This window comes from Eretmochelys imbricata, chromosome 17, assembly GCF_965152235.1.
Source record: "Eretmochelys imbricata isolate rEreImb1 chromosome 17, rEreImb1.hap1, whole genome shotgun sequence".
Taxonomy (NCBI): Eukaryota; Metazoa; Chordata; order Testudines; family Cheloniidae; genus Eretmochelys; species Eretmochelys imbricata.
In genome coordinates, this window is record NC_135588.1 from 8,237,699 (window position 1) to 8,309,787 (window position 72,089).

The 72,089-nt window shown below is 43.5% G+C and overlaps 1 protein-coding gene across 1 annotated transcript; it reads right to left on the bottom strand.

Annotated features, from left to right (window-relative positions):
• Positions 1 to 28,195: 28,195 nt before the first annotated feature.
• On the bottom strand, positions 28,196 to 52,430 carry HEATR6 (HEAT repeat containing 6). The gene is made up of 20 exons (XM_077836933.1): positions 52,176 to 52,430; positions 49,521 to 49,628; positions 48,926 to 49,066; positions 47,009 to 47,124; positions 44,476 to 44,590; positions 44,030 to 44,131; positions 43,318 to 43,455; positions 41,831 to 42,126; positions 41,231 to 41,408; positions 39,620 to 39,826; positions 38,930 to 39,029; positions 38,368 to 38,720; positions 37,506 to 37,628; positions 36,786 to 36,872; positions 35,471 to 35,605; positions 33,979 to 34,101; positions 32,394 to 32,518; positions 30,854 to 30,950; positions 30,055 to 30,259; positions 28,196 to 29,292 (listed from the first exon to the last, which is right to left on the bottom strand). Exons 1-20 carry the CDS (start codon positions 52,428 to 52,430, stop codon positions 28,742 to 28,744), a joined length of 3,555 nt encoding a protein of 1,184 aa, XP_077693059.1. The 3' UTR covers positions 28,196 to 28,741.
• Positions 52,431 to 72,089: the final 19,659 nt, after the last annotated feature.

Below are 72,089 nucleotides of genomic sequence, written 5' to 3' on the forward strand. Positions count from 1 at the left end.
CTCAGAATGCTGTTGAAAGCAAGAATGACAGGAGGTTGTGGGGGCTTGGGGCGGAACAGACAGGAGGAATCACTGGATTAGTGAGTCCACAGGAGGGACAATTCTACAGACTCACTGACTGATTCTCCTTAAAAATCTAGTTGTGTACCAACCTCAGCCCTTTCCGCCCAATCTAGCCATTGAAAATCACCTGACTTCACAGGATTGTTATTATTTGTCTCCTAGGAGTCCCAGTCATGGACCTGGACCCCATTGCGCTATGCACTGGGCAAACACAGACACAGACAGTCTCTGCCTCCAAGAGTTTACAATCTAAGTATAAGACAAGATATCCTCTGGTACACAGGCTCTACGCCACATATTAGGCCATTGTAAAATAGCAACTGTGGCCCAAATGTCATTCTCTTTTACCCTAGTGGAACACCTGTGAAGGCTGAAGGATTGCACTGGTGAACCTGGGCCAAATTCCAGCCCCACCATATACAATGGGAATGTTGCCACTTCTTTCAGGGAGACCAAAAACTGACCACTGAGTCCAGAGTTTGGCATAGTGTTTATATAGCTCTGTACCAGGATTTTCACCTTGTATATCGTATGCACCAGTGCTAAGTACATAATTATTTATTAGTACTTGCGGTGCCATAGCACCCACAAGCCCCAGTTAAGGCGCTGAACTAATTCATAGGCAGACATGGTAATCTCTCCACTTCAGGGACAATCTAATTTAAGACCAGGCTCAATAAAAGGCATAGAACAAACAATAGAAGGGAATGTGTGTATGTGAGACTGTAAGAAGCTGCAGCTACATTGGTAGCTATTGCACGGATGGATGGTTTGAAATCATCACCTGAAAGTTTTGAGTGTTGTAACTAAGCATAATCCGTAAACCCAACTAATCGGGCCCTTTGTTCAAATGAACCATCACTGGCTGGCTGGTTTCTTGCAGATGTCCAAGCAGGAGTGGATCTATGCTGGAGGGATGTGAAGGAGAAGACAGTAGCATGGCCTTTGCTACCCCTAGCAGAGTGTAAGTGGTGACATAAGGTGGAAGGCAGCAGGGGCTTGATATTGGAGCCCTGGAGCTGAGCAGGTCAAAACATGTTTTCATGAGATGTTTTGAGATTTTCCACGTACTTCTCATTTGGCAGATTCCAGACCAGAACCATTTTCCATGAAAGCTTCCATTGAAAGTTTATTTTTGAGAGTCTCATTTCTCCTCTCAGTGGAGCCAATGGCGGTGATAGTGTTGAAGGAAGAATATGGCCCTCAGCCTTCATTCCAGACAGCTGTGCTTTCCGGGCCAAGTCCTGAGGATCAGGATGACTTCTGAGCCCTTATAACAAGGGCTAACTCTAATGCAGGGGATGGGAGCTATTGATCTGAATGCACCTATTATCATAGTGATTTTAGAGATGTGAGGCACAGAAAGGTTAAGTGACTTGCCCAAGTCACCCAACAGACTAACTGCAGGCCCAGGAACAAAACCTGGGTCTCCTGAGCTCTAATCTAGTACACTGAGCAACATTGCGCTCCTGAAACAAGTTCTACAGTAATCTGAAGTAATAGGTCCAAGCCCTGCTGTTTACACTAGTGATACTACAGTACTTCAGGCTTTTACTGTACAATACGGCCATACGCTTTCTAATAATGGAGAATAAGCTGTCTCATTACCGTGCATCTCACCATGATATTACTGTAACACAGCCCCACTGGTAGCTGTTTAAAGGCCCTCATCTCTCCTCCTTACTGGCATTGGCAAGAAAAACAGCTTAATGAGTCATCTCAGGTGGAATCCAAGTTGCAGTGAGTTAGCTGCTCAATAGCATATTAACCACGATGACTCTCTCTCATTGCATACAGGATGAAAACTCTCTCATAGGGACCAGGCCTAATCAGTCTACTGCAGAAGGAAGTATCACAAGTGACTGCTGCCGTGTAAAATGTATCCTTTAGAGATTATTCTTTGCTTCTTTTACTCATCTATGTCAGCCAAACAGTTGAAGGAAACTAAAGGTGAAGAACTGTCTTTTTTGTGTGTGTGGACATGGTTGTGTGGTAGTACTTTATCTGTTACCAGCCATTGGAGCACTTGATACTGATTTGCTTTCATTTTCCTTGCTTATGGCCTAGTTTAAATTCCATTGAAGTCAGTGGAGAGACTACAGTGGGCTTTGGATTTGATCCATATTACTTGTTCCTGTATTTTTCTAGTATTTCTGGAGTTTTAACAGAAGCTACTAAAGTTAGACGTTTTTAAATCAGTGGGTCCAGATAACTTGTATCCAAGAATTTTAAAAGAGCTGGCTGAAGTTCTCGCTGGCCTGTTAATGTTGATTTTCAATAAAAGGCTTGGAAGACTGTTCCAGAAGAATGGAAGAAAGCTAATGTTGTGCCAATTTAAAAATTGTAACTGGGATGATCCAGGTAATTATATGCCTGTCAATCCTGGTCAAGATAATGGAGCAGCTGATATGGGACTTGATTAATACACTTAAAAAGAGATCTTGTCAAATTAATCATCTCTTTTATTGATGAGATTACAAGTTTGGTTAATAAAGGTAAAAGTGTTGACATAATAGCTGTCAAGGTTCCTTCCCCACTCTGAACTATAGGGTACAGATGTGGGGACCTGCATGGAAACCCCCCTAAGCTTATTTTTACCAGCTTAGGTTAAAACTTCCCCAAGGTACAAACTATTTTACCTTTTGTCCCTGGACCTTATTGCTGCCACCACCAAGCGTCTAACAAATATAACAGGGAAAGAGCCCACTTGGAAATGTCTTTTCCCCCCAAATCCCCCCAAGTTCTACACCCCCTTTCCTGGGGAAGGCTTGATAAAAATCCTCACCAATTTGCATAGGTGAACACAGACCCAAACCCTTGGATCTTAAGAACAATGAAAAAGCAATCAGGTTCTTAAAAGAAGAATTTTAATTAAAGAAAAAGAATCACCTCTGTAAAATCAGGATGTTAAATACCTTACAGGGTAATCAGATTCAAAACATAGAGAATCCCTCTAGGCAAAACCTTAAGTTACAAAAAGACACAAAAACAGGAATATACATTCCATTCAGCACAACTTATTTTATCAGCCATTTAAACAAAACAGAATCTAACGCATATCTAACTAGATTGCTTATTAACCCTTTACAGGAGTTCTGACCTGCATTCCTGCTCTGGTCCCGGCAAAAGACAACACAGACAGAGAGAATAGTTTGTTCCCTCGCCCCCCTCCAGCTTTGAAAGTATCTTGTCTCCTCATTGGTCATTTTGGTCAGATGCCAGCGAGGTTGTCTTAGCTTCTTAACCCTTTACAGGTGAAAGGGTTTTTCCTCTGGCCAGGAGGGATTTAAACGTGTTTACCCTTCCCTTTATATTTATGACAATAGCCTTCTGTGAGACGTTTGACTTGATACTGCACAACATTTTGATTAAAAATTAGACTGACATTAAAATTAACATGGTACACATTAAATGGATTAAAAACTGGCTACATGATAGGTCTCAGCATGTAATTATAAATGGGGAATCGTCATTGAGCAGGTGTGTTTCTAGTGGGATGCCACAGGGATTGGTTCTTAACCCTACCTCTTTAACATTTTTATCAGTGACCTGGAGGAAAACATAAAATCATAACTGATAAAGTTTGCAGATGACACAAAAACTGGTGGAGTGGTAAATAATGAAGAGGACAGATCACTGATATAGAATAATCTGGCTCAGTTTGTAAAATGGGAAAAAGAAAATGATATGTGTTTTAAGAGGACTAAATATAAATATATACACCTAGGAACAAAGAATGTAGGCCATATGTACAGGATGGGGAACTCTATCCTGAAAAAGATTTGGGGGTCATAGTAGATAATCAGCTGAACATGAGCTCTCATTGTGATGCTGTGACCAAAAGAGCTATTGAGATCCTGGGATACAGAAACAGGGGAATCCTGAGTAACAGTAGAGAGGTTATTTTACCTCTCTATTTAGCACTGATGTGACCACCGCTGGACTACTGTATCCAGTTCTAGTGCCCACAATTCAAGAAGAATGTTAATAAATTGGAGAGGGTTCAGAGAAGAGCCACAAGAATGATTACAGGATTAGACAACATGCCTTAGAGTGATAGACTCCAGGAGCTCAAGCTATTTAGCTTACAAAAGAGAAGGTTAAGGGGTGACTTGATTACAAGCTATAAATATCTATATGGGGAACAAATATTTAATAATGGGCTCTTCAATCTAGCAGAGAAAGGTCTAACACCATCCAGTGGTTGGAAGTTGAAGCTAGACAAAGTCAGACTGGAAATAAGGTGTACATTTTTAAATGGTGAGAGTAATTAACCATGGGAACAATTAATCAAGGGATGGATTCAATATCACTGGCTAATTTTAAATCAAGATTGGATATTTTTTCTAGAAGATCTGCTCTACGAATTATTCTGGGGAAGTTCTGTGGTCTGTGTCATACAGGAGGTCAGGCTAGATGATCACAGTGGTCCCTTGAGCTATGGGTATACTTGACACTTGGCTGTTTCCCTGAGAGAGGCTCAGTTGATCTTTAACTCTGGCATCACTCAACAGACTTTCAGGAACCACAAATGGACACAAACTTTGTGATGGCGATTGGCTAGGCTGGCAGAATGCAAGGTGCCCGAGGGCTGAACACAATTTGCATAGACATCCACATCAGTCTGAGACCCGAGATCAATACACAAATCATCGTCAGCTTGGTTTGGATCTTCACTTTCTCTGGCAGCTGTATAGAAATGGCTCGTGCTTGAGTTTCCCCATCAACTGCACTTGATCAAGTTAGTTCTCCGCTTAGAGTTAGAGGATCATGTTTTAGGACATCTGCGCCTCTGACTATTATTACTATTACATTAACACTTAGAGATCCAGCCATGCACAGGCCCCAGTATACTGGCCAGAGACACTTGATAAGAGACAGTCCTTGCCCCCAAAGAGCTTACAATTTCAACAGACAAGACTGAGAAAGGAAGTGTTACGACTAACCGGTATTTCCCTCTGCCTCTGCTAATTCGACACTACAAAATTCTACTCACCCACAGCAATTCATTTGTTTTGATAGGTAAATGTAATACCGGTAATTCCACCTGCCTCCATCATCCACTGTGTGATTAATTTTCATGGCCATTTTACAAGACTGTATTTACAGGGCTGCTGGTATGTCAAGACCACAGCTTACCATGCTGGCCAACGTTGGCTCATTGTTTACGGGCACTCCCACATCTGTCTGTATCTAACTGTTGTCTCTGGTCTTATTCTTAGATTGTGAGCGCCCTGCCGGGACCATCTTTTTTGTTCTGTGTTTGTACAATGCCTAGCACACTGGGGTCCTGGTCCATGACTGGAGCTCCTGTACTAAGACAGAAACAAGGGGATTTCCACCCCCAACCCTATTTCTTTATTATTAAGAACTTCTTGTGAGAAATTCAAAATCAAGTTTCATGCTAATTCAGAAGCTGAGATCTCACTAACCATATGCTGGTGTCCAGACTAAAGCCACTGTCGCTTGTACATTACCTCTTTAAGGTGCAAAGAGTAGGTAAGAATTGAGTTTGCACCTTTTTTGCTTCTTTATGAGGTACCATGAAGAATTTTTCCCCCTCCCTGTTTGACTTAAGAGGGTATCAGGGAGATCAAGGTTTGTATTCCGTTTGCTCTCTGAAGGATGAGAGAATTGCTCAGACATGGGGACAAAGCTGTTTGAATCTCTTGTGGAAATAAAAAAAGCTTCTCTCCCAGGTGCTTCTTCACTGTTTGAGTTAAGTAGGTGTTTGGAGAGGAGAAAGGGAAATTAAAGAGATTTAAACAGCCTGCCTAAAAATTCTTCCTTCTCTCAATGGCTCATGCGTTGTCTTCTTGTGATGTCAGAAGGCTACCAATTCCTTCAAGGAGTCCTCCAGCAAAATAGGGAAAACTAACAGGAAAAATAAGCAAAGGGGTGAAATGGGAGAATCCCTTTAAAAAAAATCATTGGTGGTCCTCTTGGTACATTACAAATCAGGAGAACGGGGCTATTTTTTCATGTTTTGCTGGTCACCTTTTAATTAAACATCTATCCCATGTTTTTGGGAAGGGTTTGCATATTTTTATTTAATGCTGAAAGACTAATCCTCAGAATATCAATAAGCAGAGTTGACCGTGAAACACCAGGACAAATAATTTATGGGAAAAATCTCAGACTTATTCCCTTTGGTTCTCTCTTTTAAACCTACACCCCAATTTTTTTAAAAATCTCAATCAAGTGTCCACTACTACGAAAATGATTTCTCTCGTCGAGGTGTAATCTACCCATTGTTAGAAAAGGATGGCCTCATGGTTAGAGTGCTCTTAGACATAGAAGTCCCAGATTTAATTCCCTTCTTTACCATTAACATCCTGTATGACCTTGGGCAATACATGCCTTTAAAAAAATTGCCCTTCATCTCTCTGTGCCTCAATTCCCCATGTATAAAAGGGTGCCAATAGCATTGCCCTACTTCACAGGAGAGTCGTAACTATAATTACATATCAAACATTGAGGTGCTCAGATACTGGGCTCCTACTTGCCTACATAGTTACCAGTGCTGTTAAATCTGCGTTTCTCAAATGCTACCACTGTGACCACATGTGGCCACCAGGGGCTTTTCTTGCGGCCACAGCCTCCTGGGCTGTGATGGGGGCGGGGAGCAGTGGCCTCTCTCCCAGGGCTACCAGCAGGAGTTGGGCCCTGCCCCGCTCCAGGGAGACAAACGCTGGAGGTGCAGGCAGTTAGTAAATTCCCCACTTTCCCGAGGGTGGCGGGGGGGGGCGGGGGGAGGGGCAGGCTTCAGCTGTGGGGCTTGGGGCTCCATCCACATGGTAAAAGGCTCTGGTCCCAGACTCACCATCCACGCCATCGTCCCTGGGTCCCATGGCCTCCCTGCCCATCCCCACCCCCCATGCAGGACTTAATTTCTCCCAGGGCTTGCCGGGGCTGTGTAGGTCTGCTGTAATAAGTGATATTAAGAAACATACAAATATTACTTTTCACAGCAGCAGACTTACTATCTAGCAAGTTTTGTTAAAAAGCAACCGAAAAAGCAAAAGAAACAACAACAAAGACAAGAACATGCAAAGCACCTTATTTGTGTTTCTATTCTGATTAGGTCCAGTAAAGAATAGAAACCACTGTACATTATTTTTATTACTGAGTCTGAAAAAACCCTACATAAATTACAATGATTTGGACATGTCTATGTGCATATTTATTTGTTTTTTCTAAAGTTAATTAAGTATTTTAGGGAAAAATGTCAGCGCGGTCACCAGCAAGAGTTGATGGCTGCACTCTGAGGCCACCAAAACAATTGTTGCGAGAACCCCCTGTGTTAAATTGAATTCAGTGCCACAGTGTATTCTTTTTCCTTTGATTTCTTTCTAATCAAACTTCGTAAAAGAAACTCAACACTGTCACTAGACCAAAGAGGTGGGGGAGCAGACAGGGAAAGCATCAGCAAATCTATTGCAGCTCTCAGCACTGGTCTCTCTCAGGTCTTTACAATACAATGCAATCTTGATCCTTCTCTAGGCCCCAGATAGACCAGTCATTATTGTTTGCTTCATGTCATTCTGTTGCGGTGTAGGGGTTAGAATTCGGCTGTCTGTTCATGGGTGGGGTCTCGTTCCTATTCATTCCCACCTTCCCTGAAGAGAAGCCGGGGTTCCTTGTCAATCGAGCCTGGCACAATTCCACGCTGGTGGGATGAGGGCAAAGAGCGAGGAGGGGAGATATGAAGGTGCTTTTCCCTCTTGGTCATGCTCGTTAGATGTCAAGTTCAAGAGATTTGGCTCTCCCAATATGCGCTAGCTAGCACCAGGAGTATGTCACATTCCAGACACTGTGCCTACGCAGGGGGATGCTGAACCTGCTGCTCCTTTTACTGATCTCCCTGGACACAGCCCACGTTCCATTATCATCGTGTCAGGTGCTTTCTTTACAGACAGTGCAAAGAGAAGGGCCCTACGCCAGAGAGTTTGCGCTGAACAAAGCTAACAGCTGTTGGCTCAGGCAGTATTCAGTCAAGATAGTTCTCACAGAGTGTGCGGGACTGAAAGCCCTGGAGGCCTCTTTAGCAGCAGAGCAGGAACAGGAAGGGAGGAAGCTGTGCCAAGGTACCCCTGTGCACACACTGCCCTGCCAGTGGGCCTCACTTGCAGGGATCCCCTCTAGCATGAAAGGGGAGTTCATTCTTCGCAGCCCATTAATCCTCTGCCTTTCCAGATAGATGGCCAAGGGGGCGATTTGTGTTTGATTTGTTTTGTGCTACAAATACGTGTCCGCTGGGAGCTGGACGGAGGCCGCCAACTCCTTTCACCTGGGGCCGCCTGACAGCCATCAGATGGTAACTGCCTCCATTTCCATATCCGCTCCCTCATGGTATCTGACGGCATTACCCTGGTACCTAAGAGCATGATCCAAAGCTGATTAAGTCTTTCTATTGACTTCAGTGGCTTTGAATTAGGTTCCATGGGCAGTTACTACCAGGGTGGGCAGGAGTCAGACTCATGGCCAAGAGAAGAAAGGGTGTATCTGCACTTCCTAGGGACAACTCACTGTCAGGAGTTTTGTGCAGGACCATGAAAAAAAAAAGCAGGGGAAGCTTCCCCCAAACAATAATGGTTTGAAACGAAGGATCTGATTCTCAGAAGGCAGAGATCCACTGAAGTCAATGAATCTGCGTTGATTCACCGCAGCTGAGAATCTGGCCTGGAGTTTCTACCATTTTGATCATAGCAGGTTCTCAAGACCCATGGGAGGCTGATTAGATGATATAATCCGTGACTATGACTTCCCACCAGTACGACGGGAAAAGAGAAGTTGAGTTTATTATATTGACCAAAATGCCTGTCATGTTCATGCCTTGGCATACAGATCCTTATTTAAACAACTGTACTATTGCACAAGAAAAGCTTCCTGAACGCTACAGCAGCCTTAAAGCTGGTTTGGACCATGACTGTTGGAGACTGTTTTAATTTATGGCATTCTAACCTGCAAGCACCATTCAGAGCCCATGGTGTTTGTAGGTAATAATATCAAGTTCTTGACAACATACACCCTGGGTGGGCAGGTTACATTTTTACCCTAGTTCCAGGCCTATTTTGCTACAAGATTGGACAAGACACAGTGATTTAGACTCGTCTTGTCTGCCACTCTTACATTTGCTGCTAAATATTCCATTTCCACTAGTGGAACAATCATGTGGAATAAAGAAACCCACATTTTGAGGCAGATGATTTGGCAGTTGTGCCACCTAGTGGCTAAGTGAGAACTCAATTGAGCTGTAGCTCACGAAAGCTTATGCTCAATAAATTGGTTAGTCTCTAAGGTGCCACAAGTCCTCCTTTTCTTTTTGTGGATACAGACTGACGCGGCTGCTACTCTGAAATCTCCTTTGTTATTCTGGTGCAAAGGTTTATGAATTACAGAACGTAATAACATGCCATTGTGAGGGCTGCATGGTGTGGTTCTGTTCAGCTGCAGAGTTTTCTGATGTCCCAGATTCTGGGTGTCAGCTATGAACCTGGATGTTGCCAGTGGATTTACCAGATGCTATAAAGATATATTGTTTGAAGGTTAGTTTGTATGTATTCATGCACTGAACTGAATCTAGCTGATACTTGTACTGTAGATCTATGTGGAGGGGGCAGAGGGGAGAACTGAATTCAGTACATTTTTCAATGGCTTGTTCACTTTTCCACTTTTGTTTCGCAAGATTATCTGTAAAGACCATGGGCAAAAAAAAAAAAGGCTCCTCTCTGACCTGCACTGTGGATGCTCCGTTCAGAGCTTGTTGCACAGTCTGCAGGGGTTACTTGATCAGAATAGCAAGTGAAGTCAGTATCAGCAAGGTGCAGTGAGCTACCTGTAACAGTCAAAACAATGGAAGAGACTGTTCTGTAAAGAAATGGATCCAGAAATGCAACTGGGGTAACCATTGTCTTCCATCTGGCCACTTCCTGCTGCACCTACACAAATTCCCCTCCCTCCCTTGACTGAGTTACTCGGGGTGATGATATTTGGACTGTTACAGAAAGTTCTTTGAAGTAATTAACTGTGCCCATCTCCCTTTTTACCCAGGGCAATTTTTTATCAACTGTGTCATTAGGTATGTTTATTAATTATTATTTGTTACAGTTAGGCTTAAAAATGTCTGGGAACGTTGAGTTACCTGAGATTTGTGTGTGCATGTCTTCACTTTGTGGATGAATTTAGCATTCATGCAAATGGGAGAAAACCAACACAGGCAAAACCAACTCCACCTGGGACATTATATTCTGAGCTAAAGGCACAGCTTCTACTATTTGAGTTATGGGAGAAACTCCATTAGCTAGCAGGTATAGTAGACTTTTATCCTCCTATGTGGATTGGCCACTAGAGGGGGCACAAAGACTCACACTCTCCTAGACAGCTGTTGTGAATGCAATAAAGCAGCAGCAAGGCTAGTGAAGTGCAAAGGGGAGCCACAAACTTCTCCGACTCATCTTCACAAATGCATTTCAGGCCTGAAGTGCAGAACTCCCTGCTGTTCCAAACCCTGGTCCCTTCACAGAGCTCTACTCGTGCACCTCCATCCTGACCCTGCCACACACCCCAGGTAGTCTGCAGCTAGACTCCTACACTACTCTGCTAACGTACCTCAGTCTTAATCCGCTGCACCAGCTATTCTTCCAGGCTTAGGGCTCTCCCAAAGGATCGGGTTTATTCAATTATGTCAGACTATGCGCTGGTTTCGTTGGGGATTAGGATGAAAATTCCACCAGTTTATTTATTATTTGTGCTGCAATGGCACTGGGGAGCCCCTGGCTCAGAGAGCTCACAGTCTAAATCAGAGATTACAAGGAGGCATTCCAGTTTGGTCATGGCATTTTCTTTCTTCCAGACGGGCAAAAGTTTAAGTCCTTGTCTTGACTAGGGAAAATGCTGAGTTTAGGTTGGGCTTAGTGAATAGGCACTAGCTAAACCTGACCTAAACTCAGCTATTGTTCCTAGTCAAGACAACCCCCCAAGACAAGTCTTTGTGCACATGCCACATTCCACAGCTCCTCAACTCCCCGCTCACGAAGTCTTCCACCGCCAGCCATATAATTTGATTTAGAAGTTGGACAGTTCTCTGCTGTGTCCATTGAGGACTGTGGTTTATGAGCATCTTTTTGTTTTTCTGTAATAGCAAGGTGCTGCTGTAAATCACGGGAAGACGGAAGCGGTGGTGGCTGTAGCTTTGCAGGGAGCTTGGCTTTCAATGATATTTAATTGGTTGCATACTTTACTTATCAAACCAAATGTGCTTTTCTTCTCTGGGATCACATTTAGGCCAGCTACGTTAGTTTAAAGGTTTTATGTTGGGGCCATTGAAATTCTTTAGGGTAATTTACCGAGGCTGTATGGGATTATATGTACTTATGATCATAGGTCTTTGGGGTTTCCATCCCGCTCCTTCCCTGGTGGGATTAGATGGCTTTCTGGTTTTGAATGGTGGGAGGGAACGACCTGTCCCAATAGGGAACACAAGAATGTTTGAGGGGCCAGAGAGAGAGAGGGCCTGATGCTCCTCTTGAGCTGGTGAGAATCAGGAATCAATCCAGTGAAGTTAATGAGTTACACTAGGGTAAAACTGGGTTAAGCAATTGGAGACTCAGGCCCAGAATATTCACCTACTAAATTCCCCTTGCAGAGCCAACCAGCAATGGGGGGGCCTGTAAAGCTGAATGTTTGCGTCTATAAGAATACAGCGATAGTTCACAATAAGAAAGCTCTCTCCCCAGGTGGCTCCCGTATGCTGCAGCAAACAGGATAAAGCATTTAGGGATGATCAAGACAAATTTTCAGAGGCACAGTTTTACCTACTGGGTCTCATGCACACACGGGAGGTGGAGCTTGGGCTCACGCCCTGGGCCATGGTAGCACTTACTCTGAGAGAGAAGGAGACTTTCTGAAAGGTGAAATCCTGGCCCCATTGAAGTCAGTGGCAAAACACATTTTACTACACCCTAGGTTTTAGTGCCTATTAGATTGTATGGGCCAGCATAAAGGGGCTGGACTGGAGCTCAGGAGACTTGCATTCTCTTCCTAGCTCCACCACTGAGCTGCTGGGCAACATTCCCCCTGTGTGCCTCAGTTTCTCCCTCTGTAAAATGGGGATAATCATACTTGCTGCCTTTGTAAAGTGCTTTGAGGTCTGCTGGAACTATGCAACAGTTGGGTGAAATGGCCATTTATGGCACAGAGACTAAGAATGGATGGCTAAAGACACTTTAGGGAGTTAGAAGGGATCTTGTAAGATTACCTTTCTCATAGATGGGCCTTAGTCTTCCCTTATGGGATACAAGTAACTACTAACTTCCTATGGCAGGAGACCAGAACAGAGTGAGTACATTTCACAACCCCTAACCCAGAAAAGGAGTCTGACAATTACAAAGACCAGGTTGGCCAGTGGAATGAGTCTTTCCCTGTATATGCTGGAGTTGTGCTGATGTCCCTTATTCTGGCTATGCAGTTTATTTACGTTTTGCACTTCAGTCAGCTGGGACAATGAAACTAAATTGGTCAGTTTTGCTTTCTGTCTCTAGTCAGTGTCACTTTATTTACAGGTTCTTCCGAACTATCTCAGCACTGGCATGTCTGGAAATGAGCTCTGTCCATTTCTCCCTTCCCCACCCCCTCGGGGGAAAAAAAGTTTTAATTCAAATGTTGTAAATGTTTGAGAAAACTTTGTTAACAAATTCTGTAAATCTTAAAACAAACAAACAAACAAACAAACAAACAAACAAAGCCCTAAGGGTTCAAGTGACTTGACTGTGTCTTTTAAAGAGGTACCAAAGGAATAGGCTGACATCTTTCATTCCATCTCAATCCCAACACTTTGGAGCCTGGATTCTCCTATGCTAAGCATTATGAAACCACGTCATTCCCATTAATGCTCTCAGGGTGATGTCACCGGTTGGCAGTGGGGTCTATAGAACCCCAAATGGTATCTGCTCCCGCTGAGATCCAGGTGACACCTTGAAAGTTCAGAACCTTCTCTCCCCGCCCCCCACGCACACACTGTTTGACCCCAGTGCTACTTTGGGTCAGCAGCTTTTGCAGCCTGAATAAGTTAATCACTAACTGTCAGATGATTACCATACTACTAGCCAACAGACAAGAGAGCTTAGTGGTGGCGCATAGCATCATAATTCTGTTCTTTCAGCACAAAAAAGTGCTGAGCGGTGAATCAAATTCTTACCCTGTCCTAGCAAATGTAGAATATGGAAAGTAAAGATGGGCTTAAAAGTCTCATAAATCGGTGCAGTGCCCTAGGTGACAAAGTCCAGTTTTCAGACTTGGGCACTTAACCAAGAGCACTGAGGTGTGCATGTGGGCACTCCTATAGGGATTTTACTGCCCAGCGGTCTACTTCAAGTACCTAAATGCCAGTCTGAGCCCCAAAACGCAGTCTTAAATTCAGTTCAAACACTGGGCCCGCATGCTAAAGCCCATCCCTATTCAACAACGCCCTCAAGAATTTTGCTTAATTGCGGCCGTAAAAGGGATGGTCCCCGGTGTGCTCAAGTTAGGGCAGCACCTGCGAAGAAGGACTATTCCCATCCAATGCTGTTAGTTCAGCTCCATCTTCTACCCTTCCATACCTAGCGATCCCTTCTGAATGTCAAGTTATGGGAGAAAACCCATCAAAAGACAGAATGACTTGGATGGGCGGGGGGAGAAATGTATCTACTTCACTTGAGGAGCCTATCACAGCACAGTGATTGGTTAGACAGGCGGGATGGATCTTTATCTTGTCTAAATTGGAATGCTGGATCAGATCATATTTTTCAGATCCCTCCTTAATGAGCGAAGGGAGCTTGCACGTGGTACCGTAAGCCACAGCTAACCCAGGCTGCTAGCTACCCGATAAGCTGTGGAGAAGCGGGCACAACTTCAGAAGCTGAAACCGTCGCACCTACTGACTCACTGGGGTCCAGTTGAATCTCCATCTGCTCTCAAGACGGGATTGCATTGGGTGAGGCGTTGCAATCGCAGGGCCTCTTATCTTGGACCAAATCCTTATGGAGACCCCACTCAGATAGAATGCCATTGGCTTCAGCAGGAGCAAATGCTGCAGAAACTGGCTCCAGAAAAATAATCAGCCCCATCGGCTTGACTCATTTACTGACAAACTGAGGGTCTGAACCTGTGAGGTGCTAAGCCCTTCTGAGAGGTAGGAGTTGAGGATGCTGGGAATTTCCCAGGATGCCTTCTTCCCCCAGCAGCACCAGGTCTGGTTCTCTGCTCACTTAAGCTCAGGAGGGATTCCATTGATGTGGCTGGGTTGACACTGGAGGAAGACATGTATCAGGCAATATCTCGGGAACAATTCCAGCGCACTTGTCATTGGCTAAGGTGGCAACTGCCCAGGAGTCGCTGCACAAAAGTGATCTGGGCCCAGGTTGTGCTCTCACTCACATGCCTTGCAATCTCGTGGAATTAAGGTGGGTTGTACAGGTTAGAAGCAAAGGCAACCTTTGGCTGTGTAGGTTTTTCGAGTTAGCCTTGGGAGGGCCACACCTTGTTACAGCTGCCCTCCAAGTGTGTGTCTGACCAGCCCTGATGCTGACAGTCCGAACCCCAGACCTGGAGCACCACTCTCTACTCTGAGAAAACAGACACGGAAAGAGATGCAAAGTTTGACATCCTTGAAACCTGGAGTGCCATGCTCCAGTGCTTTTAAGAGTTATTGTGACCCTAAGCCCATCTAGGTGCTGAGAGTAAGATGTGGCTCCAGAGAACAGACCTTTCATTGGGGACTCCAGCCTCCATTGCTGGCATTCAGATCAGGCTGAAAGAAGATTAAATCTCTGTGTAGCAGCGGCTGTCATGACTAATCAAAATGGGGGACTCGCAGAGGCATTTCCAGTGTCATTTCAGCTGCTACAGGTGCAATAAAAGTTTGACCCAGAGGAATGCTGTGACGAGCCTGCACTTTATTTCCTGGCCCCTGTCACAGGTCAGGGTTACAAAAGGTTAAGACCTCTGTCACATGGCCGAGTTTCAATAACCACTGATTCCAATAGCTGCTGTTACAACTAGATTGTGTGTGTGTGCGTGCAATTTTAGCACTCACGAGCAGCACCAGAGCGAGTGGCCTACAGGAATCAATTTCATTGCATGAGAAAGGCTGGAAGAATGAAATAAAAGATCAAAGCAAAGAGCCAGACGGAGAGACGGGAGGTTCTCTCCTACCTGTTTTGATGCTTTGCCATGCCTTGTTGGCACAGTACATCCGCCTCGCCTGCCTCCAAGCAGTTCCACTGACCAACACTTCAGAAGTTTTCCCACTCTTTTCTCTTTACTTGGGGAACACTGGACATTACAGCAATTAGAATGCCAGTTTAAGGCTTTGGTCTTGATTTTCCAAAGCAGTTAATGGATCAAGCCCCAGGTACATTAAAGACTGAATTTCCATCTATGAATCCCCACGAGTAGCTGGGCAGCTCTGGGACCATGCAGGTCACAAAGCCCAGGATGAAAGGTGTGAGAGCTAGGGACAAAGCACTCTCAGTCCAGGGGATCCAGCCATGGGACAAAGTCCTGGAGGAGATCAGGTTTACCCAGAGCCTGAGCCTCTTAAGGAAATGTTGCAAAACCTTCCTCTTCCAAAAGCCTTTCCATTGTAAGCATGAAACTCACAACACTAACACCTCCATAACTCCTCTCCAACCAACCCTCCCTATTATGGGTTTGCTCGACTCACTGCTATGGCATCTCCTTGTGGGTCATCTGGGGATTAGTTCAGCACCGGTTTGACGCCTCCTCTTGCAATTTCTCCGATCCCTGGTCCCAGCCTCTCATTCCGCAGCCCTGCTCACACTCCACAAGCTGCAGCGCTTCCTCTTGGTGGCTGTATGCCCACACCTTCCCCAGGTGCAGCCTATCCTGTCAAGCAGCCCCTTCTGAGCCCAGGTGGACACCCCATCACACTCCCCAAAACGTGGAAGTCAATAAAACCTGAAAACCCAGAAGCAAAAACCCCCATGTCCAAGCAGACTTTTTACCCTGAAGGGCCAGAGACTCCACAAAGTCCACTAGGGATTTCACCGTTGCTACTGATTTTTGCTCAGATACTACGGTGATGGGCAGCAATATAAAGGCCTTATATTGCTGGTGTGTCTACAGAGCAGCGGGACGTGTGACTCGCAGAGTAGGCAGATGTACACGCTCTAGCTCTGATTGGGCTAACCTGTGACAAACAGCAATGGGACTGCAATGGCACGGGGAGCGGCTTGGGCTAGCTGCCCATGTACAGTCCTGCTGCCCGTGCTGTACAGCTCAAACAGAGCTAGCGGACGTACATCTATCCATGCTGTGACCTACCTGCTGTGTGGATGTTCCCTTCGATAGCCGGAAATCCTGAATTATAGCCCTACACAAATCTTCTCCACTCTAAAAGGGCTGTTTGGTTTAGAAATCTGCTGGCAGAATACCAGCTACATGAGTTTTGGAGCCGGTGACATGAAAGATCTCAAGAGCGTACAACCATCATTACTAGGGAAACAAACTACCTTTCATAAAATAAGTCATCATCTTCATTCCCTGCTCACTTAGAGCGGAAATTAAAATCTCCAAACCTGGGAAATCAAGTTACAGACAGGTTGGTCTTTTTGACATTTCTGTGGTTATTAAGTTATGCCTAAAAGTGGATATGGAGAAATGCACAAAGGAAGCCATTTGTAGTGCACAACAAGTTTTGTCGGTTCAACACAACCCAAGAGGTGGGCTACATATTCGTGGATACCATGTACTGGTGCCTTTTCTATCAACTAATTTTATACTTACGCAGCAAGACAGAGCACTCTTGTAACAATTGAATTATACATTGGGGCTGGCATTCTCAAAAGAGCCAAAGGAAGTTTGGTGCCCACACCCCACTGAAATTCAATGGGAGCTGGCATCTAACTGCCTTGGCTCGTCTACACATGAAAGTTATTCTGAAGTAAGGTAGAGCGTATTTACAACAGAAGAGCTATTCCGCAAGAACTCTATGTATAGCCAAGTGCGTCCAAAGTCCCAGCTGATAATATTAGGCAAGAAAGCCAAGGTAAATCAGGATATAATGGGACAATCGTATGCTGAATTGAGCTGTGTACAAATCCAGTTAGTTTGCTGGATTTGTATTTGTACAAGGCATAGGACTTGCCACCCCATACCTTCCCTAGTCTGAGATCCGATCCTGAAAGGGGCCGGTACTAGCTGCCCAAATCCACTCTAAATATGGATTATTTGTAATGGTCACTGTCACAATGGAGGCATTATTTACAATACATACCCGCTCCCTCGCATCGCCCTGACCTGGTCCTGAAGCGCTTGCTTAACTTGACTTTCCACTGAAGTCAATGGGACTTCTTGAGCACATGCTTTAGACCTTTTCTCAATCAGGGCCCACATACTGAGCTCCGAGGATCCATTTAATTGTTCAACTCTCTCCACCTCCAATTTAGCTCCTTCCTTCCATTAGATTCATGGCTCTATGACCCCCAGTTTCGTCCCCTGTCCCATCTCTGTCATTTCACCCCGTCTCCATTTCTAGAGGCTGCTTTCCAGGCTATTGCAATCTCGCAATTGCAATCTTGCAATTCCAGTGCAGGATGCTAATAGCAGCTCCTATATCTATAGAGACTGCAGAAGTCACTTGTGCATTTGTTCAGTTACATTTAATTTACCACCCTCTGCAATAGTGCTGACAGTCTATTAGTTGTTATTGATTTGCTTTCGGATATTAGACCTGCTATACTAACTAACTAAGAAAGGGTATGATGGGTAAACGCGTGGTCTTTCTAACCCAATAGCCACAAACGATTTCTGGCCCCTTGAGCCTTCTTGGAAACGAAGAGTCACTCCAGGAAGCTGCCCACAGTGAGCATGGTTTAAGTATAGTCAAGGATGAAAGCACAGAGAGGTTTGCATGTGTTCAGCTCAGCAGATTTTGCTATGACCCCTACAGAGCTTGGACTCTGCACTGGTACTAAAATTCCCTATGCTCAGTGATCATTTCACACAATGAATTCATCTGTGTAATTGGGTTTGGTTGTCCTAAGATTAACCCTGTGTTTGTTTGGCAATTAGAGCTCTAGCTATGCAAAGCTGAAGCTTCTTTCATTTGGCACTTATCTGGGAAAGGAGCCCCCATGGAATTTCTTGGATTTTTCATTTTTTTCTCTTTGGCCAGGATTAGGAAGCAGGGGGAGAAGGGAGTAGAACAAAGAATTCCCCTCTCATTTTATTGTTATTTTTGCCATGCAGTGATTTCACAGTCTCAGAGCCAGTCAGGTTTTTCGTAGTTGCAATAGTTATGATTGTGAGTCAAGTCCCAACATCCTAATCCAATTCTACTTTGAGTGGCTGCACTGTACCTACCTAAATTGCCCCTGCAATTTCAAATGCATGCAGGTTTTCCCCCTCACTCTCCAGTGTTACTTTGTCGTGTTAAACAACTGTCATCTTACATCCCAGAGGCAGCTGCATTTCACTGGTAGGCAAAATGATCTCTATACTATGGTATGGGAACCTTTGTGATGACAGACACTGCATAAATGCAAGACCTTTCTCTCTCTCTGTCTCTCCTTGTTCCCTTTCCTCTCATCCTCATTATTCATTCTCTAGAGTGCTTAGTGCAGAAATAAAGTTTGTTACTGTCTTGCAAAGAGGATTTCTGTGCAAAGTGAACTGAAGTTTATCACAGTCATTTTATGTGTTATTAACATGGCTTGGGGCCATTTCCAAATTGTTTCACTAGCTACTTTTGCCATTGCTTGGCTTATGGATGCGTGCAGTGTGTTCTGGCCCAATCTCCTAGGAAAGCGCATAGATGCCTTGAGAGCACTCCTGCGGCCTTTCAGACAGGAAACCGCATATTTACTTATCTAGGTAATGCAATAAAGGCGGCTTTATAACTTGAGCTGCAACCTGATCTTTGAACTCACTCCACTGCTTGACTTGGAACAAAAAAAAGGAAAAAAAGTGCCTCCCTCCCAAGGAAAAATGCTTCGAATCCAGGGCTGCAGATTGTAGCAAGTCAGGATTGGAACCTCTTGGGATTCCTTCTCAGCCAGGTGAGTGCATGTCCTATAAAGGAGAGATTTACTGAGTCACAACTACATGTGAATGCAGGCGACACAAGGTCAGCTGGGTAACTAATCCACTGGATTAGGAGACATCTTCAAAAGGCCCAGTCAGTCCTTTGGTGTCCCATTCACTGCAAAGCCCGGCCCTGGAGTTTGGGAATGTTCAGATCTGGGATTTTGGCTCAAGTTCATCTTAGTACAATCAAGACATGTGGCCTTTCCAGCTCTCAGATGGGGGCGATATTTACCCATTGATTTACTTCAGAGAGGCTGTCGCAGACCTTTTCTTTGGTGTCAATCCCTGCAGATCTACACTTTCTGGGTCTGAGTCCCTCTCATGCCTGTGTGCATTGGGAGCAACTCCAGTGAAATCGATGGTGCTCTACTAGGGCCTGATCTAAAACTCACTGAAGCTAATGGAAAGACTCCCATTGATTTTAATAAACAATTGTCTATGGACTAGGCCCCAAGAAGAGAGTCAGCCTGCATGAATTTGGGTTCAAACACTCTCTAAAACTTAAAGCTAAACCCAGGTGGCAGAACCTAGTTTCAGCGGGCTTTCTGTTCACCCCTTTCCAAATTTTGCATGGTTTCCATTGCAAAACCATAGCTGGATCTCCCCAGATTGGCTCAAAACTGGACCCAGGTTCTCCTGGAGGGATCATTAACGTTCAACAAATCTAGGCTGAGTTTCAAGACTGGAACAAAACTTGAAACCAGGTGAGTTTTTATGAGGACACATTTCACCCAATGAGTTTCGCACAGCTCTAAAAATAACCCTCAGATTCATGCTGTACATGCCCCACCTCTGCATACTAGTGCCACTAGGAACACACAAGTAACAATGCAGGCAGAGCCATTTTGAAGGCCAGGAAGGAAAAGAGAGTAACTCCTGATCTAAGAGCTCAGGATCATCATCCACTGAAGGTGGTTTCTGCATCTTGCTCTTACTTGGTCAGTTCTTGGTTCCAGCACCGGGAGTGGAGTTGTATGGGGCAGTTTTATTGCTTTATGAACCTCAGTGCCTATGTCACAAATCATTGGCACATCATGATTTTTTAAATATAATAAAATTGCCAAGGGATTCAGCAGACACAATGGCACCATTAAGTAGAAGGAGATTAATTTACAGTGGAAATGTATCTGTACAGAACTGGGAGAAAATTGGCTATGCTGGCATCTCCAGTACAGCCACAGTGAATCCCTCATTCAGTACAACACAGGTAAGTGCATATAAAGACGTCCACCGCCAATTAACAAGGGGTGAGTATGTCTCAAGAGCTTGCTCTTAAAGAACACTTGCAAGTTCTGCCCACTCATGACAATGAGGGTTGCATGGATATACATGAGGGCAGCATTTGGTCCTTAAGTGATACACAAGGACTTGTGCATGGCCCGTCGCACTGGAGTGACTTTTGCCCATGGGCAGTATCCATCTAGATATCGTATTTTGGGGTGAACTACCCTCAAATGATTCTTCAAGTAGAAAAATCCAATTATCTAGCCACATGCTCCATTTCATTATCAGTTACAAGGTTTGGATATTAAAGTCAATACGGGCTTGTCTACAAAAGGGAAACTGACCACAATAGTTCCTGGGCAATAAGCTATGAGAGCGTCCACACATGGTGCTATTTTGCAATAAATATTCAGGTCAATTTCCCAGTATAGACATGCCCTAATTTCCACCTTGTATCTGGTCCAATTACCGACAGGTACAGTAGGTTTGATAGAAGAGTCCCTGCCCTGTAACTAATCACAGAGCTGGATGGAAGAAGGTATTGACACGGAGGGCCTTTTATATTCCATCTACTTAGTGAACTTAGAAGAAAACAAGCTCTGTGCTAAAACATGTAGATTGCCTTTCAAAGAGCCGATGTGTAGCTTGAATGTCCCTTGCCACTTCTTTGGCTATAAATCATGCTGCATGTGATAAGGTAATTACCCTCTCCTTGAAACAATTCATAGAAAAAGCTATAAAAAGCCTGGCTTGTAAACAGAACAATAAAGAGGCAGCACAATAAAACCTCATTCAGGGTAGGGAGGGTACTACATTTCTGCTGGCCATTAAATGCCTCTTGTTTTTCCAGACCATGGGGCAAGGGATATGTGCGCGCGCCCTGGAACCTGGAGATGCTTTACAGAGGCCTTTGCCATCAACTCCCTGGGAGCTCCTACATTCCTTGCACAGGGACAATGTACCCGCTATAAAACAAAGAGACGGCGGAGGATAACACCACGACATCTTCTCTAGCATCAACAATGGAGTGTCTGCAGCCAGGACAGCCCAGCCAGCCGCCCAGCATGGGGCTTGCTCTCAGGCCAGGGAGGGCCGATGGGCATGGTCAGCCCATCAAAATTCACCAGTCTTGTCAATAAAGCTTACATTTGCCACCCAGTTACACCACTGTAGTCTGCCTGCCCTTTGCAGGCCAATGCCTCCGGGCTCAGAGGAGCTTCTTGGTTTTCCTTGTTCCCCTTCCCTGACCTTCTGGCTGATGGAAATCAGCTGTAGCTCTTTCCAGAGCCAGTCAGTGCTGGTAGCCATGGTTAGATCATCCAGAGGGGAGTTGCTAGAGTGTTTTATGAAGCAACACCATGGGTTCCTCCCAGAGCCGGCCCACAATATTTTGGCACCCTTTGAAACTGTGTACTAGTGGTCCCCCCCACAGTCTGGCACCTGAGACGGCTGCCTCAGTTCACCTCATGGTAAGGCCAGCCCTGGTTCCTCCCCAGCCCTTGCCAACATAGCACTCACTTTCTTTTCCAGATAGATACATTGTGGGGCATATCATTTACAGGGGTGGTGGATTTCTTCACAGCCAATCTTAAAAACAGAGCACCCATATGGCCATTAAAGATGCTATAGCTCTTTTTACAAGAGGAGAGGTTTGCCCTAGACCCCGCTGATAAGAGATACAAGACAAATTGCTAATGATGAGGATAACAGATTAGCCTCTCCTTTACCTGGTAGCCTGGGGACAGGTGGTTGATGTTACAGGTTCTCTCTTTGCAGAAGGGAAGTGCATGATTGTGGAGGCTCTGGGAGGGTTATTCTGCCCTCTAGATTGCCTTACAGACACAGTCACTGATGGAAATTATTAACCCCAACTAGGGGGCGGTTACAGGTCTGGCTCCTCCTCTGAGCTGCCTTTAGATTGGCCCCCAGATTAAAAGCTGGCTATAAAAGCATCCTTGTGGGTTTCCCCAGGGGCTAATATGGCTTGAATGTCTCAACAGGACTTTGTTAGTGGTGGAGCTGAACCTTGGGTGGCTTCACAATAACTCAGTAAGAAGAAAGCTGCTGCAAACAGCTTCCAGGAGCCCTCTACGCAACTTGGAACACCAATAATTGACTCAACTTGTCTGCCTCTTCTGACATGTTTGGGCCTCTCTGCACAAAGTGAAAATGCCTTGAACCAAGTATTTTCTGTCTTAAGTTTGGCATGAGGCCCAGCACATCTACGCTCTAGATGGGCCTAGGTGAGTAGTGTTGTATGCATATAAGCAAGGAGCTCTGGGTGGAGGGAACCCTGTGCTGCGTCAGCATCCTCGCTGGTAAATCGCTTTGAGCTCATTTAGGATCAAAGACACTCTCATGTGGTTTGCTGCTGCTCTGATTCAGGCACTATGCTGACATCTCCTCTTTAGAACAATTGGCCCACCCCAATTAAACTTTTTTAGGCAGTACATCAAAATACAAGATATTTTCAAATCTACATTATTTGTTTTAAAGATGGGACAAGCCCACAGCTTCAAGCACTCCCACTGTTCAGCTACGCAAGCAACTCTTTGGCTCAGGCCAAGCTCTGATGTTTTGGGAATAGCCTGTAAGTCCATCTAAAATGACCAGCAGATAGAACTGGCATGTGGCTAGCAGCAGAGTATCTGCTGCTTTATAATGCGTCCCCACAATACTTATTAAAGTAATAAGGGGTTATTTCTGCCTGGCACCATAGGGTTCTCCTGTCCTGGACCATCACTATGTATCATTCTGTGTTGGAAAATTCAGTGGCACACATGCTTTTCTAGTATAATCAGGAAGAGAGATGCAAGTTTAATTCCTTTCAAAACCAAACAGAAAAGCCCTACCCTGGACTTAATTCACCACCACTCTGTTCCGACCCACCCTCCTCTGTTCCCATATTAAAGGCATAAGCCAGCATCAAATTTTGAGGTACACATTCTCAGTGCTTTGCAAAATATCTGGCAAATCCCTGCTGGGGAAGGTGTTGAACAAACCAATTTGCTTTAATCAATAGCTAATACGTCAGTTCCCTCATTAAAAGGATTGCTGCTAAGGGAAAAGATGGCTTATATCAGCTTTACTGAAGGTGGTATTTTAGAAAAGCTACCTTGAGTAATCTTTCAAAGATAAAAATATTCCTATCGTCCCTGCTGAGCAATATTAGCAGATCCATAACCACAGGTTAACGTGTATTGTGGAAATAGATAAAGTGAGATATGCTGAGCATAAAAACACTACAACCAAGTTTTCTGCCATAGTGGCATCTGCTGCACTGACACAGATGATTAGCTAAGGATTGCAAATGTTCTTTTATGTTTGTTACTCTCATCTTTCACCCTGGCTCGCTTGTTCAGCTCAGCCACTTATGTCTCGTGCGTGCTGGTGGTGGCGCGTAGGATAGGTGTAGCTACACACCGCAGTGAAAAGCAATCTGCATCCGCGCTGCGGTATGTAGCTACATGTGGCAGTGAAAGGCTCTGGTGGTGGGGAGGAAGGGGGGAAAGACTCTGGCAGCGGTTTGGCGGCTGCCCACCCTCTCTGTTAAGAGTCTTTCCCTGCAGTGGGGAAAGGCTCCAGACCTGGGGAGGCAGCAGGACACTAGAGCTTGGGCATGGAGAGAGCTGTGTAGGGTGCGTACCCTAAAGATCACACACGGCCTTACTCTACTTGCCTAACCAGGACCTCCCCGTCTACACTGCCATTTCTATCCATTCTAGGTGGGCGTGCAGCATCTATACTCAATCTGACCACTCCAAGTGTGGACCTAGCCTTCGAGGACAAGGGCCAGATTTGTATAGGTATGTAAGCCCCTAAAGATGCAGTTAGCCCCTATGTGCTTTTGAAAATGCCACTGGGCACCCAGCTGCATTTTTAGGTGCCTAACTGCCTTTGAAAATCTGGCCTGAAGCTCTCTGGGGCAGGGGCTGTCATTTTCTGTGGGCTTGTGAACCCATTCTGTGCAATGTAGTGGTAAAGAAATAATGCTTCCAAAGGTTGTGGGTGACACAGCAAGGAAGAAAAATAAACACCCGTGGGCACATTCCAGAGGGGACTTCTTGTTCAGTTTTCAGGGAGCTGAACAGAAATATGCAGCTTTCCATTAACGTTCCTCTGGGATTTGGCTTTTACAAACCTTAAAGGGAACGGAAGCCCTGTCTCGTCACCTTATTTTACAAACAGGGGACAGCCCAAAAAGGGCCACACGTTTCTAGATTGCAACCCATGTAGCTTCTTAGCAATAAAGTAACAGCTCCTTTTCTCAAGGACTCTATTAATGGGCTTTTAAGTCAACTGTGGGTATTCCTCAGGTCTGAAACTTGGCATGCAATTTTGGCTGTTCTGCCTATCACTGGGTGTTTAAGCACTGGTCACTGTTGAACCATCAGAACAACCCATGGCTCTGCCTATTTTTCCGCCTGTATGACTGCTAAAATATGGGGGAGTACGGAGAACAAGTCAAAGGAGAGATCCTTGGAGTGGGGAGCACATCTTATTCTATGTTCTGTACAGGCCCTACTGCACACTCAGCCCTCAAACAATGAGAAACCTCGACTGGGGACTGAGTGGCTTTGGCCACAGGCAAGTACTTGGGATGTGCACCTCAAGTTATCTGTACAGAAACAGGGTGTTGAGCTCCTCTGTAGGTCCACCTGTAACCCTATCACTAATTAAATAGTTGAAATGTTTGTGCAGTTGTTTGGGGGGGGGTTAAGCCAATGGCTCCTTTGAAATACGATCTTTGATTAAACACTCGGTGTAAAAAAAATAAAAAAAGAGGAACTAATCTCAAGTTATGTTCTGTGTCTCCATCTTCTGCCCATGAGCAGGGCACTCTGTACGTTTCAACCCCACGCATCAGATGCATTGCATTTTCAGCTTTGAAACCTTCACAAATCCTGGGTGTGCCTCAGTACTGTCCCCTTCTGTCTAATCACAGTTTATAAACAAACGAAGAGAGAGAAGAGGTTTGTTTCTACAAGTAATACGAGAGACTGCAGGATAGTTTCCGAGGCTTGCCGCTCAAAGGAAAGCTATGGAAAAAGCAAGAATTAATAAAGTTTCATGCGTTTTCCTTCTCAGCCTAGAAAGCAGGGATAAACTAGAAAGTAGGCTGACAAACGAGCTCCGTAGCATTAACGCTAAAGCCCTTTACACTTCTCGGGCAGTGTAAGAGCTTTAAGGTGGGTGGAAGTACAGCATCGGATTGTGATTTCCATAAAAGATCCTGGCTGCAACTCTTGAAAACAAGGCTGATGGTTATGCTTGACAGCAATAATTTTTGGTCTGCAGCAGTGCAGTTTAACGTACTCTTCCCCAGACAGTTGCTGAGTGTATCAATGCTTTTTAGCCAGCCTCGGATGTAAACCAGCCACTGCTGTGTTTGTTTCTGCTATGACAGAGTCAGAGGGAGACAGTTCAGCGATGGGTGGTAATAAAATGTGCTTTTCAAATCTACCTAGGGAATCTGGAGATCCAGTTCCATTAATTTGAACAGGAACTGGGCATTCAAATTGCTTTAGGCAGCTTTGAAAACTGCAGACGTAGATTCTAGGAGGGAAAAATGTTTTCAAGGCTGTAACAAGGATGGAGCGTATAAATAAATGTACAAAAGCTCTATCTGAATAAGCTTCTGTAACAAAATTAAGACAGGGCATCTCTGTTCTTTTTGTTAATTTAGGCCCAGTCCTGCAACGACAACTACATAGACTCCTGTGGCCACTGGAGCTCATGGTAGGATAGGGGTCTTAGCTCTTGAAATATCTAACATGCCTGCTTACCCCAAGGTACCATAACATAGGCATAGGTAAATGTGTAGCCCCCAAGCTGTTTGGGACCTGTGAAAAGTTAGGTATTTGGTACTCTGAGGTGGGAAAGGGAGGAATTATTTTGGGGAAGTTTTATGGCCTGTGTAATACAGGAGCTCAGAGTCCCATCGCTGGCCATGGGAAATATTTGCTGTTAGCAGTTGAAGATTGGCTACATACTATTATAGGCAGTCTCATCAGACCATCCCCTCCATAAACTTATCAAGCTCAATCTTGAGTTTTTCCCTCACTGCTCCCCAGGGAAGGCTATTCCAGAACTTCACTCCTCCAATGCTTAATTTCATCTAATTTCAAGCCTAAACTTGTTGGTGGCCAGTTTATATCCATTTGTTCTTGTGTCCACATTGGCATTTAACTTAAATAATTCCTCTCCCTCCCTGCTATTTACCCCTCTGACGTATTTATAGAGAGCAATATCTCCCTTTAGACTTCTTTTGATTAGGCTAAACAAGCCAAGCTCTTTGAGTATCCTCTCATAAGGTAGATTTTCCATGCCTCAGATCATCCTAATAGCCTTTCTCTGCACCTGTTCCAGTTTGAATTCATTGTGAAGATGAATGTACAGAAAATATGAGGAGTTGTGTATATATACTAAAAACTATGTTCTCTAGTCTGTAGTTAAAAAGCAGGTCAATCAAAAGTATCTTGTGTCAAACAAACTTCTCCAGCCAGGAACTGGAAGACACTTATCTGTATGGTGGACCATTGTGTATTGCATATTATACAACAGGAATCTATGGTCAAATGCTAATGAAAAGCTGGTGCAGACTTCAGAAGGAAATTAACAGGAAGAGGTAAACAAGGGGGGGAAGAGGGGACACACCCTATTTTCAGGTGCCGAGACACATCCTTGTATTCCTTCAATCTATGAGGACAAGCCACCAGCAGGCCTGATCTTATGAGAAGGGATCTCAGCAAAACTGGCTGAAAACACTGGGGACAGGGACATGAGTTAAGCAATCTTATAGAGACATAGGAATGCCTTGTTAGTTAAGTTTAGGCTCCAGAAATCGTGTTATGAATTTGTTTTATATGAAGCCATTTGTTTCCAATAGTCTACCACTTGAATATCTGGTCTTTGAAAATAAGCGTATTCTTGTTTGCACTATCTCTGCATGTGTGGTGTGTTAAGTAACGTGATGATGCTGAGTTGAATCTTACCAGCTGGTGTGTATTATTCCTTTGGGAACCGTGAATTTAAGAGTTCCTGAGTGCTCAGTGGAACATGGGTTGCTGTACGCTACGGCTAACCTGTACAGGGAGCGAGGTCTGTGAGGCAGTACTTGTGTTGCCAGAAGCTCATGGTTTCAGGGAGCTGATCCACAGCAGGCACGGACACGACTTCATCACGCGACGGGCAGGTGGGGGCCAGGTGCCTCACAACCCTGGGTACCCCTTCCCTCCTCGGAAGCATCACCCACAGCTGTGCCTATCTAAAACACAGATCGCTCAATGGGGAAGTCAAGCCGGGCAGCAGTCCTGCTGCAAGCTATCAATTGCAAGGTGGGAGCCCAGTACCTGTAAACATACTCCATAATAAAAGTAACCAAAATAATAGTTTATACTCAAGAGGTGACGTGTCCAGCTAAATTGTAGAATGGGAACAAAATCTGAAAGACAAAACCATGTAGTGCTTAAGCACTATATCTATGCAGAGATCAAATGAACAGAAACCATGCCTGGGATTTTCAATACAGCCTAAGGGAGTTAGGCTCCCAAATCCTCTATGCCAAAATCTCAGCCCACATTCTATGAACATGGTTACCCCCAAGAAACCAGCTGCAGCTCTTGGGCTGGTCGGATAGTGCAGTATAGCAGCCATGATGCTATCAAACTTGGTACTAAAAGTCCAAGACTCGGGCAGGAGTTTATTTTTGGAGAGCGGTGAAGTCAATGGCCCTGCACTGGTAAAGCAGTCCACCTGTGCAGGAGGGGGGCTAGGGTAGTGTGTGTGAATTGATTTGCATCAAGCTGTTGTTCAAACATTCCAACTGATATTTGAGTTTATTGTACAAGTGCAATAAATGTGACAAAATGGCATGCTAAGAAGAGTATACCAACTCTCCATATTTATGATCAATCTGATTTCCAGAAAAGCTAAGGCAGAAAATACCAATTCTGCCCGTGTCCGCTGTGGGCAAGCTTTTGAAGATAGCAGTCAACTGTGATAAAAGGCTTTAGAAACAAACTCATAAAAGGCTCTGTTCTTATAAAATATACAAAGAATAAAAAGACATTTGTTTTCAGAGTGATAACTCTATATCAGATCAGTTACCAGCCAAACCAAATGGAGACAATTTACAGCGAACTAAATAGTCGGAAAGTAAATGAGATTAAATGTTTTTTCTCAGCATTGTAGAACTTTTCTCAAGAGTTTCAACTGATTCAAATAAGTTTGAAATAAATGTTTTAATGTTGCCAATAGGAAATCTCTCTCCTGGACATCTTGCATACATGGAAGCGGTGTACTTCCCTCTGGATATAATCAGAAGGCACAATTTACTGGTCATTAAAGCAATGGATTTCTCTTCCTAAGCCTCCGTCAATTCTATGGAGTTGATGTGGTTTGTCAAGATATCTTCTAGATAAGCAGCTACTACTACTTTAGCTTTGCCTTCTGACAGTTCCTCAATACCACAAATATGCTCAATAGCTCTTTTCAACAATCTGTCTCTTCCATGGGAGTTTGTGTGTATTCCTGCTTCATCTTCTTCAACCCCTGATTTCATATATTGCAAGACATAGGATCTGATCACATCCCCATTTTCTGCTATAGTTTTCCTAATGAATGGCAGGTCTGTACTGTTTGCCAAGCTTAACAAATGAATCAGAGCCTGGCAGATCTGCGTTCTCAGGCTGGCACTGTATTTGAACTCCAGAAAGTCCTCGGTGTCTTCACTCTTCTGCAAAGCGATAACCAAGGCACTCCAGATCTGGGAAACCTGTTCAGTGGTTCCATAGCGCTCCCTTTGGGTAGGGATGGAGAGGGCCATAGCAGATTTGATTCGGACTTTGAAATTCTTGCATGATTTCACCACTGATGTAAGAGCATTATAGGCTTGTGCAGTCCAAGGAGCTTCTCCTGGGAAGCGCACAGGTTTGCAGTCAATAAAACATGCAAAATCAATGTTACAAAAGCAGCTGTTCATAGAGATTTTACACTGATCAACCTTGTCTTCATTGGAAGACTCAGGATTTTTGCCATAAACAGAAAATTATCAATTGATTTATTGAAATAAAAAATAATAATATTCTAGCCTTTTCCTCTATAACTGAAAAAAATATACTCAAGTGACGCTACATTTAGACTCCACCTGTGTAGCTTATATAACAATTCTTCCAGATAATTAGAATGATACTTTTTGGAAGCTCAGTGATTGAGTAGATGCCATTTATTACAAGGCAGAGGCCTTAACTTATTTTGGTTTCACTGAAGGATGAAATTTATTAGTGAGTCCAATATTTTTACATTATCCTGAGTCACTAACCCTCAAATCTAGCACCTGCTATTGCCCTGATTCTTCAAACATGCACACACTTTACTACCATGAGTAGCCACATTGAAATCAATGTAGTCAAGTTAAGCATGTACGTAAGTGTTTGCAGGAATGAGGTCTATTTAATTTCAAATGTACATTCTGGGCCAGATTCTGCCCTTGGATGTGAGAGAAACATTCAGCCCTTTGAGGGTTTCTTTCTTTCTTTTTTTAATTCCAAACACATGCATATGCCAGATCAATTCTTAGTAAAACCACAACCTTAAAAGATTTTTCTTTTGCACAGCTCGTTGTGCATTCCCCAAAGAGGTCAGTGAAAAAATTTTTAAAAGGAAGATTTTACTTACCAAGTGGCAAGGCAGGGTTTTTAAATACGTTTCCCAGCGCATAACATGCATTCCACCGTACTTTCATGGTGGCCTCACTCTGGACAGTAGAAATAAGGGCCTGAATAGATTCCTTAATGGTTTCACTGAATCTGGGTTTTACTATGTGATATGGTTGAAGGAAATGAAGCAGATTTCCTAGGGCCCGAACTGCATTGCTCTTTACCTAAAACACAAAGCAAAAAAATTTTTTTTTTTCCAATTTATACACATGCATCTGGCGAGGCCTCTCAGTGCATATACAGAAATAATTAAGTGCATATGGTGCTGAAATAAAGTAATTTCAGGGGGGTTTTTTTGTTTTTGTTAAAAACCTTCCCATACCCTGTCAGAAAAACAACCCCTCAAACTGCCTCTTCAAAAAGTTCATGGGAAAATAAGACAGGCTTTACAAAATGCCCGGAACTTCAACCAACTTAGGCTGTGTCCAACGGACAAGAAAAAGCGACACTTTGCACTTCACTCAGTGCAAACATCTAGGTGCCAGCAGTCCATATCTCCAGATGAGATAGCATTATTTTATTCTACACTAATCTAATGGTAGATGTGGGTTATGGTAATTCCAGTTGGCGGAGTCTTGACATATTTTGCAGTATGGCACACAGGATTTGTTTGTATGCAAGTACTGCTGTTACCTTCCCCGGTTACGCCATTCTTTTTATATTGTAATAAAAAGTCAAAAGCAAGTAATGAGTGATTTTAATTTTGCTCTTGGCTTTATGCTTGGATTTATTCCTTTCCCTGCCCCACTCCAGCGTACCTTGTCTTTGTCCTTGGATGCTTCAGTTGCTGACCGTAACATTTTCAATAGTAGGAGATCTGAGAATTCCTCTTGGAAGCTCTGCCCCATCATTTCCCTAACAAAATAAAGCACACATCATCCAGGATCAGAGCAGTTAGAAATGAAAAAGACCAGATCAGAGTCAAGCCTCCTGTGAAGATCAGATACAGTCCCCCTATGTAGGATACATAATTGACTGAGTTGACAATACTCTTGACTTTAACTAAAATGCTGAGATGTAAGACAAACACACTGAGCATAGTAAAAGCATATGATATTACACTTAATGCAATGATGATTTACATTTTACAGGAAAGCCTGCTGGTAGCGCACTAAGACTAATGAAATACAAAGGTTAATAAACTGCTATCTGAGAGACAGAAAATGGCATAGGAATCAATGGTAAATTTTCAATATGGCAAAAAGTTAATAGCAGGCTGGTCCACCATTCTGTACTAAGACTTGGTTTGATTAATAAATACATTCACAATCCTATTTACCCTTTTATGTAACATAAGAATAAAGGAATATTCAATGAAATCAAAATGTAATAGATACAAAAAGGATAAAAGGAAATCTTTCTTATGCAGTACATAACCTGTGGAACTAATTGCTCTAAAATATGAAACTAAGAGTTTAATAAAAAGAAAAGGAGTACTTGTGGCACCTTAGCGACTAACAAATTTATTTGAGCATAAGCTTTCGTGAGCTACAGCTCACTTCATCGGATGCAAGAGTTTAATGGAATTCAAAAATTGATTAGATCTGGATAATGAAAACATTCACAAGCTACAGAAGGTAGGAATACAAATCCTCACGCTTTGAGGCGTAAGGCAAACTCTCATTAAGAGTGGCTAGGAAGAAGCTTCTGGTACAGGCACATTAATCTATAACTGTCCTCTACAAGGATTCTTGCACCTTTTTCTGACATTTATGGTAATGAACACTGTCAAATACAGGATATTGATCTATTTGGACACTGGTGGCCAACCTGAGCCTGAGAAGGAGCCAGAATTTACCAATGTACATTGCCAAAGACCCACAGTAATATGTCAGCAGCCCCCACATCAGCTCCTCCCCCTCCCAGCACCTCCCACCCACTGGCAGCCCCACTGATCAGCGCCTCCCCCTCCCTCCCCACACCTCCCAATCAGCTGTTTCCTGGCATGCAGGAGGCTGGGGGGCGGAGGGGGGGGAGCGAGGGCATGGCAGGCTCAGGGGAGGGAAGGGATGGAGTGGGGGCAGGGTCTGTGGCAGAGCCAGGGGCTGAGCAGGGAGAACCCCCCGGCACATCGGAAAGCTGGCGCCTGTAGCTCTAGCCCCGGAGTCGGCGCCTAGACATGGAGCCGCAGATTAACTTCTGAAGAGCCGCACGTGGCTCCGGAGCCGCAGGTCGGCCACCCCTGCATTCGGACCATTGGTCTGCCCAGGTATGGCAATTCATATATTACTGGGGGGACTAACAATAAAGATCTCAAGCCATTTATAAAGTTCTATTAGCCAATATGTTGCTACCTACATGTTGACAATCAGTGTGTCTGTAAGGTTGCCCAAGGACCAGGCTGCTTTGGCACGGACGTTTGGAGACTTGTCCTGGAGGGAATTCAGGATAGCATTTGCTGTGTCGGCAACAAACATCACATCCTAGAAAATTTAAAGTTTTGTCGTTTTTTTAAAATGTCTGGAAGTTCTTTTTTTAAAAGTGGATGGATTTCCTTAGCTCTGTATGCTTCACTGTCTTTATTGTCTCAGTGAAATCTGCACAAACACCAGCTCTATTAAAGCAACCTTCTGTGCTAAGTAACAACTTTATAGTATCTCTAATGTTCCCAGTACAGCTTCGTTTGATCTCTAGTTAACAATCTAACTCTAAAGTGTCCAAATTTGCTCCTCTCTTGGGTGACTGCTTCTACATGATTTCACTGCATATTTTAATTTCATTGGTACTTTAAGTTACTTTGATTTAAACATAATTACCTGGACTGACAATCTCATACTCATCAAATGCCATTGTCGAATAAGTAATTGCTTCTCCAAACTCCCTGTTGAGCTGTCTCTCTAATCTTCTCTTTCGTGGCATGTTACATTTCGTTTCCATTTCCTTGTCTATGATTAAAGCTTTTCTTTCACAATATTTTAGACTAAAATTTCAACTTCAGCTACGATTCAAGTTTGTCAAAATAGTCACCCATGTAAGACTTCACAACCATGTGGCAAAAACAACGGAATCCTCTCTTGCAACCAGGTGGGTTAACATGGCTCCAAAGGGCAGTTTGGTCCACCTGCACAGTTGCAAATCCACCAGCCATATGCACACACTTCCCCCGGGCCCTGCTGCATGCTGTGCTGAAGGGAGCTTTACAGTACACAGGGACAGACTCGGGCTAAGATGTTATGCTGCACCTCCTGAGACAGAACTCAGCACAGAACTCGCAGTCCTGACAAGGGCTATCCTTGCTCTGAACTAACTTTGCACCTTCCCCATTCTGGGCTGCTCCACAGCCCCTGCCATAACAGACAGTTCTAGGCCTGTCTAAGTTACGGCAACCTGTCCCCAGCTGCTCATGGGCCACAACCCTGCCTGGAAACTCTGCAGCACTACGTGCTCTGACTCTATTCCTGACATGCCCCTCCTGCTCCAGCCCCACCCTCACCATGCCCCCTAACCGAGGGCTTGTGTAGGAGTCTTCAGCCCTACAGCTGCCTTCTGCAGTTCTTGCACCAAGGCAATCCTCTCCCAGCCAGATCCAGGGCTTTTAGAGCTTCCTCATACCTAGCTGGCCCTTTCACCTGACAAAGGGGCTGGAGGGAAGGTGAGGACCTTGCACTGCACCAACAGACACTCCACCTCCTGCCACATTTCACACAGCAAAAACTGAACGGGTTCCATTGCCCAGAGTGCCCATAGAACAGAGTGGGCAGGGTTGGAAGAAGTACCAGCAAACCTCCAAAAATATTTCGAGCTAATATCTCAGCATGTTGTATTACCATTGGCCTAAGAGGGAGGCCTGCTTCCCACAAAGAAACCTCATGTTCTACAGCTTGCTGCTCAACAAATGCATTGTGAAGAACTCCGAGTAAGATAATAATGGCCCACTGCTAACCTGCCTAAGACATGAGAAGAGGACGTAGACTCCAAGGGCTCGGGCAGCAGCAGCTTTCACCAGTGGATTCTCACTGTGATTCAGGCCCAGCAGTAGCGTGATGCACAGTATCTGTTGGTCATCCTGCAATTAGCAATGGAAACAGAAGAGAAGCATTCCTTAAAAGAGAACAGCGGTGACAATATTGTACTGCAGAGCCCGCTCTTTGGGGGAAAAAGAAAAAGCTAAGAACTGATGTGTGTTTTAAACAATGAACACCAGGAGTCTGCAGAAGCAATGAGAATGTCCCGTATTCCCATACAGCAAATAAGTGGAAGAGCTGGCTGGCATTTGGATGCCACCCAGGAGACAGGAGTACTCCCCACTCTTAACATAAATTACCCCAAGGCTGGTAAACAGGGCATTGTTGATTTCACCAAGCTGTATCTTTGTGATACAATGGCAACCAGTTAGGGCATGTGTGCTGGGGGAAAAGGAACAACAAAAAGGATTGGGGCAGACAATAGGTTCACTACCCACCTGGATAGAACAGGAATGATTGTAACTGTAGGGGAGCCAACATGCCATGAGAGAGAGTGACTCTTCAGTGTGAAAGCATTAAAGAGGGATCATAAAGCATGTTAAAGTTCACATTTGTACAGTTTGTGAGTATACAAGCCTGCAGCCAAGTCAACTGTGCTGCATCGGAGCCCTAGGTCAAAGTGGGCAATGACTGACACCAAAGGCTGAAAGGGAAGTGGGATCAAAGTACAGAGATGAAGTACACACTGTGCTTGGAGAAGCCAGACCAACAGAATTCCAGGGATATTGCTGCATTAGCAGTTCCTCTGTAAATGAGACCTGGCAGGGTTCTCTGAGGCAAGCAGGGCACAGTGACATGAATGGAGCTGCACAATACAGTGGCTATATGCTGCCAAGGCTTTAAAGCACAGAAGCATATTTCATTGTGTAGAAGGAGAGTAATGCCATCAGATTCAGTTGCAATTGAGAGAGAGCAAACATTACAGTTTCAGCTACATTTTGCTAGCCAGCCAAATGAAAAAAAACCAAGTGTGTGAACAACATCAGTCCACTGCCTTCAGTTCAGCTGTCTGCATGCTTCGCTGAACTTTATCAGCAAAATAGCAATATCTTCCACATCTCACACACAGAATGAGATTCTAAAGGCCTTTGTCTGCCATGCCACACAACCAGGCTATTCAACCAGGCCATTAATATTCAAGGCTTTGAAACAGTCTATTGCTTCCTTGAGTAGCCATCTCCTAAAATGCCTCTACAATCAAACTTTTTGAATATTCCCAAGCATGCCTTTTCTAATCTTAATCGGTCATGGTTTACACAGGGTTTTTGAATGTGAAGAGTGGATGTAAAATAAAGCAGTGACCATCCTTCATGTGAATTTAACACAGGTTCAGTATTAATATAGTTAGCGGGATAAAACCAGAGGACTCTAGTACTTAAAAAAAGACAACCAAAAGACATTGTATTTTACCCGCAGACTGCTAAAAGCTTCCGGTAAGATAGAAGAAAGAGCATCACAGGCACTTGTCTGAAGGGTAGGATGCTGAGCATTCTGAAGGGCACCAGGTAAAGGGCCATTTAGCATCATAGTCCAAAAAGTTACAACCTGTAGTGGAGAAACTATGTTTACCAACTGAAACCATTAAACAATTGATGCTGATGTCAGGTGAACTTGACAATATTGCCCACATCTCTGAAATGGATCGTCTTTTCTAAGATCATCTTTAAAACATACCTAGTACCACATCAGTGGATATAAATGAGCAGGAAATTGACTACTCCAACTATTGGAAATCTTAAAATAGTTAGTTGTACAAATAATGTTTTGGCTCGAGCTGCTTGTTTCATTTCTGTTTTATTTATTAACATTCCCTAAAATTGTTTTAAAAATAGCCTTCAGTTCACAGAAAGAATATTCTAACAGACCTACATTATTGCCAGAATCCCAATTTCTCAGCTTCAGCAAGCTTGTCAAAAACAGCCCCAAGCAATGGATTTCTCCGTGATCACACGCACTAGCATATCAGCCACCTACTTAGTTCTTGTAGCAGGCAGAATACTGAATTGGGCTCTTGGAGCACTTTCCTATGGACATGTCACTGAGGCTGTAGTGTGTCTCTATCTAGGGTTTTATATAGCACCCCTATCACATGTGGTATCTGAGCTCCTTGATATTCTTCCTGATCCCAAAGTTACAGCAGAAAGCAGGAGCAAAGGGAAAGTGTACAGTGAATACTTGTGTCTCATAAAAAGCATTTGTCCATGAATCTAAACAACGCTAGTAGGTCTAATTTTAGGCCTAACCAAATGTGACAGAGCCCCTTTATGTATAAAATTTCTGACTCAAGTAGTCAGACAAGAGATGCCCATCATACCTTGCTGTCACTTTCTTAAATTAGCTTGATATTTATCAGGAGATTTATTCAGCTTTGACAAAGGTTGCTGTATCTATCCTAGGATAGAACACGAACACACACACACACACACACACACAGTGTTAAAATGATGAGTATCAACAACAGCAGTTCCTGTCAGTTCATTTTAATAGCAGGAAACAGCCTATCACAATAAAATCCTACAATCCATGCTTATTTGTAGATCTTTACACTATCATAGTTTGCCGACCTCAGTGTATACCATACCAGCATCTAAAGATACTTTGTACTCTCCCTCCACTTTACATCAGATTGCTAAACATTGACATTCAGGGTCAATCACTTTGCAGCAGCTTTCACAACATGAGGCTTAATCAGGTGGAATCCCACCTCTAAAGTCCATATACTTACCAAGTTGACAGGTACTTTCTCATTGACAGCAATGGTTGAATCTGGTTTATGCTGTTGTACTATGCCTGTGCCCAGCTCCTCCAGAAGCTGCCAAGAAAAAGAAAATGAACTGGCTCCTTATCAAAGCAAACTCAAGTATTATTTGACTATGGAAATATTTAGCAGAAACCACAGTCATTTACAGAATGAATGAAATCTGTTGTTACTTTACATTATTTTATATTACACTCTCTGACTGCTAGCTCAGAGTTAGTGGAAAAGCTCTCCTAAATAAAGTCTCCAAACTTTTATGCCAAAATGGATAGAAATGTCTTATGGTATCCAGAACAAAATGAAAACTCCCAAATCAACTGTTGTTAGAGTAATAAATAAGGGTCCAATTCTGGAATGCTTCCATAGCATTCAATGGAATTATGAGGGTGAAAAGAATGCAAGATTGGGGCCCAAACTTGTTTTTCTTGATGTCCTAGAGTACAGTATTGCACAATTAGCTACAGTATGGAGAAGGTATAGGTCTTGTTTGTAGTGTACTGCATGAAATAGACACATAGAAGCACATTCAGAGCTCTCCTTCCATACAATTGTCTTGAATTATAATAAAAGTATTGTCACATCAAGCTTAGCTACAAATACTTTTAGAGCATATGTACAGAGCAACACTATCTAGAGTAACACTTTACTAGATAGTAAAAAGCTATCTGCATTTCTCCAAGCTCTTACTTTGGCACCGTGGAGCTGAATGGACGGATCTGTTTCCTCCATGCATTTGCAAGCCACCTCTCCAAGCTCTAATAAATAGCTCTGAGCCACAGAGAAATAGCCCTTCACAAGAAGTGCCAAGACCTGCAGAATAGGAAAAAAAAAATAACTGAATGGAATTTACCAAAATGAAAAGAGAACATTTTAGTCAATGCAGTAACCATACACTAAACTCTAACATGGGAGCTAGAAAGTACAACACAAACTAGCGAACACAAAGGATATTTGGACTCTGTAGAGTCTATTGTCTTGTTTAACAGAACACGTCGAAAGCACTATCAAGCAGGAACTTGCAGTAAATTCATTTCTCTAATTTAAGCGAGCTCTCCTGTAGCTAACAACTACCTAAGCAAAAGAAAATCTGCAAAAGTGACAAGCCTTGAATCTCCTGTAGTTTGGCTGTCCGGGTTAACGAAGCCAGCTGTGACAAGCATCCATTACTCTGACAAGGGAATGAGGTTGCTTAATTTCCTTGGGATGGAAGCGACAAAATTATACTTTTCTACATTGTTGCATAAAGAAAAACAAAGGTGAGTTTATGAGTCTCAACCTTCCTATACCGTGCTTCATGCAGGCCAAAGTCATCTACTGTTAGTATTTCACTGATAGCAGATCTTTCTAGTCAAGATTTAACTTATATGCAACACTGGAAAGAGAGAACACAGAAAACACTCCCAATTCTTACCAGGTGCATACACGCCCCATCATCAAACAAGGTTACCAAATCATAAGGGTAGAAGAACCGGCTGGTACTGGAGAGATTTGCTATTTATTCTTCGTTTCATACATTTAGTTGGCTCGTCTAGTAGTTTTCCATTCCTACCTGTAAAGATTCCAGTCGAACAGGAGATGGTTCATAGACAGTACCAGCTGTGAAGCTAGTATCGCTATCAGAATAGGAATCCTCTCTGGGCAGAACAACAGTGGAGATACAAAGACGTATGAGCCAGCAAGGCTCTGAAGATGAACTCTCCCAATTGTCCGTGGGTTCCCCTTGTGAAAGTGGTGCTCTTCTCCACCACTCAGAGGAACTGAAGCGATGAGGGGTTGCTGTACCACTGCTACTTAGTCCGGAAGAACTAGGCTGTTGCAGAAGTAACTGTACTTCTGGAGAAGGAGCTTGAGCAGATACTACAGCACCTAACAACGTGAGGCTAGAAACCCGAACATTAACATCTGTTAAAGAAAATAAAGGAAAATAAAATAAAAGGTAAACACCACTAAGCGGTGGAGTTATTTACATAGTTACCAATCATGGGAAATGTTTCTAAATAAATAACCAAACAAATAAATAAAATAAAAAAATACTAGCAATTAAGAATTCGTGCTGAGTTAAGAATCAACATATACAGCGAGAAAAGAATCCAGCCCAGTGCAATGCAAACCTTTATGACGAATGTATGGCTTTATCTGGTTCCAAACTCTTGTCAATAGACCAGGTTTTAAACGGCTGTATGGTGCATTCGATACCAAATTTGCCAGGCACTAAAACACACAAGAGATAACCGCATGAGAGATGACAGAGGCCAAATTGAAAATGTGGCTCTCTCGTTTTATACTGTGGAGTTAGGTCATTTAGGCAGCTACATTGATTAAATTTGCAAATAACTGAAGAGAGTTGGTCAGTATTCGAAAATTTGGCCCAAAAGCTTTGCTTCTAGAACAATTACTGTGATCACACATGATCAATCATAAAAATCGAGCTAGGGAAGGAATATTTTAGATTAAAAACTCAAATAAAAATTGCCATTAAAAAACCAAAACCCTTTACAACTAGAGCACTATTTTGTACATCTGCTCAGCCCAGAAGCCATAAGAGAAATATGGAAACAAGAAAACTGTGTTCAAGAGAAACAATGGGAATTTCCAGGCAGACTCAATTTGCCAAGCCTTGTAAGAAAGAAAAAAAACCTGCTGTTGTGACCCAGGCAGCTCTCAGGATTTTTGCATAATCACCCTGTCTCAGGCATGTCTGGAAAGCATGAGGTCTGCTGTGAAGGTCATTAGAAAATTGCTTTGAGGCTGAATCGGAGACACTTACAAAGCGTAAGCACGTTCAAAGTAAGTGTACGTACCTTGATGATTTGAGTAAGGGTTTGTGAGGAGGATTCTGCCACTAGGGCTAGCAGCAGACAGCGATGCAACTCTCTGATGCTGGAAGCAATTGTTACCGAGAAAGGAGTGAAAGCTCTTTTATGGTCATGTGCGTCTTCAGCAACAGAAAGAAACTGCTTAGAACCTTCCAAGGTGGCGGAGAGAACTTGAAGAGCGCAGGCCCGAGTCTGAAACAATACAAGATTTCAGTTCTGTTTCAATGAAAGAAACTGTGGGAAAATGTCAAACCTTCCTTATCCTGCTGCTTCACATTCTGTATGTGCCTGTTACACAGCACCTTTCTCCTCGCTGGGAATAAAAAGGTTAGTGTGTGTGTCCAGGCTGCAGGATATGCTAACATCATGGAACCCAGCTCTGCTGAAGCATGACAACACACTTAAGACAGAATGTCCTTGGCCTCCAAAAAACATGTTAATATGCAGAGTATGTACTCTATTAACTGCACAAATGTTATGACTGCAGGTCAACAGCAGATATTCACAGGCCTGGCTTTGAAACTCAATTATCATCAAGTGTCCATTTCTTTTCATTATTGGGGTATTGTGATTCAACACCTCGTCCCCCAGGTTTTCTTGGATTCTCCTAGCAAAAGCTTATAAATGTTCTGCCCTTTACCATTCAGGCGTCAGCAAAGAGACCTCCACATCTGGAATTCAGGGCATTCTAAAATGCGCAATTCTGGACCTTGCAGATCTTTACCATGCATCAACTAGCAGTTTGTAAATGCTATGGGAAAGTGCCCACCCAACTCAAAACACATATCCTTTTTGGGGGTTGGTTTAATTAACACTTTCCAGCTTTTTCACTACTCACCTTACTAGACGCCTCCTCTAGAAACAAACTGAGATATCTCAAATTCACATTCTGCTTCAATTGCCTTCCCTGGCACAGCAGTCCATGTATTTATTTATCCTGTGTGTGTGAAGCACCACCATTTCTCAATTTGAAGGGACCACCCTCGCTTTTTGAACCTCTTAGGGCTTGTCTACATAGAGAAAATGCCCACAATAACCGGTGAGCACTAGCTACTCCACACTAATTCCCCATGTGGACACACTGAGTGCGCAGTAAGAGTGCCTTTGTGCACATTAGCTTAATACGCTTTGGAAGTGTGCTACACTAAACCTCCCGAGGGCACTGTTAGTGCACAAGAAGAGAGTGTCCACAGGCGGAATTAGTGCAGAGTAGCTACTGTGGTTTAAATTCACACAGTAGCTTGCTGCGCACTAACTTTCCTGTGCAGACAAATCCTTAACATAGTGTGAAAAGTTTTCTTTTATCTCTTCTAATTTGACCAACCCCTTTCATACATTTTGGAAACTCTTTGGTCACTTCAAAATTTTCTCCAAGAAAAATATGTTCAACTCCAATAACCTGGTCTCATAATTTTAGAGTCTACATACATAACAGATCTTTTGTTATCCTAATAATGCACCTGCTCTTTGTCCAGTACAGTGATACAGGCCACAAAGACCCCTGCAAGACTGCTCTATTATATTAAAGATCAAGGAAGGCAAATCTGAAGACTAGTTCTTGAAAAACAAGGCTTTTAGGACAGCAATTTCACTTACCTTTGGAGAGGGATCCTTCAATGCAATAGTCATCAAGGACACAGACTGTGGGCTGCCTATTCCAGGTGTATCAGGAACAAATGCTGACCAGTAGCCATAAAGAACTTTTTTTTCTATTGATTTGATAGTGGAAAGGAAACAGGCTAAAGCCCCTTGACGAACTTTGGCTTGATAAGATCTTTAATTAAACAAAGAGATGAATTAATAGCAGCTCTGAAAAAATAACTGATTTGACCTCATTTATTCAGGTTACTGACTAGCTATAAGAACTTCAAGTAGAATAGCTAAGGCCAAAAGGAAAAAAAAGAAAAGAAAAAGCATCAGTTTACTTTCAAACTACTACTAATTACCACCTTTCAACTTTCTTAGTTAATAAATTATACAAATCACATTAAATGATTTCTCTAAGAGTTTCATTTAAGAATCCAGTACTGGGATTGTGTGAGTGGGAGAGTGAGTAAAACGCTGCACATGGGCAAAACTGGTGCCAGATCTACAAAAAGGACAAAAAGCATTATTTAACATGCCATGCAAGCATTATTGTTATGAACCACAGTATTATTTGCTTCCATGTTTTACGTTTACATGAACAACAATAACCTCATTTTGCTCTGTATTCCACCTTCAGCATCAGAATACTCCGACTCACTGCTGCTGATCCTTTTCCAGCTGGGACAGCATGATGATAAGTGATCCTTTCCAGCAGGCATGTATGCAGCATCTAATGTGCGATTCCAGGGATTTAGACAAGGATTGTTTTGTGCATCGCCTGAACGTAACTGAAATATATCTACTGCATGGATTGCTCCATCTCCTACATCACTTTCTAATTCTTCTTTCACTTCTTCCCCCAACTGTCCTTTCTTTTGTTTCCCCTTGGACTTTTTTCTTCGGGTCTGTGTGAACAGGAAAAAACAACACAAAAGGCTGAGACGAAAGTAAGAATTTTGCACGCAGAAAAGATTTTATTATTCTGCAAATCTCTTCAAATGACAACACGGTCACTTGTGAGAAAAATAGAGACTCTAAAATCCCCAAAAGTAAAATAAACTCTAGTGTGTTCAGTACTTAAGTTCACCAACATGGAGTTGCACACTTTATAAGCACATCGATGGCATATTTTAGGGAGACAGATTGATTTTAGCTAGTCAAAGAAAAAGTTTTGGTCACAGGTATTTAGTTACTATTATGAAATAGTGTTACATAAATGAATTATACATACTCTGACACAATCAGATCTTAATCGATTTCAGCTTGCATACTCCATTTTTTAATAAGACAAAATAAACTTAATATTAACACCTTAATGTCCCATAGGTACATGTCACAAGACTGGTTTGCTTGGACATTTTGGATGCAAACCTCTAGATATACATAAACACTAACCTCCAACTATTAGTGTAACTACAAGAGTTTCCACAATTCTCCTTTATTTTTCTTTAGAAAAATGTATTTTTACACTGAGACACTTAACAGTAGGATATCTTTTCAGGTGTTTTATTTATGTATTCCTGTAGCTCTTTTGGATTTATTGGAGATACTCATTAACTTTAAAAGAAGATTACAAGCCAACAAAATGACCCTACAGCTTTATTTTATTTAACGCCTTTCATGTAATCTGTAACCCAAAACATTTTACAGGGTTAAATAATAAACAGCAAAGGGAGAGAGAAACAGAGATACACAAACAAGGGAGGAAACTCATTTTTAGATGAGCCTGACTTCCCCAGGAAAAAGTAAAAGTGATTGTGTGTTAGAAGTAATGTAACTTGTGATGGAAAATGCCACCATCAGTCCCACATCTTCAGGCCACAAGTTCTTGACTACAAATGAATAACTGATGCACACAGCTAGAGTCAATCAAATCAATCTCTGCAGAACCCTCTGTTTTAGTCATCTGACTTCACAGAGCAATGTGTTATTCAATGCAGAAATTTATAATCAATGCCATTAAGGCAAGCAATGTGAAATACACCAAATTCCGAGAATGTGAAGGAACTTTCAGCCATTAACACCATAATAGGAAATATACAGTCAAAACAAATAAACACACAGAAAAATCGACATGTGGTATAATTTAAGTTTACCCCTGTTTGTTTAATGGTGCTCAATTCCGACTGCTCCTGTTTGACAGGTGATCGTCCATCATACTGAGGAAGTGGAGCTGGGTACAAGACTGTAGGCATTTCCACGTTCAGTCCAGGAAGCCCATAGAACATGCATTTCTAAAACAGTAACAAGAACACCAGTGTTCTGGTCCATTTGGATGTGCAAAGAATGGTCGTATATTCAGGTTCTCACCAATTCTTTTCAGTTTACCTTATGACTTTCTTCTCTGGGACTTGTCTCCCTACGCTCACACCCTAGCTGCCAATGGCAGATAAGTCAGCACAAGGAGACTCAACTAGCACAATAAAATGCCTGTATAGTAATTCTGATTCTCTAATCAAACAAATTTTGGCAACCAAATTCAACTATTTCTAGAAGGATTTTAGCAAGGGTCCAACACTGAAGCTAATGAGAGACTTGCCTCTTAACCATCAAGGCGTTGCCAACACTTTCTTTGTGAGGGAAGTCCAAGTGAGAGAACTGAAGGCTTTATCATATTCTAGAGAGAATTTTCCCCTTCTTCCATGTCTTTCATTCCATTTTTCAATCTTACCCTCCTTCCCCACACATCAGCTCTCCATCTGATTCTTTTTTCTGTCTTCTCTACCTTTTCCCACTTAAAGTGAAACAGGAGCACACACTACACAGTCTCTCTCTCTAAAAGTGGATTTAAACCAAGAAACTATTCACCTTTAACACAGCAAGAAGGGACCCAAGCTGATCAGTCTGCATTAGCTTCATCTTCCCACCGTTTAAGAGCGACTGGATACCTTTCAGAGCATTCTGTAACAGCTGAAAATAACTTCAAATTAGCCAACACACACAAATACAGCATCTGTCAACTTATGAACTTCATACCTTATATAGTGCAAAACAACATGACTGCTTAGCATCACTGAGATACTTGGAACTGTTTTCATGTTACTCAAGTAAAATGAGGTTAGAGATATTAGCCAAGTCTTAGCTGGCAATATTCCAACTCACAAGACGTGTACAGCCTCTGGCAAACAGGAAGCCTTTGATTATAACAGATTTACTTATTTCAAATCAAATTTTAAAAGTTGTCTAGATGTTCCACTGCAGATGTAGTATAACTTTAAAATTAGTGTATTTCAGCATATTAGCCTCATACGTACCATACAAAAAGTGATGTCATCTACATCAGAGGTTTTTGAAGACTGTAACACGTTTAGGAAAGTTTGAAAGCACAGACTTCTGTAAGACTCATCTAAGTATGGCTGTCCAGGCACACTAAAATGAAAGCAAATGCAGCTAGTCAAGCTGTGGCTCTCAATATAAAGCTATACAAATTGTTCTTACAGATAACGTTACACAAGCTCAGATCTCTCCTTCCCCAGCATAGCAGAGACACGGAGTGGGACTGCACGTTGGCACCTATGAAGGATGAAACTCTAGCACCGTAAATACTATCTGGAAACACTGGTTAGTAAAATTTCAGTACGCCTAAAATTTACTCTAGCTTCTGGCTTCTCCTGCCTGATTAAAGTGGATTCCTATGTTTGGTATTCCAGGCTGCGAGTAGGTGCAGAATGACACTAATGGGAGCAGTGTCACTATTCTGCTGGGAATGTCCTCATATACAGGTGCATAGGTGATTTAATGAAGCTGCGTGCGTATATCTTGGGATACAATTTAGCCCTTACTAGGACCTTGAAAGGTTTTTACATTTTCCTTTGTTTTCACAAAAACATAGACTGCCTTAATGCCGTGACAAGTTTACCTTTTTTTAATTTAAATAGCCACCCATCTTTCTTTACTAATGAATATAAAGAAGGCAATCACTACACCACTTCAATCTGTGCTACCTGCATATCATCTTATCATAACATGAGCATTACTGGAGTGGCTCTAGACTCATTAAACAACTTTTTTTGTGCTGGATCTCTAAGCAGCTGGTCCCATATGTTTAATTACCTCAAGTCACTGGTGTGCAAGTTTGATAAGGTTCACAATAAGGCTCAAATACTGCAAGTGATTTTCCTGACAGTAGAATCCAATTAGAAAATCACATTCAAAAGCGCCAGACGCTGCACTTTGCTCATATTTAAGTGACCTCATCGGTAGACTCTTCCTTTTTAAGGGTCCCATTCTGTGGGACATCAAACCTTCCTTCATAATTGCAAAGCTCTTTAGAGCAGCTCCAAACTCCTGCTCGCTTAGACTGATTGATTATTCAGTCTAAGTTTGTCATAGACAAACAAGAAAAAGCTTCCCTCTGTATTTGAATAGTTTAGTGAAGGTTTTCAGAAGTAATGAGATTTTGCTCTGGCATCAACTTATTAATTCTTGGAATCTTATAACAAATCATTCATAGACCAAACATTCCACTGCAATATCCCAATGCAAGACGTAATCAATTGTTTCATAAACATTAACAACCACCACATCAACCGACTACTGCCTGCATAGACAGGTAGTAGCACAACATACCTGCCTTTTCCCCCCCTTCCCTTAAATTAAATGTCTTAAGAAATAATTTTAGTTTTGGAAATCTGAGAATTCCTGGTTTTCCCCAGATGAGTATGACAATGGCTAGGAGCACTGCAGTTTTAACTTTCACACACAAGACATGTTTATAACTTCCAGGATGCAACACAAAACAAAGCTGTTAGAGAAAAAAATCTTCTCCTTTTGGCTTTCATCAAAAGGCAAAGTCCCATTAATCAATGGGACTGTTCAAGGCAATGGGACCTGTCAAATATAAAGGGAAGGGTAAACCCCTTTAAAATCCCTCCTGGCCAGAGGAAAACTCCTCTCACCTGTAAAGGGTTAAGAAGCTAAAGGTAACCTCGCTGGCACCTGACCAAAATGACCAATGAGGAGACAAGATACTTCCAAAAGCTGGGAGGAGGGAGAGAAACAAAGGGTCTGTGAGTCTGTCTTTATGCTGCCTTTGCTGGGGATAGACCAGGAATGGAGTCTTAGAACTTTTAGTAAGTAATCTAGCTAGGTACATGTTAGATTATGATTTCTTTAAATGGCTGAGAAAAGAATTGTGCTGAATAGAATAACTATTTCTGTCTGTCTATCTTTTTTGTAACTTAAGTTTTTGCCTAGAGGGATTCTATGTTTGGAATCTAATTACCCTGTAAGGTATCTACTATCCTGATTTTACAGAGGGGATTTCTTTACTTCTATTTACTCCTATTTCTATTAAAAGTCTTCTTGTAAGAAAACTGAATGCTTTTTCATTGTTCTCAGATCCAAGGGTTTGGGTCTGTGGTCACCAATGCAAATTGGTGAGGCTTTTTACCAAACCTTGTCCAGGAAGTGGGGTGCAAGGTTTTGGGAAGTATTTGGGGGGAAAGACGATTCCAAACAGCTCTTCCCCAGTAACCAGTATTTGTTTGGTGGTGGTAGCGGCCAATCCAAGGGCAAAGGGTGGAATATTTTGTACCTTGGGGAAGTTTTGACCTAAGCTGGTAAAGATAAGCTTAGGAGGTTTTCATGCAGGTCCCCACATCTGTACCCAGCGTTCAGAGTGGGGGAGGAACCTTGACAGGACCTATTTATATAGCCCTGAAACCATTGCATTGATCTCACCTTTACCGTGCTTAGCAGGTGGACTGAACAGGCTGGCTGTCAGCATTTCCAGATGCCCATCTTTTAAAGCACCCATAAAATCACTGAAAAGACTTGATTTAATACCTGAGACATAGATTTGCCATGCTGTGTACTGCTGCCCTCCTGAGTTCCACATCAGGCTGAGCAAGATCACTGAACTGTACCAAGAGTCCACTCTTCCCCAGCAAATCCGGGAGATACTAAAATAAACCATTAACAGTCACTATGGGCCAACAAGATACACAGTCAGGTCTGGTGAATGCAAATCAATTGGCAAATTTCCTTTTTACTTCAGAACAACAGATCTACAGTCAATATGATATAAATCAAGCTACTCCTTAAATCTTATAGCTAGATATAGATATACCAACTACAGAATAGGTTTGACTGATATTCAAACAGAACTAGGATTTACATATCCTCTGATTAGAAATGATGTTCATTTGCAAAGTTGTCATCCATTATTATGGAGGCATTGGTCATGACCCTATAGTTAAGACTGAGTTCCATTTTGTACTTAAGCAGAGATGCAACCTCCTTGTTTTGTATGAAAAACATAGCACACCCTTCCCAAATTTACAGCACTTGCTCTTTGGGTATAGAATGAATTTTCTGAGCATTTACAAGTAAATCCGTAAAAGTAAAGTAAAATTAATTTAAAAACGTATTAAGAAATGTACTGTCTGTGTCAGTCTCTTCTCTGCCCCAGAAGATCTTAACAATGGAACACAGACACTTCACATTTTGCAGATAATTAAAGTTAATTAATACCTCGTACAGAGACTATATTTGAAGACACTAGGTTGTAATTAAGCTAAGTTATTAATGATTGTTGTATCTAATTGCTATTGTTATACAGACTTCAGACAGGTTCAAGTCAACAGCTCAGGAACTCTTAAGAGGTATCATTGTGACATCACAGATAACTCAACCCATTAATACCTGTCTTCTACACCTAATTTGCAAGCAAAAATTCTATTGGTTGTAATGAGTCAGTGGTGTCAGGGAGACTGTATGTGTGTCAGGAGTTCACAGTGGTAGGCCACTTGGTGCAGCTGTCACTGCTCTTTAAAAAGCCCATAGCTTCATGCTAACTCTGGCATCTGTGCTTGAAAGGCTCTCATGGCACTGCTATTTCAGCTCCATTCTACAATGAGGGTTTGATCCTTCTGCTGCATGAACCTCAGGTTCCCGCTGAGCGCACGGAGCCCCAAGGGAACATGCTTAACACCCTGCAGTGGCGCATAATCCAAAGCCCACTCCTGTGATGGAATCTGCCCTTATAGCAGGAAATAAGCTCTCACAGGGAGGCGGGGCACATGCTACAGCAGGGCAGTTCTGTCTAGGTCACCTCTCCATCTGGCTGAGATGGGGACACCATGGGCTGGCCAGTCTTCACACAGCACTGGTCTCATCAACACAACCCTTTAAACCAATAAGTCAACTGCAAATTAAGGTCCACATTCACCAGTGTGCTGTAGCTGCTTTGTGCTGATCTGGCGATGTACAAGCAGATTAATTGGCTCGTGTGCTCTGGGGTTACTTTGCCCTATAATGATGCTAAAAGTGGAAAAAATATGGAAAAAAAATCTGAAGTAAAGTATATTAAAACAGTTTAATCTAATCTGGAACAACAAACAGTAAAACAACACTATGGTTATTGTACAGCCTCACTATAGGGCAAAGTTAAAGTTGTTTGGTGCCTTAACTGTGCATTTCTTACCTTAATATGTTTGGATTTTTCTTCAGTGCAACCTTAACTTTGAATTTCATGGAGTTGTAATGCTTGATTATAGAATTATTACAACATCCCTGTAATGCATTTTACCCTTCAATTACTGACACTGTGTTAAGATGGAGTTAATGTTGAGAGTATGTGTGTCTGGGAATATGACATTTTTATTTTCTTTTGGAGGAAAGACACGGGAAGGGAGTGTAGGGATCTGAGGTTTTGGAGATCACTTTCTTTTAGCAATCAATTCAGGACAGCTTTCAACCTACCTTCTGACAATTTGGTCCATTATTGTAAAGAAGAGCTGCTAAGGCTTGCAGAATTTCAGTGTGTGTCCAAGAGCTGCACTGTTTGAGAGCAGAGATGGAATAGGATACAAGAAAATCCAAATTCTGTTCATCAACCACTACCTGTCATCATATAAAAACACAGAATTAAAAAAGAGCTTCCCAAAGGCATCCTTATTATATTGCACATTGTTCAAGTCAGGGTAACATTCCTCTAGCTGGGTAGTGACCCAACTGATTTGGCTGTTAGAAATTCATGCTGCTACAGAAATAGCCTACATTTAGGAAACGGCCATGGGATCTTGGTTTCCCCAAGACTGAAGGCATAATACACAAGCTTTTCCGTCTCCTGTGAGAGGGTCAGCACGTGTAGTTCTTACATCAGCAACCCTTTAGCCAGGCATAGCCAAGCTAGGACTGTAGACCAGAAGAATGGTAGGATGAATAGGAAGGTGAAAATCCAAGCACGTTCATATTAGATCCTCTTTATTGGTTCTGCCTCATGGAGACGAGAGCCCTTTTGGCCCACATCCATGTGCTTGGAAGGGTAGGAACAGAACCATCAAATTTTCCATACCTGGAATCTGTTAAGTAAATGATGAATGAGCTGACAAACTTTGTTGACAAGATGTTCCTGATTGAGATGAACCAGTTGACAGGCTTGAACAAGTAGAGCACAAACATCCTGGAAAAAAAAATTTGTTAAAGAAAAAAGCCAGAAGCCTTAATGATTATTTATCATTGACCCAATACAAAATTGTGGCTTCAGAGTAGAGACCATCCCATCAGCTAAGGTCTCAATTGTGCAAATGGATTTGCATGGGCAGAACACCTGGATCCATGGTCTAGATAATATTTAGTCCTGTCATGAGTGCAGGGGACTGGACTAGATGACTTTTCGAGGTCCCTTCCAGTCTTATGATTCCGTGTGGAGCCCAACTGAAGTCAATAGAGAACCTAGTGAGTAGACTGTCCCACTGACTGTCCATATGACACAGGCATCCACGTGCTGGATCTGCCGCTAAAATATCACTTAAGAAACCAGCACTGAGAGAAATAATATTTAAAGACTAAAGCATAACATATAATACAGACCAAAGAAAAAAGAGGAGGTAGGAAACCAAGGAACAGAGGAAAGAAAAAAGGAGCAATGTATAAAATATTAGGGTGAAAGAAGAAGATTATCCTAAGCACTTCCCAAAATTAAAAGAAAAGCTGAGCAACTGCTGTGAAAAACAAATAGGAAGACTAATGGGTAACTAAAGATTGTCACTGCTTCAATGTCAAAGTAGCATGCTATATACAAGGTACCCCCAATAAATTATCTTCATTTTTGCATAGTTAATATGTTCCCCCTACAAAACAATTACTAAGATGTTGTGCAGTAATTGAGAATCTAAATGCTGCAGAGACAGGAAATTGTCAAAGAAAGTGCTAACAACCATCTTAATTATGTCCATCATCTTCTCCTACCCACGGCATATAAACCAGAGATGTCTGCTACCACTCACCCTACCCCACTGCACATGACTACTACAACTCAGCCTGGCTTCCAGGCTCCCTGCTGCAAGTGCGGGAAGCATGGCACTCCTAAAAGCTGTGACTCTCAGAGTATGTCTATGTGGCAGGTGGGAGGATAGACAGACTTGAGCTAGCATGCTAAAAACAGCAGCATGGTCAGGATGGCTTGGGTTAGCTGTCTGTCTACGCACACTTGAAAGTGCCCTCCCAGCTGCTGTGTAGACAGAACCTCATGGTCTAGGCTTCTGACACTACAGTAGGGAGCTTGAGAGGCTAAACTCAAGCTGGGGCTCTCAGGACTTCCAGGATTCCTGCTACTCAGCTGGGCTCCCCAGGATGCCCAACTCTCAGGGCAGCTGGCTTCCCAGGCTATGGGATTCAGGGAGCCAACTTGCCCAGGAGGTTGGAAGCCCTGGGATCCCCAGTCCTGGGGGAGTGGTTATGGCCAAGCTGTCCCAGAGCTTGCTAAGGGGGTGGGAGGAGGGGGGAGACTGTGAAACTGATATGAATGATGACAATTTCACAGAGGGACTGCTGGGGATCCAGGAAACTTACTTCCTTTCAGAAACAATGTATTTTGGAACTTCTGGTTCTTGGGAAATTTTGAAAAAAGTCGGGTTTGGTCTGAAACCAAACTTCAACATGATAAAATTTCCTATGAACTGGAAATTCCAAATTTTGGCCAGCTCCAGAGTGTCATGACCTATAGATAAGCTAGTAGATCTATTAGCCATATGAAGAGAGTAGATGCGGGGAAACAGGCAGAGTTAACATGGTTATAACACCGGGAAGTGGGCAAAGGGCACCTGACCTATAAGTGAATTGCCGCACAGGAGCAGAGTTAAGGTTAATGTTAACGTTACAATTTCCTGACTGGTGTTTCGGTAAGCATATGGGGCTGCACCAGCAAGGAAACTAGTTCAACAGTGGATTGCCAAAATGACCTGGGGTTAACACTTGAAAGTTGTACCGATATAACTGTGTCGGTTAGGGGATTTTTTTTTTTAAACCTAAACAGTTATGCTAGTTAGTAAAAGCGCTCGACATAGCCATACTGGTATGAAGGCGACTTATGCCAGTATAGTTAGTCCCCTTCCCATATGGGAATAGCTATACTGGCATAAAGCACAACTATCCTGACAAAAGTGCGTCCAGACTAGGGGTTGTACCGCTACCTACACCGTTATAGTAGGAAAGAGGTACAACTTTCTAGTGTCGACGTGGCCCTTCTGAACGTTTCCATCCTACGGGTGGGCTGCAAACAGGCCTGCACCGAATCATTACGCTCAACTGGGGCAACACTCATCCCCCTCCGTGGTACAGTTTAAATCACGATCAGTCTCTGGGGGCAGGTGGCGACACGTGGGGAGCAAACCTGGGGGGGGGGGGATGGCGGTGGCAAGGGAGCACCTGCCTCAGGTGCAGCCTGGCAGCTGGTGAGGCGGCCGGGTATTCGGGGACAGGGCTTTACCAGGCCCACCCCGCTTCCTTTCCTCCACACTCAGGCTGCCAACCCTGCGGCCCCTGCCCCACAGCTGCCACCCCACACGCCCCTGGGTCCCATCCTGCCCGCCCCCCGCACGGGCTTATTCCCCCGGCCGATCCCCCGTCCCCGCGAGCCAGGCACCCCTGTTCTCGGGGTTCCCGCCCTCCGGGGCGGCCTCATTCCCCAGCCCGGTCGGGACCCGTGGCGGACTCGGCCCCCCGCTACCTGCGGGCTCGGCGCCCCCGCGGGCCCCGGCGCCCCCGGGCCGCAGTTCTCGGAGATGAGCTGGTCGAACAGCAGGTGCAGCTCGGTGCGGCGGCCGCTCCCGCCCTCGCCCTCGCCCTCCCGGGCCGCGCCGAGCCGGGGCCGCAGCGCGCCGAGCCGGGCCAGGTAGCGCCGGATGGAGCCGCTGGGCTCGGGCTCGGGCTCGGGGCGCGCTGCCTCCTCCCCAGGCCCCGCCGCCGCCGCCGCCGCCGCCATCTTCCCCGGCCGGGCCGGCGTCAGCGCTATGGCAACCGGGTAGCACTTCCGGGTCGGGGTGCCTGTGGGCCCCCAGCAGCCCCCAGCTCCCTTGAGCTCCAGGGGCCCAGTCCCCATCACCCCCCCCGGCTCTCTGGCCCCCCAGGGGCCCCATCACCATTGCACCTAAGGGCGCAGCTCCTCTGGCCCCCCAGCTCCTTTGGGCCCCAGGGGCCCAGCCCCCATCACCCCCCAGCTCCTTTGCACTCAATCGCCCTCCAGCTCTCTGGCCCCCCAGGGACCCCATCACCATTGCACCTAAGGGCGCAACTCCTCTGGCCCCCCAGCTCCCAGGGGCCCAGGGCCCAGCCCCCATCACCCGCCAGCTCCTTTGCACCCAATCGCCCTCCAGCTCTCTGCCCCCCAGGGACCCCATCACCATTGCACCTACAGGTGCAGCTCCTCTGGCCCCCCAGGGGCCCCATCACCATTGCACCTAAGGGCACAGCTCCTCTAGCCCCCCAGCTCCTTTGGGGCCCAGGGGCCCAGCCCCCATCACCCCCCAGCTCCTTTGCACCCAATGGCCCTCCAGCTCTCTGGCCCCCCAGGGGCCCCATCACCATTGCACCTAAGGGCGCAGCTCCTCTGGCCCCCCAGCTCCCAGGGGCCCAGTCCCCATCACCTCCCAGCTCCATTCCACCCAGGGGCCCAGCCCCCAGTTCCAATGCCCCCGAGGGTCTCCATGTTCCCCAGCCCCAATCATACGTCCTAGCTCAATTGGACCCCATGGGTCGGATGACCATCTTTCTCTGCAGGGCTGGCCCAAGCTCTTCCTCCCACCCCAGGACTGGCCCAAGCTGCTCTCCCAAGCCTCCTTCCCCATGCGGGGGGCAGGCAGGGCTTGGGCGAGCAGCGACGCACATACTAGATAGGGTGACTACATTTCCTAAAGGCAGGGACAGGCAGGGACTGTTGTTGCTACTCGCCCAAGCCCTGCCTTCCTCCCGTGCCCAAGGCTGGCATTGCCACTCACACACACACATGTTCTTCCACCCCCCACTTTTTTGACAAAAGTGGGCATTTGTCCCGATTGCTCTTGCCAACTGATCAAAAGAGTCGGGACGGCTGAGACGGGGCTTAAAAAAGAGATTGTGCCAGCCAAAACAGGATGTATGGTCACCCTATCCATGGGCTGCAGCCCCCATCACTCCCCCCACTGGACATATGGCCGATGGAGGTCAACCCCAGCTCTACATGTGTACCTATCACTTAGGGTGCCTGCAATTTGGGGGGCCTGTCACCTGTGATTATTAAGATTTGGGGCACCCATAATTTTGTTCAACAGAACCCCCCGCTCTGGGCACACAGCAGGGGATTGGTCCCTAACTCAGGCGGTCTCAACCTTTTCTGTACTATGACAGGTTTCAGAGTAACAGCCGTGTTAGTCTGTATTCTCAAAAAGAAAAGGAGTACTTGTGGCACCTTAGAGACTAACCAATTTATTTGAGCATAAGCTTTCGTGAGCATCCGATGAAGTGGGCTGTAGCTCACGAAAGCTGATGCTCAAATAAATTGGTTAGTCTCTAAGGTGCCACAAGTACTCCTTTTCTTTTCTGTACTGTGTCCCAATGTTAGTGCAGAAAAAAGTTTTCGGACACTCCCCTCCAATCTGGCTGGGCAGAGAACACACTGCCCAACTAATACAGCAGATAGATCTCTCTTTGATTGGAAATCCAATGACTGAAAGAAGGAATAAAATCCCAGACCTCTAATAAAGTCATCCATGTACAAACGCAGGCCCTGAGCCGGCAAGGAGCTCCTCACACATATGAATGCACAACCCCTTCCCTTACACAGCTCACGGTTTTTTGCTCGGAAGAGTTTATATTCCTCATTGAAACACACAGTCAAAAAATATTTGTTCTTATTTTATTCGTTTGTTTATTATATAGGAAGGAAAACTTAAATGCACACATACAAAATGGGAAGTAACTGACTACGCAGTAATACTGCAGAAAAGGACCTGGGGGTTATAGTGGATCATAAATTGAACATGAGGCAGAAATGTGGTGCAGTTGCAAAAGAGGTTAATATCATTGGGGGGTGTATTACAGGAGTGTTGTATGAAAGACATGGGAGGTCACTGTCCCACTCTCCTTGGCACTAGTAAGGCCCCTGCTGGAGTACTGTGTCCAGTTCTGGGCACCCACTTTAGGAAAGAAGTGGACAAATTGGAGAGAGTCCAGAGGATAGCAACAAAAAATGACAAAAGGTTTAGAAAACTGACCTATGAGGAAAGGTTAAAAAAACTGGGCATGTGTAGTCTTGAGAAAAGAAAATGTAGGGAGGACCTGATAACAGTCACCAGATATGTTACGGGCTGTTATAAAGAGGGCAGTGGTCAACTGGTCTTCATGTCCATTGAAAAGTAGGGCAAGAAGAAACTGGCTTAATCTGCAGCAAGGGAGGTTTAGGTTAGATATTAGGAAAAACTTTCTACCTATGAGGAATAGACTTCTCAGGGAGGTTGTGGAATCCCCATCATTGGAGGTTTCTACCCAGAGTAAGAGGGCCCCAAAGAGCTTACAATCTGAATAGACAAGACAGACGAAGGGTGGAAGAAAGGAAATAGATGGAGACTTTAAAAACTGCCTTAAAATAAATCTAAAACGATAAAGTCTTCCTCCATAGGCAGTGTAGCCTAGTGGCTAGAGCATTGGACTGGGACTGAGGAGCCCTGGATTCTATTCGCAGCTCTGCCACTGGCCTGCTGGTGACCCTGGCCAAGTCACTTCACCTCTCTGTGCCTGTTTCCTCATTTGTAAAATGGGGATATTGCCCCTGACTTCCTTTGAAAAACGCTTTGAGATCTACTGATGAAAAGTGCTGTATGAGAGCTAGGTATTATTATTATAGGACAGATCTGCGACAGAGCACAGGATACTAAAAGAAAACTATATGCTTCAGGGGTGAGAACAGGCGTACCTGTAGTTTGCAACTACTCTGACACTTGTGGACAGCTTTCGGGGAGCGCGGACACCGCACTCGCATACACATTTGTTAATGATCTATGCACACAGCCATATTTTCTAGTGCTCATGTTGTCATTGATAGCTGAGCTGCTTCCTGGTTATATTCCCTAGCAATATTCTGCAGCTGGTCAGAACTGTCCTCATCCTTTGTTTGCAGGGAGAAAGGCCCAGAGCTTCAAGGGTAGTTAGGCCCTTAACTCCTATTGATTTAAATAGGAGTTAGGCACTTAAATACCTTTGAGGATCTGGGCCAAAGTGTCCAAAGTCAGAATGAACATGCAACAGGGATTCAGGGATGTGTGGGAAAGGATGCAGGGATTCAGGGCTGGGTGTGAAAGGATGCAAACATAGGCGATTTGAAAATGGTGAGTATATGGTGCCTTTGGGTAGGATGGGAATTAAAAATTTTCCTTTTCTTGAAAAAAAAACTGGGGGGAGCAAAGTAATTTAAATTTTGTAAAGGAAAAAAACCAGACCCCCAATTTTGAGTTGTCAGGTTTTGTTTTTTCCCCCTTCATTGTTTCCCTTTTCCATTCTGTCACTAAAACAAAGGGGGGAAATGTAAAAGGGAGAGAGAAAAACAAAACCTGAGAAAGTGAAGAATTTTCAATTTTTGGTGAAAACCAAATATTTGGGGTTTTTCAGTATTCAGGGTTGGGGAGGGAAAGAGGGCTGGAAAACTTCCAAAAAATAAAGAGAATCTATTTCTCATTGAAAAAATGTTTTAAGCAGGTCTAACTGACTACTCACTATGGTTAAGTACAGGTTTCAGAGTAGCAGCCGTGTTAGTCTGTATACGTAAAAAGAAAAGGAGTACTTGTGGCACCTTAGAGACTAACAAATTTATTTGAGCATAAGCTTTCGTGAGCTACAGCTCACTTCATCGGATGCATACAGTGGAAAATATAGTGGGGAGATTTTATATACACAGAGAACATGAAACAATGGGTGTTACCATACAGACTGTAACAAGAGTGATCAGGAAAGGTGAGTGGTTAAGTAGGGCAGTTGCTCTCACTGAAATCACTGTAAATTTTAACACTGACTTCCTTGGAAGCAAGGGTAAGCCCAAGGTTAGCAAGAATTCTTTTCCAAGCCACGGCAACATATGCCTCTTTCTTAAAAGGTGTCTTAACATTTCCATCTGCCTTCAAGAAAGGAAAGCAGAAACATGCTACTGCTATTCCAGTTTGGAAAAGGAGAAAGTGCCCTATAGCGTTAAATACTCTCTCTTTGTACAGGGTGACTGGTCACTTAAGTCATATGGCAGTGTTTCTGTTTCCTGATTACAGTATTTCAAAACACACAAAGAGCTTTCAGGATGGTCATGTGAATGCTTCATTTGAATGCTCTGTGTTAGTACATATTTGCACAGGAAATATGCCTTATGAACAAAATTTTGCTCACACAAATTATTATTTAACCCTGATATTATCATAGTATGCAAAGTCCCCAGTCATTACCAGAGCTCCATAGTCTCTGTCTAAAGACATCCGAAGGGTCAGATTTTTTCACATAAAGCAAACAATAGTAGACAACGATGCTAGATACAGTATTTGCTATTCTAGCAAATTTGCAGTTATACAGATAAGTGTTTGCAAACACTTTTACACAGCATTTGCCCAGCTCTAGTACAAATGTCTGTATAGCACATCTAATTTAGTGAAACATCTTGGAGGGAATAGCATGCCACACTGTTTCTTTATTTAGAAAAAAAATTAATGTGTTTAGCCTCGCTGAGAGTGATTTTTAGGGCCAACAGATGTTTAGTGGATTAGATGATGAGATTACAGTCTAACATTCACAATGGTTTTCTCAACTGAGTGTTTGATGTTGTAATTTTCCAGGATATTAAAAAGCATATGACATGCTGTGAGGACAAAGGGCCTTTTATTTAATATGTTTGTTTCTGGCTGTATTTGCTAGTTGGATTAGAAATATCCCTAATGAAATGGTTTTCAGGCCAACACTGGCTCCATATCAGAGAAGCTGTGTTGTGCCTTTTCTAATGGATATTACGGTGGCTCTGGTTGGGGCTCTGTCTTTGTAGTTTCTATGCATTTTTGTAATGTCAGTGTGTTGATTTATTTACCTAGCCATCTATCATGAGCCATATGATAAAGGCAGACCATCAAATACTGGTTAAAAGAACAAACTCTAGCCAACTGTACACTAAGAGGGATTGGGTAGGAGCCTAAAGGCCCAGAAGGCAATCTGCTCACCTCAGCAAAAAATCAATTCCCAGCGGATAAGAGACAGAGAAAGAGAAAACAAACAAGCAAAGGAGAAGGACCTCACAGTAAATGATACAGAAAATGTGTTCCTCAAAGTCAGCTAGCAAAGGACTCCATTTCCTTTGACAGGTTTAGAAGCACGGTGCCTGTGTCATTTTGTACAGGCATAAGTAGGCTTGGAAGAATTAGATTTTTATTATTAAAAGTTAGTAAATATTTATTTCCCCATACACCCACAAACTGCAGAAACAATAGTCCCATTGATAATTGAAATATACAGCTAGGCAAAGTAAGAAAAATATTGCTTGAGAACTTATTAGAGTCAAAATCCAGTGATTTAGACTTTTTTGAACTAGGCTTGTTACAAATGGACTAGTGAACAAATGGTAAAAACAGGTCTGGATTTAAGGACATTTACATTCTATACTTTGGCATGTGATGCTGATCGTTCACATTAATGGTTTATAAAGTTTTAACTTTTTGAATCTAATGGTCTACTCTCATTAAATATTTGTCTGTCCCACCCGTAATTTCCCGCAACTGTGAAAATTTAAACCAATACAAATCTAAAAGACATCAATATCTGTCAAAATGATAAAAAAATTAAAATCAAATTCCACCAAGCCGAGGCATAAGTGACATCTTGATGTCCTTGACGGAATTCTAATTTATTTCATTGTTAAACAGCACTATTTAACAGGTGTTTGCCTTGTTTCACAGCTGTGGTTTTACAGATGAAAATAAAACAGACCAGGTTTGGAACTGAATGGGGTGTGGTGGTAGGTGCGAATCATGCGGAAGCCCTGGAGATGAGAGTAGGAAACAAAGGATAGAGCATGGGATGCTATTCATGTACCTGTCACAATCCAACTCACGTGGTTTATATATGACCAAGGAATGTGAGTTTTAAGCATGACACATAAATTATAAAATTCTACTTTGAGATATTGAGTCTAAGCTAACAGATATGAAGGAAACATGGGACAACACTCTCTTCTCTACCCAGGCCCAAATCTGAGAACAGAGCAATGGAATGACCCAGCATCAGCCCACTGAAAGTTTGCCCAACGAAACACCTAAATAAAGGACAGCTTGGAGAGTCTATCTCTTCTCTGTGGGAGGAGGCATTGTGACTCTAGGTATATGGCATCTGGTTAGTGCACAACAGGGTCTTCGTAAATGTAATGATAGAGAGACCATTCATTCTAAGTCCTCCCTGTCCTTAACGGAGCACGGAACCATGAGTTACTTTTCAAAACCACCCCTTTCCTGACTTTTGGATTTATTAGGGTTTATCTCCGCATGGAGTTATTCCTGATGTTCCTGATTAACTCCATGTGTGGACATTCTTATTCTGGAATAAGGATTTGTCTACACTTGACAACTAATTCTGATTAGGGTAGGGTATGAATTTAAAATGCAAAAGATATTCTTGAATAATTCCATGTGCAAACAAGCCCTAAGAGTGCTTTCTTCCTGTTTATCTTAATCCACTTTCATAGTTAATCAGGCATAACACCATAGGTTATTCCGGAATGAGGTAGGATATGAATTTAAAGTGTAATAGCTATTCTGGAGTAACTCCCCATTTGGACTCTTATTCCAGAGCAAGAGTGTCAACACAGGGAGTTATTCCAGAATAGCTATTCTGGTCAGTTTTCTCGTATAGATAAGACAATGGTAAACTCAGAAACAATAACACAACGTAAACCTTCCCACCCAAACTCAGCTGTCCCTGCAGCTTCACGACTGGACTTCATCTGCCTTAGTTTCCTCTAGCCCAAAGAACCACTCCCTCCCTCTTTATATCCTGGTTAAATCCAAATGGGCCTGCCTGCAACATGACTCAGCAGTAATGTACCATGAATCTTAATGCAAGGTTTACCACCTAAAGCCTAGGGAGATACTACAGAAGAGCCCTACATTCCTGTATAGGATCTTATACCCAGCTACCTTGTTACAGCTAATGTAAAAATATCCTACATGTATATCGCTCCCAAAGTGTATAGATCTCAAAGTGCTTTATCAATTAACCGGTTGCTCTATCAACTACATAAGGATCACTTCATACACTACCGAAAGGCTGTCACATCTAGGATGAAACCTAGCAGCTGTTTAACAGTGCACAATTACATTACGCAGCGGTTTAGGAAAGTGTGTGAAGAAGAGTTCTTTATCCATTGGAAACTGGAGGGAGAATTTAGGGTAGATGAATAAGTATTTGAACTTGAATGTAGCTATGATGTTAGGGCTAACACCCTTATTATCACAAAAAGTACCAGGGGATTTCTAATGCGCTTGAATGTTCAGGATCCTGGTTTTACTTCTCAACTGAAAGTTGGGTGCTTCCCTGTGGGATTCTGAGGCCAATGATGAGGTGAAGAGAGGGCACGAGGAACTATTTGCAGGGCTTTTGCATGGTTTGCAAAGTAGCCAAGCGTTGTGGCTGATAGGTGGATTAGGTTCAAGCATCTGCAGAATAATCCACAGTAGGTGGCACTAACTGACTATGTTTCCCATCTGCATTGTCATAAAGCCCCAGGTGAGTAAGCAATAGACTCTTCAGTGTGAGTTCAGTCAGAAAGGCAAAGTGAGAGGTGGCTGGGTTTGTCTTCCTCTGCTTAACAAGGTGACACAACTCTAAGATCAACTGTTTAGAAAAGGATCATGTAGCTATTGATCATAGATAGGAATTTTTTAAAGTGCTTGTTATATTTAATTGGAGAGAAAGGAGAATTGACAACACTGGGTACAACAGGTGATACAGATTATGTCAGGAAATAAGGCCTCAGTCCATGGCTCTTGGCCTCCATCACTCCCTGGTCTGCATATGTTATCCACCTGTTACCCTTATTTTATAACTGACTTGAATATACTCATAAAAGGTGACAGATACACAGCACTGGAGAGTTGAGGAACTCGGAATCGGGATACAGAATCTTTTATCTCTAGGACATCGGTCTAGATTTGGGCTAGACAGATGTTAACAAAGCCATTCCTTTTTTGATGGCTGTTTGGTGGGTTACATTGCGGGAATTGGTGATCTCATTCCATTCCCTTGAGAATAATAAATTTCAGCAGGAAGCCAAGGAACTGAAGGGGTGGGATGTTGTCCCTCTAAGTTAAAAAGCCTAATAGAGCAAAACCTGTACTTGCTACCAATCATGCTGTACCTGCTCTTTGCATAGAGGAATTCAAGTAGAGGTAGAACAGGACACCTTGCAGTGATTTAGTGAGCTGGTGTTTTTTTGTTTTGTTTTGTGGTAGCCATTATCTCATGCTCCAGCTCATGGCAAGTTTTCATTTGAAAAGAAAAAGTCTCCAACCCTTATGGTTGCAAAAAGAACCTTCCAAATGTGAACTGAGCATAAAGCAATGAACCTAGGCCTTCCTGAACCCGCAGACAGCCTGAAACAACAGCTCTGAGAGTTGTGAACTGCTCCCGTTCATCTCAGTGGGATGTCAACTCTGGAGCCTAACAAGATAAACATCAGCATGGTTAATCATTTTCCTGCTGATTGAACCAAGAAAGAAGAGGGACATATATATTATGACAATCTGTGGTGTCACAAGTGAGTGGAACTTGGGTTTTGGACAGAGCTTGGAAGATGATCACTACTTTTTTTTTCCCCTCCGTCTCAGTTCAACCCCTGGATTTATGGATGCAGATTCAGTGGCTTTTACCTGCTTTAAATTCACCAGACATCTCAAACAATAACCGCACATGATTTAACACCAAAAGTGTTGCATTGTTTTCTAATTTGTTCTTGCCTTTTTATTTTGGGGGAGGGCTGTTTCATTTCTTTGCTAATTACCTTTGTAATTATAATTATTACTTATTAGTTGTACTGCAGTAGCACCCAAAGGTCCTGATTGGGGCCCCAGGGTGCTAGGGACTGTCCAGCACATCATGAAAAGCATCCTTTGCCGTAGGAGCCACCTTACTATTCATATGTTGTACTAAGGCAATTTTAGTGAGCTTTTTACCTTCCCAGTCAGACTCTTGCTCTCGGGGAAGCATCTGCTTCCGGTAATGTAAATATGCTGGCAAGCGGACTAGAAAGCGGAGCATATGGCCACCTCCGCCATGGCGCAGACTTTGTCTCAGGCTCATGGTAATCATTTTAGACACACTCTGGCTTAGTTTCAGAGTAGCAGCCGTGTTAGTCTGTATCCTGGAAGTTGTTAGTGCTCTATTCAGCCAGATACCACTCTGTAAGTACTACATTCACTGTGGACAGAGATCAGGAACAATTTCTAGTACAATAATTGGGAATGGAAACCTATGGGGCTTACCATGTTACAGTAAGAACACTTAAATACTAAACCCCAAAACATGTGTCATTTCTGTCCTTCTTTTCAGACTATCTATGAGTCCCATATACCATGTATGCAGGAATTTAACTATGCAACTTCCATTAACACCAAAGGGAGTTAGTTAAGTTGCTTAATTCCCCGAATGTCACTTTGAAATTAGTTAGACCCCCATTTTCTCAACACCGATGCCATGGCTTTTGGGGTAATTAAGAAAGATTATAAAGTGAAAGTCTTATTCAAGTGACACAAGGTCAGTATGTTGCCAGCTGGAAAATTATACATCATGAACTATGTTTAAGTAAGCAAAAGGGAAAATATATATAACAAAAGCACATGGATTTATATTTCTTTATGAAAATCTTTTGGTAAGCATGGCTTATGCCACTTATGGCATCTTTACTTTGGAAAGATGACATGCAGTGGTTCTTCTGTCTGTGCTCAGTATCTGAGTACAATGTTCCTCTAAACCCTGTGACCAAAATTTTAAAATATGCTGGAGATTTTGGGTGCCCAGGGTGACACAAACGTAAAGAAGCCTGATACTCAAAAAGTCCTAAGCAGCTGACCCCTTTTAAGTGCCTCCAGTTGATCACCCAAACACTGAAGGCTCTAGAATCACTGGTCACTTATTAAAATCTTGATCTGTGGTTCTTGGAGCATTGTCTTTGGGTGTTACATAAAGGCCTATTTAGATTTAACACTTAGAACAGTGCCTTGTCTATAAGGCGGTAGTCAAAGTATTCATTTTAAGACCGGGGAGGGTTCAATATTCATTGATGTCAATGGAAGTTGGATTAGGCGCTAGATAAACTGCACAGAAGAACTTCATCAAACTCCAGAACACATACGTGAATAATAACAGAAGATGACATAAAATGTGGCGTGGTTCGCTTCTAAAAAGTGAGTATGCAAAAATGGCAACCTCTTGCCCAACCCCTGTGTGTATCTGTTGTCATTTCTGTCATTACTGACTAAAATAAGATTTGACTACTGTCAACTGCTGCTGGCACTGAAAAATTGATACAGCTACAGAGAGAGCTCACACATCTTTGACATAATTTTTACTAAGTTTGGATTGTAGAAATTGTTAGTGATGCATGAGCCAGAAAAACCAAGGTCAAGTTTCAGGTCACAAGTTGAGTTTCCAGGGCTGGCAGCTACTAAAAAAATATCTTTTTTTACCTGGAAGTTGAGCATATTCTATCTGGGAGTCATAGATATAGGACCTCAAAATGCTATTTGTTCAGAGTAATTTCTCAGAATGGAAACACGCTTTGATGCACTGGTTTGTGCAACAGCTGACAACTCTCTCCATTTCTTAATTTTAATTTTGAAATACATGTTCAGTGCCATCTTCTCCCTGTCTCCCACTCCCCTTAAAAAAGAAAAATTAGTTTTCTAGGCATTGTGACATTCCCCAGGGTACAATCTGGACTGCTGCACAGCTGTGTCCCCTCAATTTTCCAACCTGGGGTGCCTTTCACACTGCTTCACTGTGAAAGCAACCACTCCTGGCCTGCTCACACACAGCCTCTAGCATGTAAATTACTCCCAGCTGAGTAATATGAGTGCTTTTAGCCAGCCATTTCTGAATTATATTGCAGAGTAACACCAGTAAATTCCCAGTCGCAGACTTGTCCCCAGACATGTGCATCTTGTACTGCCTAGTACCCTCCTGGACAATACAAGCTCATATAAAAGCTCATACAGAAAGCCACTAGCCATCACCTTCAGCCCCCAACTAAAACCTCTCCAATGCATCATCAAGGATCTACAACCTGTCCTGAAGAATGACCCAGGACTCTCTCAGATCTTGGGAGACAGGCCAGGCCCTGCTTACAGACAGCCCCCCAACCTGAAGCAAATACTCACCAGCAACCACACTCCACACAACAGAACCACTAACCCAGGAACCTATCCTTGCAACAAAGCCCGTTGCCAACTGTGTCCACATATCTATTCAGAGGACACCATCATAGGGCCTAATCACATCAGCCACACTATCAGAGGCTCATTCACCTGCACATCTACCAATGTGATATGTGCCAGCAATGCCCTTCTGCCATGTACATTGGTCCAACTGGACAGTCTCTATGTAAAAGAATAAATGGACAGAAATCAGACGTCAAGAATTATAACATTCAAAAACCAGTCGGAGAACACTTCAATCTCTCTGGTCTCTCGATTACAGACCTGAAAGTTGCAATTCTTCAATAAAAAAACTTCAAAAACAGACTCCAACGAGAGACTGATGAATTGGAATTAATTTGCAAACTGGATACAATTAATTTAGGCTTGAATAGAGACTGGGAGTGGATGGGTCATTACACAAAGTAAAACTATTTCCCCATGTTTATTCCCTCTCTCTACCCCCCACTGTTCCTCAGACATTCTTGTCAACTGCTGGAAATGGCCCACCTTGGTTATCACTGCAAAAGGTCCCCTCCCCACCCCCCTGTCCCCCCCGCTCTCCTGCTGGTAATAGCTCACCTTAAGTGATCACTCTCTGCTTTTGAAACCACGGAGTTCCTTTTGTCTTTTCAACTTTCTGGCTTAAAGTAGGCATTTAAATATTCATGACCAGGGATCCCTTTCTTTTGAGTTCATTGTGTCACAGCTTTATTTTCTGATATATTACTTTTAAAACTTTATATTTGTGGCCTTTTTCATTGTCCTTCTCTTAATTTCTACTATAGAGCCAAAATATGACTTTTGACTGAAAACCCCTTTTCCATGATTCCCTGACTCAATCTTTGAGCACAAGATTGAAACATTCTGTGGACTCGTGAAACAAACAAAACCAGACAGCATGCCATATAAAGACACTGAGCCAAATTCATTGTGGGTGTAATGCCACTGAAGCCAGTGGGGTTGCACCAGGGATGAAATTGCACAGATGTCTGCTAGATCGGTCAATGTTTGCTCTCCCCTCCAAGACCAAAAAACAGAACAAACATTACACAATATCCAGTGGGGGGGGGGATAGCAGAAGTTTGCAATTGTTGAATAAGCTCTGCTAGTCTCATGTAAATACATCTGGTAGCAGAGAAACAGACTTCAAAGGACATATAAGTTTCACAGTTATTAGACTCACAGTTCAAAGAAAAAAGTGAGCAGCTGGTTTAAGCCATCTGGTAGGGGACATAAAATGGTCTCTTTCTTCCCCAGTCAATCTATGAAATTGTCATTAATTGTGTGAACATCTTCCACTATCAACTGCTATAACATTGTTAAAAATGAAAGTCTTAATAAATCATCAAAACTCCTTTCTCAGGAGAGCAAAGCTTTTACAATCCAAAGCCTGTGGGTTCTTTGCACATGTATCACACTGGACTATCATTAACATTTTAGCTTGGGATTTTCAAAGAAGCCTAAATCAATGGGATATCTAATACCCATCAGCTTCCTTGAAAATCCTCCCACCCATAGATTTGAGTACAGATTAGGTAGGCAATTACGTATGCCATGGCTGAGTCTCCTGCACTGATTCATACTGCATAAAGGAACACTTTTTGACTGAAAAAATCATATATAATGATAATGTTCTTACCTGGGTTATTACACCTTAGATGAAAAAAATGATGTATCATTATTATTTGTATTAACAGTAGCACCTATAAGCCTCAACCAAAATCAAGGTCCCATTGGGCTAGGAACTCAGAGACAGAGTTTACAATCTGAAAAGCAAGACAGGCAAAGGAAATAGTGAGTCCTTCACTGAGCCAGGAGACAAGTGTTGAAATCCTGGCCCCCTTGAAGTCAAAGGCAAAACTCTCATCAATAGAGCTGGGATTTTGCCCTTGGAGTCTAGACACACAGGTTCTACTCCTGGTTCTGCCATTGACACACTGTGCTCAAGTCACTTAGACCTACGTTTGCAAGAGTGGCTTCTCATTTTGAGCCCCTCCGTTTTGGGAGTTCCCTCCTGAAAGCAGCTGAGATTTTCAGAGCTGTCACACATACTTTGGCTTTTGCGGGGTTTTTTGGTCAAGAGATCAAATTCTCTTTGATAAAAAGTATTGGACTGGCAGACAGACCCCTGTGTATTCTCTGCAAAACTCCTTCACCAGCTCATAAGAATAGCCCTAGGTACAGTACACTGCAATAATCTACCCTTGATGTAGCCTCTTGATTCAGTGGATGTACTAGACCAGGCTGCTAACGGGACAGGAGCACCCTCTGACCCAGCACCACAGCCCTCATCCCTGTCCGGGGAGGAGGGGTACGACGGACAGGCCAAACTTGAGTGGTGGTACAACCCTGTGCAGCAGATTGCAACACTACTCCTTCAGATTTGGTCCACTCTGGGCGTTGTGACCTAGGACACAGGGTCGCAGCGCCACTCAGGTTTGGCCCAGCCACCCATCCATCATGACGGGCCAAACCTGAGTGGCGCTGAGTCCCTGGGCGCCAGGTCGTAATGCCCAGAGCAGGGAGCCAGCCCTGTGGGACAAGGGCTGCTGCTGCAGGGTGAGTGCAAGGCTGATTGGCTGGCTCTCCAACGCTCCCAGCGCCAGGGCTCCGCTCCACAGCAGGCCAGGAGAAGTGTATGTTTGTCTGGTTTTGTACCCGTGGTTTCATGATTTCTGTGGGTGCCACTGAAGCCCTGAAGTTCGAACTCACACAAAAGCCATCGTTGCTGTGGTTCAGCATGATGAGGTCTTCATTAGAGAGGAAGGTTCATTGTCTCTGATTAACCCACATTAACACAGTGTGGCTCTTTGTCCTCTTCTAGTGCGTAGACCTGCACTGAGTACATGCCATAGCTGGCACCCACATATCTAGAAGCAGCCATGGGTCCAACAACACACCCAAGAAAGATGCAGACCAATAATGGCAAAGGCCAGGGAAACAACTTCAGCACAGATCACACCCTCAGCCAGATACCTGCCCTTGTCTCTCAGCGTCACCACACAGGATGAAATGTGCTCTGTAATGCCAAGTTATTATTGGACCAGATCCTGCAGTCCTGACTCAGGCAAGCGGATTTCAAATGAGAATTTTCCCTTGAGGAAGGACAGTAAGATTCAATCCATTAACATTGTTATTATTTCAAATAACGTACACATAATAACTAACGGCGAGGAATTTTCAGCCAAATCAATGGCTTTACAACTGCCTGGGGGGCAAAATAAATATGTGTCATTATGATGTCTGGGGCTGAACCACAGAACAAGAGGGGTGTTTTCACACCAATGGCATGTTAAGAATCCTTGTTGATGTCATCTTTAAGTTCAGAATACTTCTGACCTGAGCCCAGGCCTGCCAGCTCCCCCATGCACATGCTGGAATTGGATACAGTCCCCTGAATCTTAGCAGATGTCAAATTGGAGAAAAATTCAACTCTGATACGTAAGAGCGGATAATTCCAGTCTGAGACATCCATATCCCAGAGACTCGGATAGTCTCTTGAGACTGAATGTTCCAGTTGAATATATTGAAGAGTTCCTTGAAATTCGGTTAGGTGATTTGATAATATGGGAAGGGTGCCAGCTGCCAGGGGGAGTTAAACTAACATGTGACTATGATACACTGCTCTTGTGTATCAATGCCATGTGTTCATTTTGACAAAATTACGACCAGGGATCATTTCTATCTGTCTTCTTGCATTTCATATTTTTCAGCCATGTCTGTCCCTATAAAAGAGGGATGTGGAGAGAATTCAACTTCATCACATCTATCTTTGCAAGACCTTGATAAAGAGAATTGCTAAGGGGAAAAATTCAAATCCGACTCCTTTTTAGTCCAGGGATCTCCTGGCCATACATACTTAACCATTTCATCAAGTCGTCCTTCAGTTCTTTATTGCTGAAAACTTTCCAAATTTACTATTGTCTCATCTGGTTGTATCAGTCTTAGCTTGAGACAAGTAGATGGAATACTCTGACCCAGAAAAGCTCTGACTTTCTGATATGACTGTATGTCTGAAGAAGTTAACGTAGATATATTAACAACACTTTTCACTTACCTAGTGCCTTCCATTGGAGGAGTTCACACTGTATAACATCCATTAGTGAATTTATTTCACTAGTCCTTTATGACCTATTATCACCATCAGTTTACAGATGGGAAAAAACAAGGCACAATGATTTTTAAGTGATTTGCCCAAGATCACATGGCAACTCAGTGGCAGAGATGAAAACAGAACCTGATCTCTCAATTCCCAATCCTGTGCTTTGGCCAGAAGTCCATCCTTCTCCTGTTCTAATGTCATTAACACACTATTACTCTTCCAAGTTTCCGAATGTTCCACCATGTGTCAAATTCAAAGGAAAACCAGTATTAAATTCCCAATCAGAACACATTGTATAAGGGGTGGCCAACAGGGCAGGCAGCTGGCCAAGGCTCCAATCAGGATGGAACACTGCATGCTGGGAATGTACTCTCCACAGAGTTCTTCAGTGCAGCCCATGGTCATGCTGGTGGAGCGTGCGGGTCCCAGAATGCAATGCTCCATCTTGAGCAGAATCTATCAGTACAAAGTTTTGCACATCTCTAATCCCTACCAAAACTAAGGATTCTGCAGCTCCACGACTGGTGGCTACAGTGGAGATGTTCATGCAAACCAGCGTTTCAACCACATGTTGTCTGACTCTGCTCCTACCCTGGCTGCACTAGACTCATGGGATTTCACCCCATTAGCAAATGGTTGACACTAGCAGTCCCACTGAGGGAGCTGCACCAGCGGGGAATTTTAAGAAACAAAGCTAAGTGTAGACCAGGCCGACATGTTAAGTAAGAAGGTGCCATTTTTGCAGTCACTTTTCTGAATAAAAACTGCCATGTGAGGCAGAGAAAGCTGGATCTCGCTGGGCTTAGAGGAGAAAAGAGAAAGAGGAGGAGCTGACTTCCACATGTTATAGTGTAGCTCAGGGATTCTCAACCTTCTTCTAACCATACATGCTATAAAAACTCCACAGCCCACCTGTGTCACAACAACTGGCTTTCTGCATATAAAAGCCAGGGTCAGCATTAGGGGGTAGCAAGCTGGGCAATTGCCTGGGGCCCCGTGAAGCTATATTGATCAGGCTTCGGTTTCAGTCCCAAGTGGCAGGACTCAGGACGCCTGGCTTCAGCCCCATGTGGCAGGGCTTCGGCTTTCTGCCCTGGATCCTAGGCTTGGCAGCCCCCCTGAAACCTGCTAGCCACCCCCCAGGGGACCCCGGACCCCTGGTTGAGAACCACTGGTGTAGCTAACAGACACAGGTGCCATTGCATGATAGCAGATCCATTAGTAAGAAAGGCTTTTGCTTTCACCCTGTATGGCAGAATGTACTCCTGTTACAATCCACACACCTGAATTAGAGTCATGGTTTATGGGAGCAATGGGCCTGGGATGAAGACTATTTACTGATTTAGTGAATTCCCTTGCCTTGATGGGTTACTGTAAATATTAAAGGGGACATTCTCCAAACGGTATTTGTGGACTCAGCTGAACTAGGAAGCGTTAGCTTAACAGATGTCAAGGGAGTCTCTCAAAATGCTTTGGGAATTTCAGTTACTCTCGTGTTCCTCAATCTGTGGTCCATGGCTGGATGGTCAAATGGCTCCAGCTCCTACTTGTTTTCAGATGCTAAATCCCATTAAAAGACAGACATAGATACTTTAAATACTTTCTTAATCTTTTATTTCCTCAAGTAAGCAATTGTGCTTGTTGCCTGGGGAATGTCATGCAATTGCAACTGGGCTAGAAGGTGGTCCATACAATTCTCAGCAGGAGGCTTAGTGCTCTGTGATATTGTGAATGTGAGAGTCGGGGTCCACAGGAAATAAAAATGTTTGAGAATCCCTGAGTTATTCCATTCACAACCAATGGACAGACTGCATCACCCTCTTCTGCCAGTGGTGTTTTTTAGCGATGTCATCCTGAATTGTACGTGTCATTCTCTCACTTAGTAATAATACTGTGTATGTTCACAGCGTAACAGTTTGGGGGAGCTTCGTATGTACACCTGCCCCTCCGATTGACTTCAGCTGGAGCTGTGGGCACTCAGCCCTTCTGAAAATCAAGCCTTCAGGGTAGCATTTTCAAACGCATTCAGGTACCTAAAGATTTAGATAGGCACCGAGTGGATTTTCAAAACCACCTGAATGGGTTAGTTGATGGGACTAAGGTGCCTAATCTGCATTGGTGCCTTTGAAAACACCCCAAGGTGCCTCTCTGGGTCTTTAGACACCTGAATACCTTTTAAGATGTGCCCTCAGGTCACAAATCAAGAGGCAGAGCCAGGAACAGAACCCAGGAGTCCCGATGCCCAGCCAACTTCTCTAATAACTCTACCGTGCTGCGTTGTTTAAATTACACCGTCCCAGGCCACTCGTACTCACATTTTAACAGAACTGCTACTGCTGCCTCATCAGTAATATTACTATATCATATGCACATCCACTGATCTTTATGGTAGGCTGTATATATGTGAGAGTGTGTATGTGACAGAGTGCATGTGTGTATGTGTTTGTGAGTTAAAAGTGGAAAACAGACATGTGACAAGTGTAAGCTATCGAAGCCAAGGGCTTGTGTGAATGACTGAACATGCAGTTGGCTGCTTTTCTCTCCCTAAATCTCTCTTCATCCTCCTTTTGGTCCTCTCTGTCTGTCTTCCCCCTTCAGCACCTTTTGAACTGAGAACTCCCAGAGCAACATATTTATGAGCAGCCAGCAGGCACTTTTGATTGGCAGTTAAAGCAACAAATCGGCACCGAAATTTCAGGTCATTATCCTGATGTATCTCAATTCCTCTTCTTGCCAGTACCAAATTAACACATCTTCAAAGCACTAGGATTCCACAGCATTGGCTGCAGTTTGATGGACAATACAATCAACATGGTTTTCTAATTAAATTGCCAACGCCATCAGAAAGCTTTACAATGAATGCATCATCTTAGAAACACTGTTGTTTTTAAAAAAGAAAAGGAGGACTTGTGGCACCTTAGAGACTAACCAATTTATTTGAGCCTAAGCTTTCGTGAGCTACAGCTCACTTCATCGGATGCATACTGTGGAAAGTACAGAAGACGTTTTTATACATACAAACCATGAAAAAATGGGTGATTATCACTACAAAAGGTTTTCTCTCCCCCATCCCACTCTCCTGCTGGTAATAGCTTATGTAAAGTGATCACTCTCCTTATAGTGTGTATGTTAATCAAGGTGGGCCATTTCCCAAGTTTTCTCCCCCCCCCAACACCCCTTTCCCCAAAAAAACCACTCTCCTGTTGGTAATAGCTTATCTAAAGTGATCACTCTCCTTACAATGTGTATGATAATGAAGGTGGGCCATTTCCAGCACAAATCCAGGTTTTCTCCCCACCCCCCCAAACACACACACAAATCCACTCTCCTGTTGGTAATAGCTTATCTAAAGTGATGACTCTCCTTACAATGTGCATGATAATCAAGGTGGGCCATTTCCAGCACAAATCCAGGGTTTAACAAGAACGTCTGGGGAGGGGGAGGGGAAGAAAAAACAAGGGGAAATAGGTTACCTTGCATAATGACTTAGCCACTCCCAGTCTCTATTCAAGCTTAAGTTAATTGTATCCAATTTGCAAATGAATTCCAATTCAGCAGTCTCTCGCTGGAGTCTGAATTTGAAGTTTTTCTGTTGTAATATCACAACTTTCATGTCTGTAATCGCGTGACCAGAGAGATTGAAGTGTTCTCCGACTGGTTTATGAATGTTATAATTCTTGACATCTGATTTGTGTCCATTTATTCTTTTACGTAGAGACTGTCCAGTTGGACCAATGTACATGGCAGAGGGGCATTGCTGGCACATGATGGCATATATCACATTGGTAGATGTGCAGGTGAACGAGCCTCTGATAGTGTGGCTGATGTGATTAGGCCCTGTGATGGTGTCCCCTGAATAGATATGTGGGCACAGTTGGCAACGGGCTTTGTTGCAAGGATAGGTTCCTGGGTTAGTGGTTCTCTTGTGTGGTATGTGGTTGCTGGTGAGTATTCGCTTCAGGTTGGGGGGCTGTCTGTAGGCAAGGACTGGCCTGTCTCCCAAGATTTGTGAGAGTGTTGGGTCATCCTTCAGGATAGGTTGTAGATCCTTGATAATGCGTTGGAGGGGTTTTAGTTGGGGGCT

What these genes read in the sequence shown, in the direction of transcription:
- HEATR6 (XM_077836933.1), bottom strand. Translation starts at nt 52,430, where the DNA reads ATGGCGGCGGCGGCGGCGGCGGCGGGGCCTGGGGAGGAGGCAGCGCGC. An exon ending in ATTTACTTAACAGATTCCAG is followed by an intron (nt 49,067 to 49,520) that starts GTATGGAAAATT and finishes ATATGATGACAG; the next exon opens with GTAGTGGTTGATGAACAGAA. An exon ending in GGAATACAGAGCAAAATGAG is followed by an intron (nt 41,409 to 41,830) that starts GTTATTGTTGTT and finishes GTTTAATTAAAG; the next exon opens with ATCTTATCAAGCCAAAGTTC.